Genomic DNA, 60948 nt, shown 5'->3' on the forward strand with positions numbered 1-60948 from the left:
ATGATTAGCTAAGCTCAATAAACTGGCGACTTTAATCATCACATTGGTGTTCCGTCGTCCGGGCCCCGCACGGATTAATCCCTAAACCCTACATTTGGCGACCTCCGACGTGATCCGAAGAGGAACAAGAGGCAACGCTACTGAAAAGGCGGGGGAATTGCCGCGGACCACGGTGGCTTGAAAGACAGCACCGGCACTGCTCGAGAGAGGCAGGACACTGCTTGGGAAAAGCAGGTAAAATCGTAATCTTACGTTGATAAAAAGGGCGGCAAGGGTTTCGCAGCATCTGCGAGGGAAAAGACAGCCGAAAAGATATTTATGAGGCTGGCTGAAAAAACAGAGAAAAATATTAAAAAGGACAGAAACCTTTCAATTAGTGTGGGTACAGCTTTTGAGCTTAGTACCCAGAAAGCTATCGGAACCTCCCTATGAGATGAAATTAGTGACGGGTCTAAAGAAGTTAAAGATCTTACAACTTTATGGAAATTGATTAAGACAACTCTGTAAGAAATGAAAGCAGATCGTAAAACGTCTGTGTCTGCTTTTGCTGCTCTCTCTCACCAACCGCAAGCGAAAGGGAAAAGCGGGGAGAAAAACATAATGCAGCGAGAGAGACTTTTGGGAGCTTGTCCGCCTGCTCCTGTGCTCTTGACTTCTGCTCCACTCCCTGGGACTGCCAATATTAATCAGCCATCTGACAGTTCCCAAGCCTCCCTAACTGTACAATTAAAGGAAACTCTACAGAATCAGGGAGTGAGTAAAAATCCGCCTATGAGAAAACAGCCCCCAGATACCACCGTTCAACATGAACAAATTATACCTAGCATATACCCTGATTCAAATAATGCAAACGAGGATTTGGCTACTATAATACAAGAACAAGAGAAAGCTAAAATACATGCTGAAGCTCACGCTGTAGCACTCGCGGTAGCATTACGACTGATGGTGCGACAGGGAAAAGGAGACTACGGCCCATACAAAGACCCCCCCGCGTGTCATCGGTGTGGTCAACCAGGGCATTTGAGACGTGCGTGCCCTCAACACATAGCAACGCAGCCTCGATCTGTGCTGGCACGGACTAACAGCAGCCGGTCAAACTTTCCTGGGGTCTGTGAGAGGTTGCAGAAGCCTCTGTACATCCACAAAAGCTATCGCTACACAAAGACATACGAAATGTACATGATGTACAAAAACTTGTCTGAGACCTGCAGTGGATCCGGCCTTATTGTGGTATCACCAATACAGACTTACAACCACTGTTGGACTTATTGCGGGGCAGCAATAGCCTAACTTCTGTACTACATCTAAGTGCGCCCGAGCAGCAAGCCTTGACAGCAATTGAGCAGAAAATCACATCATCTATGTCTGGCAGATATATCCCTGATTTACCCATAAATTTGTATGTATGTAACTCAGATAAGGAAGTTGCGGGAATTTTGGGTCAGTGGGGTGAGCAACAAAAACAAAACCCATTGGTAATACTAGAATGGATATTCTTGCCTGCTAGCATGTCAAAAACGGTAGTCACTAGAATTGAAGCTCTGGGGATGTGCATTGAAAAAGCAGGGGTAAGGGCGATACAAATTTCAGGGAGGCAAATGGACAAAATCATTTTACCTATGTCACTTGATATTGTGAGTAATGCCATGATGAAAAATGACTGCCTTGCAGTAGCTCTGCTGGACTTCAAGGGGGAAGTAGATAATCACTATCCCCCCCACCCATTATTTAAAACAATGTTAACAATGGAACCGCACTCTATCTGCAGCAATAAGCCGCTGGAAGCCATTACCGTTTTTACTGATGCTAGCAGCAAGACAGGTAAAGCAGGATTTGTATATTTACAGGATGGATCCTGGAAATCCAAAGTCATTCTGTCAGAGGGGTCAGTACAAGTGCTCGAGCTATTAGCCGTATGCTCTGTTTTTAAAAAATGGGATAAAACACCTGTCAACATTATTTCAGATTCTCAATATGTCATGGGGATAGTCAAACGTATGCATAGGTCCCTACTAAAAACTGTAAACAATAAGCAGCTGTTTATGACACTTTTAAAATTATGGATGTTACTAGAAGAACGGACAGACTTATTTTTTATCGATCATGTTCGTAGCCATACAACGCTGCCGGGATTCATTGTGGAAGGTAATGCGCGCGCGGATCAACTGGTAGTAGCCAATGCAAACATCTATTTTAATACACCCAAACCCGATTTCTTTGGACAAGCTCTGCTATCCCATAAATTTTATCATCAGTCGGCAAAAGCGCTGAGTAAACAATTTAATCTTCCATTGCAGCAAACCAGAGCTATTCTTGCTGCTTGCCCAGACTGTGCGAATATTCAAAACTTACAACCACAAGGGGTGAACCCCCGGGGATTATCACCATTGCAAATTTGGCAAACAGATGTTATGGAATATCCCAGTTTTGGGAGATATAAATTTATTCATGTAGCTATTGACACATATTCGAACCTTATGTGGGCTACTGTTCATATATCAACCAATGCTAAAGCCGTAATTAAGCACCTTTTGGCAGCATTTGCCGCCATGGGAGTGCCAACAGAAATTAAAACAGACAATGGCCCGGGATATCGCTCACAGTCATTAGAAACATTTTTACAGATGTGGGGGGTAGCTCATAATTTTGGCGTACCCCACAATTCCACTGGTTAAGCTATTGTTGAACGTGCACATCGGACCTTAAAGGATCGTTTAAACATTTTAAAAACGGGGGAAGATATGCGGCACTGTACTCCCCAAGAGTTAATAAGCAAAGCACTGTATGTTTTGAATTGGCTACAGCCACGTGGTACTGAGGATCAGATCCCAACTAATAGGCATATGTGTGGGAACAAAAATGTTGATAAAAATCAGCCGCAAGTTTCAGTATTCGATCCGGTTTTACAGCAGTGGCAAGGACCTTGCAAATTATTTACGTGGGGAAGAGGGTATGCTTGTGTTTCCACAGGTAATGAACAACCCCATTGGATACCGGCGAAATGGGTCAAGCCGTGGATTGAGCGACCAGATGCCACAGACAACTCAGAAGAGCAAGAGGCAGCGGAGACGTCAGCAGGTCCTGAAGCCCTAGATAGACCGACTAGACAAATCACAACGGAGACCAGCAGTCAATGTGGAGATTAAGAATGCGTGTAAAAAACATGGAGTATGATATCGTTTTTGGATATGTATTTTAGTGCGAGTGGGTAGAAAAGAGAGTAAATCATAAAAAAAAAAAAAAAAAATATTTTTTTTTAACCACTGTAACAGACATTCAACTAATCATAATCAACTAACCTACTAACCTATAACATTGTATAGAGGATAAGCTGTTTAGAATAAGTGCTGTAGAGAATAAGTAAATATATATATAGTTTAATGTTAATCAGTCCTCGGCGAAACATTACTCACAGAAGCCGAGTGTGGAAGTAGTTTTACGATACCTGATATGTAGTCATTCATTAAAAAAAGAAAAAAAAAAAAAAAAATTTTTTTTTGCTAAACAGTTAGTTAAAACTGAAATTAGAAGTAAGGTCATAGACTCAGTTAACAATCTAGAAATAGGGTGATGGGAGAGTCCATTTTTCATTAATAACCTCGGGGCGAGATTATGCTTATGTTTTCACAGGTGCCAGCCCCTGATGGACTTCCGTTTGATTTATGCGACCATCATCACCTGAAGCATCATAGATGGTGTGGCAATACGAATTCCACCTCAGCCAAAAACTAATGCGTAGGTCATCTTAGCTAACATAACAGATTAAAATTCTCAGTGCATTACGGCCGCATCACAAAGCCCATGAACGAATTGATAAGATAACTATGACTTGTGCAGTGCGCCTGGCCAGCGAGTGCATGCGTCATAGGTTTTCAATTGAGGTGGCTTTTGGCACACGCTGGCCACGTGTGCTAAAATCCATTCCTCTGAAAATGTATAAATACCGGGATTTTCCGAAGAGCATCAGGCTGGTGTGCAGCAAAACCATAGTTGCCTCTGTAGGGACACCCACATAAAACTGACCCACATAAAACTGACACCTACTGATTGCTGGGCTAAGTTTGCGGAACAAGACAGCAATATGCTATCAAAAAAAAAAAAAAAAAAAAAAAAAGTGAGAGAGGGGGAGATGTAGGGTTCAGTTATATGGAAGTTAGTTATTGGACCTGAAAATAGCTCATGGTCACAAGATTGTTCCAGGCGCCTTTAGAAGGCCTTGAACAGAATAAATAAGAAGATAGAAGAAGAAAGATCCCAATTAGGAAAACACAGGTGCACATTCCACGATAAAGGGAACTTGGCACAACCAACCTCAATTCAGGGGCTTATCTTGACCAATTGGACTAAGACAAGTCTTGTATGCTCTAATTAACACAACCAATTATGTCTTATGTTTGTGCGCGTGGACAGTATCGATGTAACCAATCACCACTTATGCTTGTGCGCGTGGACAGTACCGATGTAACCAATCACCGCTTATGCTTGTGCGTGTGGACACCAAGTGCTTGCATGTAGTAGCCAATCAAAGTCTCTCAACAACTTAGAGAATTGTATAAAAATGATTAGCTAAGCTCAATAAACTGGCGACTTTAATCATCACATTGGTGTTCCGTCGTCCGGGCCCCGCACGGATTAATCCCTAAACCCTACACTCCACGTGGCATCAGTTGCGTGATGTATAGAGGAAACTTTCCCTTTGAACATCCAGCCCAGCACTGGCAGTTGGGGTGCTAAGAGGAGCTTTGTTTCAGTACCAACCACTTCTGAGGCAGCTCGAACTCCTTCATATGCTGCCAAGATCTCTTTTTCAGTTGGAGTATAGCGAGCCTCGGATCCTCTGTATCCCCGACTCCAAAATCCCAGGGGTCGGCCTTGGGTCTCCCCAGGTGCTTTCTGACAAAATCAATTCCAGGTGTACTGGACGCCCCTCCAAGTGAAAGCAAACTGAGGCCTGCACTCCGCTGCCAAAGGAATGGAGAAAAATGCATTAGCAATGTCAATTGTGGCATACCACTTAGCTGCCTTTGATTCCAGTTCATATTGAGGCTCTAAGATATGTGGCACAGCAGCGCTCAGCGGTGGCGTGACTTCATTCAGCCCACGATAATCTGCTGTTAGTCTCCATTCCCCACTGGATTTCCGCACGGGCCATATGGGATTATTAAAGGGTGAGTGAGTCTTGCTGATCACTCCTTGGCTCTCCAAATGGCAAATCAGCTTATGGATGGGGATCAGGGAGTCTCGGTTGGTGCGATATTGCCGCCAGTGCACCGTCGTGGTAGCAATTGGCACCTGTTGTTCTTCAACCTTCAACAACCCCACAACCGAAGGGTCTTGGGAGAGACCTGGCAAGGTAGACAGCTGTTCAATCTCCTCCGTCTCCAATGCAGCTATACCAAAGGCCCAACGGTACCGTTTTGGGTCCTTGAAATACGCCCTCCTGAGATAATCTATGCCAAGGATGCACGGATGGAGCCTCTGGGCCAGTCGCAATGGGGTGTTTCTGCCACTCACTCCCAGTTAGACTCATTTCAGCTTCCAATACGGTTAGCTCTTGGGATCCCCCTGTCACACCAGAGATACGGATGGGTTCTGCCCCTTTATAACTTGATGGCATTAGGGTACATTGTGCACCAGTGTCTACTAGAGCCTTATATTCCTGTGGGTCTGATGTGCCAGGCCATCGAATCCACACTGTCCAGTAGACTCGGTTGTCCCTCTCCTCCACCTGGCTGGAGGCAGGGCCCCTCTAATCCTGGTTAGAATATCCGTTACTCAGTTTTCGCACACGTGAATCAGAAGTCCCTTCAAGAGGATCAGAAATGAGATCAGCGCATCTACTGCGTCTGGGGGACTGCTCATCGGAAAGTGGAGCAGCAGTTTTCCATGAAGAATCCTCTTTTCTGATTGCTTTTTCTCACAACTCCCCTCCCCATGCATCCAGGACTGAGGTATGTTTTCCATCCCACTTCCTCATGTCCTCTCCATGGTCACGCAGGTAAAACCACAGGTTAGCCCGTCGAGTGTACTTTCTCTCTCCTCTCTCTTGGGCAGAGGAACGCTTACTCCCAATAACTGCGATGCGGGCCTGTACAGGTGAGGAGGAGGACAGATCCACTTTGAATTGCTGGAACTGCTGGGACAATTCCTCTACAGCTGAGACACAGGCTCATAGGGAGTAAGAGAGACTTCCTTCGTATTGCTGGAGTTGGACAGCCAGTTCGTCCACTGTTTGTCCATAGCCTTCCTTGCAGGACATTACTGCCAATGAGTTGGCATAGGTTGGTGGTGCACTTCGTAGAAACTTCCGCCACATGAGTTGTGTGCATTGGACTTCATCTGGATCTGTGGGTGACTGCGCATTTTCTGGATCATTATAAATCACCTCCAGCACGGCTAATTCTCTCAGGTACTGGATACCTCTCTCCATGGTGGTCCACTTGCCTTGGTGACATGTAACTTCGTCCCTGAAGGGGTATCTTTCCTTTACACCTAACAGAAGTCGCCTCCAGAGGCTGAGGACTTGTGTTTTTCTCCCAATCGCCTTGTCGATGACCCCTTCCCTAGACAGAGATCCCAACTGCTTGGCTTCCTTACCCTCTAATTCCACACTACTAGCCCCGCTATCCCAGCATCGGAGCAGCCAGGTAACAATGTGCTCACCTGGGTGGCGGCTAAAATCTTTTCGCATGTCACGCAACTCACTCATGGATAGAGATCGGGTAATTATTTCAGGTTCTGCCTCTACCTCCTGTTCTCGCGATGACCCTGGTTCATCTTCATCTCTCGCTAAGTGAACTGATTTCTTTGTGTGTTTCTTTTTCTGTACAGGGGCGACTGATACTGGCACAGGTTGGTTCTCTGGTTTAGCTGCAGTGTCTGTCACTGGGGTAGGGGTAGCCACGCTACTTGTTGCCGGGGTAGGGGTAGCCATGGTGCCTGTTGCCCGGGTAGGGGTAGCTACGGTGCCTGTTGCCCTGTTTTCCATCTTCTCCCCCTTTTCCCCCTGAGGGTGCTGCCTAATATCAAGCAGTGTTTGGTAGATACTGGCCTGGGCCCAGCACAGTAAAGTGAGTTGTGCGTCTCTGGAATAGCCACAGAATTTTCCTTTCAAATATTCTACCACTTCATGAGGGTTCTGTAGTTTTTCGGGAGTGAACTTCCAAGCCACTGGAGGTGAGAAGTTCTCTAGATACCTGCCCACATCCTCCCACATGCCGTTCCACCCATGAGTATCCAGCTTTGGGGGAGATCTCTGGGTGGTACTCTTAAAGAGCCTTTTTGTAGCCCTAAAGAAGACCTGAAACATATTCAGGAGGCATAGCACTAACAGCATGCTGGCTTGCGCATCCCAAGGATATTCAAAATTCTCAAAAGCTGTTGTAATTAGCCAGAAGGAGAGAAGGGAGGTGAACAGACCTGGGGAAGTATCCCCCTCTGACTTCCCCATGGATTGGGTGTAATTACCAATAAAATCCGACAGAAGGCGCCCAAAGTATGGAAATGATATCACTGCCTCATACAGATACCAGCTTAACCTCATGACCAGTGATGTAATCATTTCACAAGTCGACATTGCCCAGTACAGCAAAATGATACTCCCAATCACTCTCCCAGAGGTGAGAAACGTAACTACAGGCAATACATAGAGCATATAAGAGCTTACAAAACGCCACCATGTGAACAAATGAACCAACATTGTGACTAACGTCTATTTATCTAATAAAAGAAATGCGTATGACAAATTTGTTTCAACACGCTCTGGCCAGATCTGTCGTTATCTCAACCCTTCATTGTCCCAGGTTGGGCGCCAGAAAGGACTGTCCTGGTTTCAGCCCAGCTGGTAACAAAGGACCACGCAGCCGCTCGTTCACTCCTCCCGCCCCCTCCAGTGGGAGAGGGAGGAGACGGAGGAGAAAAAAGGAGAAAAAACCAACCCGGAACCTCGAGGGTTGAGATAAGGGCAGTTTACTGGGACAACACAAAGAAATTACAACAGCAACAACGGTACTAATGAAAGAGTATACAAAAAGGGTGATTCACAGTGCAACTGCTCACCACCTGGACCTGACGCTGTGACACTTCCCCCCAATGAAAGTCGAGCGCTCCCCCCGGCCCGCTCCCCATTTATATACTGAGCATGATGTCACATGGTATGGAATAGCTCCTTGGCTAGTTCAGGTCAGCTGCCCCGTCTATGCCCCCCACCTCCCAGGTTCCTGTAAAAATTATCTCTATCCCAACTGAATCCAGGACAGCAATAATATTCAGATTGGGAAAAGGGGGTCCTTTCCCTCACTAGAGCGGTTAAGGAGGCTGAAAATCTGTGTACGTCACAGGATGTTATAGTGCAGGGCCCTTTCCCTCTCTTAAATTCAATCCTCAATGGGTTACCTCCTCCCAAGGGAGTAGCCCAAAAGGCCACAGTTAGGAAATGGTATGCATACCTAGAAGGGATAAGCCAATTGCTCCCACTAAAGGAGGGTCTCGTTAAGGTTTTCAAACTACAGCAACCTGTAAACCCATACCCAGCCTTGCTGGGTCAATCATATAAACCTTCTCCAATTGAGGAGGCACCCGAATTTGTGGCAGGCTCAGATGTGCAGGGAGTGTGGTGCACTGATAGATCTGCCTGTCGAGTGGGATCAAAATGGCAATATAAAGCAGTGGCATTGGAGATTGATACTGGGAAGACAGTCGAGGAAGAGGGTGAAGGTAGTGCACGAGTAGGAGAACTGCAGGCTTTATTACTAGCTGTAGAGAATGGTGCTACCATCGTCTATGCTGACTCTTATGTGACCTTTAAGGGCACTACAGAGTGGATATGTCAGTGAGAATCTAGTAAGTGGGAAGTAGGTCATGCGAAAGTGTGGAGGACAGAGGACTGGCAATGTCTCCTGGCAATATGGAGATCCTGACCTTTAAAGGTGGGATGGGTGAAGGGACATGCTTGGGATGGAACCCTAGCTGCGAAATGGAATCAGCAGGTGGACCACCTGGCCCAAATCAGGATGGTCACCAGAGAGAAGGAAGATTGGGATAGACTAGCAGAATGGTTGCATATCAAGAAAGGCCACTCAGGGAAAGCAGATCTCTATTATGAATGCTGATCTTGGGGTTGGCCAGTGTCTATGAAAACCTGTGAAGCAATTCTCACAGCTTGCCTGCAATGCCGAATAAGGCTTAAGGCTAATCACCCAAACCAAGCTCCGGCCCAGCATATCAGACAAGGCAAGGCTCTTTGGAGCACGTGGCAGGTTGATTACATTGGTCCTCTGAGACCATCTCATGGGAGTGGAAATATATTTTGGTAGCAGTGGAAGTAGTATCAGGATTGTCTATGGCAATGGCTGTTGGCACAGCTACTGGAGACCAGACAGTCCAGGTTTTGCGAGAATGGCTTGGTATTCTACCTATTCCTGAATGTATTCAAAGTGATAATGGGTCGCATTTCACAGCCACAGTGGTACAAGACTGGGCTAGAGGGGAAGGCATCAAATGGGTGTTTCACACCCCATATTACCCCCAAGCCAATGGTATAGCTGAGCGAACCAATGGCTTGATCAAAAGACATGCTGATGTCTCACGCCATAACTGGGACACATGATTACCACAGGCAGTTTTTACTGTTAATAATGGATGGGGAAATTATGGAAGTCCACAAATTCGAGCATTCGGTGCTACGGAATCATTAAGGGGCAAGGACTCTATACCAGATGACCAGAGACACCAGTTCCCACGTGAGACATACGTGGGCCAACCTGTCATGGTGAAACTGCCCTCCATTGGCATTGTTCCTATGACCTTAGCAAGATCCAGAGGCCTGCATGGCTGGGAAGCCTTGGATGGGAGTGGAATGACTCACCATATCAGTGCCTGGTGGATAATCCTGGACTTCTAAGCTTGTGACCCCATTTTATGATCGAAGCCTAGTTTGTGCTTTTTTCACAGGATCATGAAGGAACGAGTCGTTCCAGTCCTTTTACTGACAGGGATGATGGTGACAGGCGTGGATGGTGGAGATCTGGGTGCGGACACATATTTAGGTAACAGTCGCAAGAGCATTCCAGACCCCTTTAGAAGGCCTTGAACAGAATAAACAAGAAGACAAAAAAAGAAAGATCCCAATTAGAAGAACACAGGTGCGCATTCCACGATAAAGGGAACTTGGCACAAAGAACCTCAATTCCGCAGTTTATCTTGACCAATTAGACTGAGACAAGTTTCGCATGTTTTAGTTAGTATAACCAATTATGTCTTAAGTTTATGTGCATGTACAGTGTTGATATAACCAATCATTAAGTGTAACTAGGTACGTGGACAGCGCATGAATAATGTGTGTAACCAATAGTAAAATAGCTAAATGCATGTACGCATGTAACCAATGTATAAAAATTATGTCTGATGCTCTAGTAAAGGGTCTTCAACTATGTGTTGAGGATTTTTTGGCTGAGTGAGGACATGTGAGCAATCCAGCCTTTAGCTGGGAATGAAGCATAAGCATACAAAGTGCTGAAGCAGACAAGGACGCTGTGTCCTTGTACGCTGGGAAAAGGAAGATAAGAAGAGCCTGACAAACAGCTCCTGGATGCCAAAGAACGAGATAAGCAACCGCAAGATGCCTCGTGAAGAAGCTTGAACAGCCAATAAAGGATAAGATAGCGCTGCGTGAAATGGGATATTGTACCAATCAGAGTATTGTATAAGGCGCGTGCATAAGTGCATAGGGTATATAACTGTGCTGAAAGTTGTAGTAAATGGGCTTCACTTGATCACATTGGTCTGTGTGTGATGTTCCCTGTGGATCCTCTGCTGCAATTGGCGCTCGAACAGGGACCCTCAGATTAACTCTTTACCGTCTCTACAAGAATTTCTAGTGCAACTGAACCGGTGAGGGACTGGAGAAGCCGGTCGAAATGATCCCTGCTGCCCCGGCAGGACGACATGAGCCTCAGCTAAACTGGGAAGAACGACATGAGCCTCAGCTGACCTGAGGAAGCTTGCGCAAGCGAATAGAAGGTTGGAATCTCGCCCTGATCAGGTGAGCGGTCGGAGAAGGAGTTGGGGTTGGACAAAGAGCAAGAAGCGGTCCCAAACCTCCTTCATACTCTCTCTAAGAGAGGACTGAAATGCGATAACTCCGTGATAAAGGGGTTGCTTTTAGGGGCTTGGGAGAGAGAACTTATTCCGAGTAATTAGTATGGGTACAGCTTTCGAGCTTACTACCTGGGAAGCTATTGGAACCTCCCTATCGGATGAAATTAGTGACAGGTCTAAAGAAGTTAAAGGTTTTGCAACTTTGTGGAAATTGATTAAGACAATTCTGCAAGGAATGAAAGCAGATTGTCAAGCGTCTGCGTCTGCTTTTGCTTATGTCAGAAGAACCAGAAGTGAGGGGGAGATATTCATCCTCCCGAAAGGGTGAGCCGACAAGGCAAGAGAATGAAGATTTTGGCCGTATGCCAGCCCCGCTCCCAACCTGCCCCCCCGCCCCATACCCCCTCTCCCCTCCACCCGCCCGCCGCGGCATGTGTCAGCTTGCCATGGAGTGGCCGCTGCCGCCGCCGGCCCCCGGGTAGCAACGTCCACACCCCCGCCACCGCCCTTTAATCCATACACCGCCTCTCGGAACCAGAGACGGTGAAGCCATCCCCGCCCACAATAGACGCGGAGCCGCCTGTAATATACGCTGCAGACGAGAGGGAGAGACATTGGAGGGGAGTAATAAAAAATGCCCTTGTGGAAGGGACTATGCTCCAAGCATTCCCAGTTGTTGTACAAAATAATGGACAAAAACGATGGGAGGCATTTGACAGGAAAGTCCTTGAGAAATTAAAGACTGCTGTGAGTCAGTACGGAATCCGCTTATTGATAAAGCCAGTAAGAAACCCTCGGTCAAGCGTTTTAATTGTGGTAAACTTGGACACATCAAGAGCCAATGTAGAGTTTCTGCTAACAGAAAGACGGTGCAACAGTTGTAAGAAAATAACCATACCACCCAAGAATGCAGGAAGAAGGGAAACTTTACACCGAGCCAAAGGGCCCTCGCACGATGACACAAATGCAAGGGGTTTGGGCTGCCAGCCCTCAGGCAGCCTCGCAACTACCAGACCTGCCACGGCAGGAAGCTCCGGAGTGGATGTGGAAACCGCAGTACACATTACGTGCGAGCGGCGGAGGAATGCACATAAGTTGACTCAATATGAGTGATAGAAGTGATTCAACTTTATTTGCATGGATAGCTCATATTTATAGAGTTTGCGATAATTATGCCTACTAGTCCTGATATGATTGGTAAATTGCTAATGTTTATTCATTACTAAAACACAGCCACTTGTGGTTCGCAGCTATGCATATTCCGTAACTTTCTCATGGGAACTTCTTCAAAAGTTGCTTATGAAACTATGCCAAGGTCACACTGTCTTTATTTTTCTCCTGATAACAGCAAGACCAGCTATTTTCAGCCAAGACCTAATCTTGCTGCCCAGGCTGACATTCCTTCACACATACCTCTGCTCGCACAACTTTTCTATACACTCATGTCCTTTTTCATCAAGACAGTTCCCAACAATTCCCCCTTTTTCTTTTTGTGCGAGTAGAGATTGGTGTGTCAGCTTTGAGACTCCTTTCATCATGCACCCATCCATTGCATTAGCCATGGTGTTATCCCGCCGAATATTGACTGTAACAGCCCATCAAGCCAACTAGTTTCTTGCTGGATATTTTGTGTATGATCACTTAAATTAAAGCAACACATCTCATCAACATCTTCACACCCGTGTTCTTGTGTCAACAACAGAAAATAAATAGCTGCTCTATTTTGTAAAATTTTAACACTTGCTGTATTGCCCTTTGCAAAGATCTATGAACACAATTAATTAAACACAGTAAAAACATTATACCTAATAAAATACATAAGCACACAAAAAGAGGTTTGATTAATAGCTTTAGCTAGTGACACCCAAACATTCTTACTGTCCCATGGCTTAACTGATGTGGATCAATCACCAGTGTCACTGTCATGCTGCTTACTACAGTCAGTGTGTTCCATATCAATCTCAGCATAAGGTTTCAAATTTATGGGTAAATCAGGAACGTATCTGCCAGACATGGATGATGTGATTTTTTGTCCAATTGCTGTCAAGGCTTGTCGTCCCGGTGCACTTAGTTGTCTTGTAGAAGTTAAGCTATTGCTGCCCCGCAAAAAATCCAGCAGCGGCTGTAAGTCTGTATTTGTAATACCACAATAATGTCGAATCCACTGTAGGTCTCCGTTTAAATCTTTCTCCCTCTTTTTCTTTTTGAGCAATCCAGGCTTGCTTAATAACTTGGGATGCCATTTTTCTCAACAAGCTAAACAAGGTAAAACTATTACAATAGCTAAAATCACAGTAACTACAATAATGCCCATAATTCTTTGACCCAACCTGTTACCCCTAATGACCCAGACCATGAGGACTATGAGGAAAATGAACCATCCATACATTCTTGTGCCATCTTGCTCCACGAACTCAGCCCAGCAATCGGTAGGTGCCAGCTTTCTGTGGGCGTCCCCACAGAGGCAACAATGGCCTCACCGTACACCAGCCCGATGCTCTTTGGAAAATCCCGGTATTTATACATTTGCAGAGGAACGGGTTTTAGCACACGTGGCCAGCGGGTGCCAAAAGTCCGCCTCGGTTGCAATCTATGACGCATGTGCTCGCTGGCCAGGCGCGCTGCACGAGTCATAGCCATCTTGTCTATTGGTTCATGGGCTTTACGATACAGTTGCGATGCACAGAGAATCTTGACCTGTTATGTTAGCCAAGGTGACCTATACATTAGTTTTTGGCTGAGGTAGTATTCATATTGCCACATCATCTATGATGCTCCAGATGATGATGGTCGTGCAAATCGAACAGGAGTCCGTCATGGGCCTGTATCTGTGGGAACACAATCAACCTCGTTCGCAGGTTATTAATGGAAATAGACCTTACCCCTAATTTTGGCTTTAACTAACTTTTACATTTACCCCACACTGTCTTCCCGTAATCACACTATGTTTAATCAAATTATGCTTAACACACTTTTTACCTAAAGCAAGTTCTATATACAATAAGGCACGCTGTTCTAAAAACCTCTCTGAAGGACTTGGTGTCCGCTAGTAATACTCTATTAGTTAGAATCTGTCGAATCAGTGGCTCCAGCACCCGCCGGTGCCGTGCCAGTCGCCATTGGGACAATTCCGGGTCCAGCATCAGTGCGAAGCCATGGCTTGACCCACTTAGCCGGGATCTCCCAGTAAGTTTTACTTCTGCTGATCCGCACCATTTCCCGGATTCTGGGTCCTTATACATTACCATCATTCCCGTAATTTGTTGCGTCCTTTCTGCCTGTAAAAGAACATGATGCACTACCAGTGGTGGTTCTTTGTGATCACCTGCCAGTCTAAGATAATTTAGCACAAATAAGGCTTTGGCCAATCGTTCCTCTGGGAGTAAGCCCTGAGTTCCCCCCTTTTGTTTTTGCAGCATGTTCTTTAGGGTTTGGTTGGCCCATTCGACAATAGCCTGTCCTGTGGGAAGATGTAGAATACCGGTACCATGGTGAATTCCCCACAAATTACAAAATTGAGCAAATCGTGTAGAACCATAGGCTGGGCCGTTGTCCATCTTAATTTCTTTCGGCACCCCCAGCACTGCAAAAGAAGCATGAAGATGTCATTCAATATGTAAGGCCTTTTCTCCAGTTCATGCCGTGGCCCACATGGCAGGATAGGTATCAATACACACATGCACAGAACTCCTTGCACCAAACCACCTGACATGGGTGACTTCCATTTGCCACAACTGCAATGGCAAAAGAACTCGTGGGTTAACCCCACGGCCCAAGCCCAGCCCTTCCTTTTGACAATCAGGGCATGCTTTAACGATACCTTGGGCATCAGTAAGTGGTAAGTCAAATTGCTTTGCTAACATCCTAGCGGGTTAGTGCAAGAACGCATGTGATTGCCGTGCTTTGTTGAAAACGATTCCCTGGAGGAGGCTCCCATGCCGCTGCAACCCAGTGGTCAGCTCTGACATTTCCCCTTTCTCATCTGCACAGTGCGCTCGTACCCAAGAGTTCTACCAGAAGGGCCATATCGCCATTAGTGATACCGCAAAGATTCCGCACCAACTGGATATCTCCCACAACTTCTGGACATCATGTAACGTTGAAATTTCTCATGTTATTTGAACTTTCTGAGGTTTAACATTGCTAGCATTTATGTGCCACCCCAAATACTTCCAAGGTGCTGCCTTTTGCACCTTTTCAGGAGTGATTATTACTCCGCAATGGTTTAAGATGTCCTGCATTTGAGTTAAAATTTCAATCTGTGGCAAGTTACTGAGGAAACTGCTTTCTTACAGGCTCTGATGCCCAGGCCACATACACCTGAAACATCGGGGGGGAATTGCACATTCATTGCGGTAACACGACCCAATGGTATCTCTTATAGGGTTCTGCCTTGTTAATCGATGGTACCGAAAAGGCGAACCGTTCAGCGTCATCTGGGTGCAATCTTTTAGATCTATAATTAACAAATCCCATTCTTCTGGAAGCATAACTGGAGACAGCAAACCTGGCTGCAGGGCTCCCATACTGTGCATTACCTCATTCACAGCTCTGAGATCATGCAAAAGTCTCCATGTCCCACTTTTCTTGGGAATGGTAAATATTGATGTATTCCATGCACTAGTAGAAGGAACATGTCCCGCTCTCAATTGGGACTCAACTAACCCTTGTATTTTTAGCAACCTTTCAGAATTTAGCGGCTGCTGATCAATCCAAACAGGCTCATCTGTTTTCCAGCTAATTTTCAGAATTGGCTGCCCCTCAGTGACCGCTCCTAAAAAGGATGGGTCACTAACATTGCCTTCATTTGGCTCAATAAATCACGGCCTACAAGGCCAAACAATTCAGTTGGGGTAGTCATGATATACGGACGCATCGTAACATATTCACCTTCGGGGAACACAAATGGGTAATGGGTAGCTGACTTACTAAGGTGGCCTGTGTGCCTCCTATCCCTGCAATACCAAAGTTTGTATTGATCAATGGCCATGATGGAGGCCAAATGCATCGTGAAATAATCGTAACATCAGCTCCTGTATTGATTGTCATCGGTTTCTTGACGACAACTCCGTCAGGCCCTTCCAATTGCACTACCTTTTCTGGTTTATCTCTTGTTGTGTCCATGGCAAAGTATATCTGTGGTTTCCCTGTGGAGCCGAATCCACCATCTCCACGTTGTACTTCACCTGGGTTCGGAACACACGACCTGAACGGAACTAATTGTGCTATTCTGGTACCTTTAGGAATAGAAACAGGAGGAATTAAAACATGAATCATAATTTTCACAGTCCCACAATAATCTGCATCAATAAGCCCTAGGACTACCAGAATTCCTTCTAGAGCTGTTGAAGATGGCCCCATTAAAAATGCACTAAGTCCAAACCCCAATGGTCCCCTTATGTTGAATGTGTACTGTGGTTTCCACATCCACTCTGGAGCTTCTTGCAGTGGCAGATCTGGTGGTTGTGAGGCTGCCTGAGGGCTGGCAGCTCAAGCCCCTTGCGTTCATGTTGTCGCACGAGGGGCCTTCGCGTTCGGTGTAAAGTTTCCCTTCTTCCTGTATTCTTGGTGGTATGGCTATCTTTCTTACACTTGTTGCAGCACTTACTGTTAGCAGTAACTGTACATTCGCTCCTAATGTGTCCACATTTGCCACAGTTAAAACAGTTGATCAAGGGTGTCTTACTGGCCTTATTTTTCTTTGTAGCTATTTGGAGAGCTGTGGCATCATAGGCTACTTTCTGTGAGTCCACTGATCGATCCATGTATTCTATCATACAACGACGTCTGCATTTTTCGGCAATTTACACAATGCTTTGTGTGTCTTTTCAGTAGCATTTTCAAAAGCGAGTATTTTGAACATGTTTTCTTTCATGCCCTCGTTCATGTCAGGGTGGTCATAAATTGCCCTATGCAGTCTATTAATAAACGGTGCAAAAGGTTCGTTATACTCCTGTTTCACCTGGGTAAAAGCATGGCTGCGCATATTCTCTGGCATGGTAAGAAAAGCTTGATACGCCAAGATCTGTGATAGATGATGAACCTCAGTGACACACTGTAACTGAGCGTTCCCTGATGCGAAGGGTCCAGTACCCATCAGCATCTGCGTGGTTACTCCCCATAAGGGATCTGTTTGTTGTCGTGGTGTTGCTTGTTCCCTATCATAGAACATCTCCCACTGCCGGAAAAACACTAACATTTGGGCGGGTGTCAAAATCAACTGTGCTAGCTGTTTAATATCTTGTAGTATCAGCGTATCAGCAAAAAAAAATGAATTGCAGTATTTGGTGAGTTAATGCAGATTTGATTCCGTACTGACTCACAGCATTCCTTAATCTCTCAATGACCTTCCAGTGAAACGCCTCCCATTTTTTCTGTCCATTTGATGCAATAACTGGGAATTCTTGGAGCATAGTCCCTTCTATAATGGCATCTTTTATTACACCCCTCCAATGTCTCTGCCTTTTTTCTGCAGCGGCTATTACAAGCGGCTCCGCGTCTATCACGGGTGTGGTTGGTTTCCCCGTCTCTTTTCCGCATTTCCTTTAACAGTTCTAACATTGTTTCTTTTTGTTCTATTATTAGAGTAGCCAAATCCTTGTTTGCATTATTTGAATCAGTGTATATGCTAGGTATAATTCGTTCATGTTGAATGGTGGTATCTAGGGGCTGTTTTCTCGTAGGTGGATTTTTACTCACTCCCTGATTCTGTAGGGTTTCCTTTAATCGTACGTTTAGGGAGGCTTGGGAACTGTCAGATGGCTGATTAATATCAGCAGTCCCAGGGAGTGGAGCAGAAGTCAAGGGCACAAGAGCAGGCGAACAAGCTCCAAAAGTCTCTCTCGCTGCATTATGTTTTTCTCCCCGCTTTTCTCTTTCACTTGCGGTTGGAGAGAAAGAGCAGCAAAAGCAGCCGCAGCCGCTGTACGATCTGCTTTCATTTCTTGCAGAGTTGTCTTAATCAATTTCCATAAAGTTGCAAGACCTTTAACTTCTTTAGACCCATCACTAATTTCATCCCATAGGGAGGTTCCGATAGCTTCCTAGGTACTAAGCTCAAAAGCTGTACCCACACTCATTAAAAGGTTTCTTTCCTTGCTCCATTGTAGAAGCCGCTTTAAATCCCAAAACTTGCTTAACGCAATTTACCCCCTGCTTTTCTAAAAAGCACTGTAATAATTTTAGGGCTACCTTTAGATCCATTGCCGGCCGGCTTCTTGACGCTCCTTGATTAAGGCACCTCGATTAAAAAGTCTTTGCAGCCTATTTCCAGTAGCCCTCACTGACGGCGAACCCCTTTTGGACGGTCCAGGCACGAGAATTAACACACCAACCAAGACGATCAGCGTTCGGTTAATCTTTTGCCCCCCGGTCGCTGCTACCGCTGCTTCTCAGTGTCTGCCGCTCCTATTCCCCTTTTTTCGGTCCCTGTTCGGGCGCCATTTGCGAGCGGCGGAGGAATTCACATAAGTCAACTCAATATGAGTGATAGAAGTGATTCAACTTTATTTGCACGGATAGCTCATATTTATAGAGTTGGTGATAATTATGCCTACTAGTCCTGATATGATTGGTAAATTGCTAATGTTTATTCATTACTAAAACACACCCAGTTGAGGTTCGCAGCTATGAATGTTCCATAACTTTCTCATGGGAACTTCTTCAAAAGTTGCTTATGAAACTATGCCAAGGTCACACTGTCTTTATTTTTCTCCTGATAACAGCAAGACCAGCTATTTTCAGCCAAGACCTAATCTTGCTGCCCAGGCTGACATTCCTTCACACATAACTCTGCTCGCACAACTTTTCTATACACTCATGTCCTTTTTCATCAAGCCAATTCCCAACAATTACGTTAGTGGATGCAGGAGTCCACTTGGTGGATAGCAACATAAAGGGACCATTGGGGTTTGGGCTTAGTGCATTTTTAATGGGGCGATCTTCAACAGCTCTAAAAGGAATTCTGGTAGTCCCAGGGCTTAGTGATGCAGATTATTGTGGGACTGTGAAAATTATGATTCATGTTTTAATCCCTCCTGTTTCTATTCCTAAAGGTACCAGAATAGCACAATTAGTTCCGTTCAGGTCGTGTGTTCCAAACCCAGGTGAAGTACAACGTGGAGATGGTGGATTCGGCTCCACAGGGAAACCGCAGGTATACTTTGCCATGGACACAACAAGAGGTAAACCAGAAAAGGTAGTGCAATTGGAAGGGCCTGACGGAGTTATCGTCAAGAAACCGATGACAATCAATACAGGAGCTGATGTTACGATTATTTCACGATGTATTTGGCCTGCATCATGGCCATTGATCAATCCAAATTTTGGTATTGCAGCGATAGGGGGCACACAAGCCACCTTAGTAAGTCAGCTACCCATTACCCATTTGTGTTCCCCGAAGGTGAATATGTTACGATGCGTCCGTATATCATGACTACCCCAACTGAATTGTTTGGCCTTGTAGGCCGTGATTTATTGAGCCAAATGAAGGCAATGTTAGTGACCCATCCTTTTTAGGAGCGGTCACTGAGGGGCAGCCAATTCTGAAAATTAGCTGGAAAACAGATGAGCCTGTTTGGATTGATCAGCAGCCGCTAAATTCTGAAAGGCTGCTAGAAATACAAGATTTAGTTGAGGAGCAATTGAGAGCGGGACATGTTGTTCCTTTTACTAGTCCATGGAATACATAAATATTTACCATTCCCAAGAAAAGTGGGACATGGAGACTTTACATGTTCTCAGAGATGCGAATGCGGTGATGCACAGTATGGGAGCCCTGCAGCCAGGTTTGCCATCTCCAGTTATGCTTCCAGAAGAATGGGATTTGTTAATTATAGATCTAAAGGATTGTTTTTTCACCATTCCCTTGCACCCAGATGACGCTGAACGGTTTGCCTTTTCGGTACCATCGATTAACAAGGCAGAACCCTATAAGAGATACCATTGGGTCGTGTTACCGCAAGGAATGCGCAATTTCCCCCCGATGTTTCAGGTGTATGTGGCCTGGGCATTAGAGCCTGTAAGAAAGCAGTTTCCTCAGTTAATCATTTATCATTATATGGATGACATTTTGATAGCGGGAAGAAACTTGCCACAGGATGAAATTTTAACTCAATTACAGGACACCTTAAGCCATCTCGGATTAATAATCGCTCCTGAAAAGGTGCAAAAGGCAGCACCTTGGAAGTATTTGGGGTGGCACATAGATGCTACCAATGTTAAACCTCAGAAGGTTCAAATAACATGAGAAATTTTAACGGTGCATGATGTCCAGAAGCTTGTGGGAGATATCCAGTGGGTGCGGAAACTTTGCGGTATCACTAATGGCGATATGGCCCTTCTGGTAGAACTCTTGGGTACGAGCGCATGCGCAGATGAGAAACGGGAAATGACAGGAGAACAGCAAAAAGCCTTAGAATATATATCAAAGAAAATTGCATCTAGCTTTGCATCCAGATGCAATGAGGATTTACCGATCATGTTGATGATCATTAATACAGGGGACTCTCAGAGACAACACCCTTATGCGGTAATTTGTCAGTGGGACACAAAGTGCTCAGATCCCTTGAGAATTCTGGAATGGGTCTTCTTGGCCATGCGACCGGACAAATCTATTGTAACCTGATTGGAATTATTTGCACAACTGATCATTAGGGGAAGAACGAGGATTGTAGAGATTGCAGGGACGGAACCAGAAATGTTGCTGATACCTCTGGTAAAATGGTATTTGGAATGGGGAATTCGGCATTCTGTAGCGTTACAAGTGGCATTAGTGGTGTTTGGAGGTACGATAAGTAATCAATATCCAAAGCATAAGTTGTGGTCACTATTGGAACAGCAAACCTTTGAGCAAAAACCATGGAGGTCGGAAACACCTGTACACGGGGTAACAGTGTTTACTGATGCTGGGAAAAAGACAGGTACGGCCGCCTGTATGTGGAAAGATGCTAACTATCAGTGGTGTGACCATTTTGAAAAGGGAGAGCCTGGGGATTCTTTACAGATGTTAGAATTAAAAGCGGTGATTTGAGCACTGCAGCATTGGGCTAAGGAGCCGCTGAATATCGTATCCAATTCTCTTTATGTAGTCAGGGTGGTACAAAGGATGGAAAGAGCAATGGTAAAGGAGATCACAAACAAAAGATTGGGCATGTTGTTTTTGTCATTACTACGCTGCTTGAATTCTCAGAGTGTAGAGTATTTTATAACGCATATAAGAAGTCATCAAAAGCTACCAGGTTTGTCAGAGGGAAATGAAAGAGCTGACCAATTGGTTGCAGCAGCATGGGAGCCTCCTCCAGGGAATTGCTTTCAACAAGCACGGCAATCGCATGCGTTCTTGCACCAACCCGCTAGGATGTTAGCAAAGCAATTTGACTTACCACTCACTGATGCCCAAGGTATCGTTAAAGCATGCCCCGATTGTCAAAAGGAGGGGCTGGGCCTGGGCTGTGGGGTTAACCCACGAGGTCTTTTGCCATTGCAGTTGTGGCAAATGGATGTCACCCATGTCATGTGGTTTGGTGCAAAGCGTTATGTGCATGTGTGTATTGATACTTATTCTGCTGCCATGTGGGCCACGGCACAAACTGGAGAGAAGGCCTTACATGTTGAACGACATCTTCACACTTCTTTTGCAGTGCTGGGTGTACCTAAGGCAATTAAGACGGACAACGACCCGGCTTATGGTTCTACACGATTTGCTCAATTTTGTAATTTGTGGGGAATTCACCATGGTACGGGTATTCCGCATCTTCCCACAGGACAGGCTATTGTCAAACGGGCCAACCAGACCCTAAACAGCTTGCTGCAAAAACAAAAGGGGGGAACCCAGGGCTTGCTTACTCCCAGAGGAACGATTGGCCGAAGCCTTATTTGTGCTAAATTATCTTAGATTGACAGGTGATCACAAAGACCCACCGATGGTAGTGCATCATGCTCTTTTACAGGCGGAAAGGACGCAACAAAGTACAGGAATGATGGTAATGTATAAGGACCCAGAAGCCAGGAAATGGTGTGGACCAGCAGAAGTAAAACTTACTGGGAGAGGGTATATGTGTGCTTACAGATCGAGGCATTCGCTGGATCCCGGCTAAGTGGGTCAAGCCATGGCTTCGCAATGATGCTGGACCCGGAATTGTCCCAATGGCAACTGGCATGGCACCGGCGGGTGCTGGAGCCACTGATCCGACAGATTCTGACTAATAGAGTATTACACTTTAGAGGACTAGCGGACATTGAGTCCTTCAGAGAGGTTTTTGGTTAAGGCATTATAAGGATTTATCGCTTAGAACTTGCATTAGGTAAGAAGTGTGTTAAGCATAATTTGATTAAACATAGTGTGATTACGGGAAGACAGTGTGGCGTAAACGTAAAAGTTAGCTAAAGCCAAAATCAGGGGTAAGGTCTATTTCCATTAATAACCTGGGAACGAGGTTGATTGTGTTTCCACAGATACAGGCCCACGATGGACTCCTGTTCGATTTGTACGACCATCATCATCTAGAGCATCATAGATGGTGCAGCAATATGAATACCACCTCAGCCAAAAAACTAACGTGTAGGTCACCTTGGCTAACATAACAGGTCAAGATTCTCTGTGCATTGCAACCGCATCACAAAGCCCATGAACCAATAGACAAATGGCTATGACTCATGCAGCGCACCTGGCCAGCGAGCGCATGCGTCATAGATTGCAACCGAGGCAGATTTTTGGCACCCGCTGGCCACGTGTGCTGAAACTTGTTCCTCTGCAAATGTATAAATACCGGGATTTTCCGAAGAGCATCGGGCTGGTGTACGGCAAGGCCATCATTGCCTCCGTGGGGACGCCCACGGAAAGCTGGCACCTACCGATTGCTGGGCTGAGTTTGCAGAGCAAGATGGCACAAGAATGTACAGATAGTCCTTTTTCCTCACAGTCCTTATGGTTTGGGTCATTACGGATAATGGGTTGCCTTAAAGAGTTATGTCGCATGGGCATTGTTGTAGTCATTGTGATTTCAGCTATTGTAATAATTTTACCTTGTTTAGCTTGTTGAGAAAAATGGCATCCCAAGTTATTAAGCAAGCCTGGATTGCTCAAAAACAAAAAGGGGGAATTGTTGAGGATTTCTTGGCTGGGCAAGGGCATGTGAGCAATCCAGCCTTTAGCTGGGAACGAACTATAAGCATATAAAGTGCTGGGGCGGACAAGGACGCTGTGTCCTTGTACACTGGGAAAAGGAAGATAAGAAGATCCTGACAAGCAATTCCTGGATGTCGAAGAATGAGATAAGTAACCACTGGACACCTCTTGAAGGAGCTTGAACAGCCAATAGAGGATAAGATAGCGTCACGTGAAACGGGATATTGTACCAATTAGAGAATTGTATAAGGTGCGTGCACAAGCGCATAAGGTATATAACTGTGCTAAAAGTTGTAGTAAATGGGCTTCACTTGATCACATTGGTCTGTGTGTGATGTCCCCTGTGGATCCTCCGCAACAAAAATCAGTAGTCAAATCCCAAAGCCTTAATCAAAGTACCGAGACCAAACCAAGTGGGTATCTTCGCCTTCAGCCAGCGAGACAAATACCCTTTATCAGAGAAGTATTTCTACCAGAATACCAGATTTTTAAGGATCCTTTTATATTTCTTCCTTGCTGACCTTTCTTAGTCAGGATTACAAGTAAGAATAGCAGACCAGAATACCAGAACCAGGTTAATGAAAAGAATGGCTTTGAATAAAATCTTACCAGTGGCCTTTGCTTGTGAGCCTGGGGAACAGGGATCAAGGGTCTCCCCGAGAAATCTCGGTGCCAGCTGGAGGTCCTGTGATCCCATGTCCATCGAGTCTCAGAAGCCTAGTCCCATCTGGTCTTCCAAAATTATACCAAAAAGCCAGTCGAAGAAACTCTCTAAGAATCGTTTTGGAGTTTTAGAAAGCAGGCATTCTTTATTGCAGTGCTGGGTGCACAGGGGATAATTCCACCTAGCGTGCATGCCACAGCTTTAGCACAAACAGGTTATATAGAATAACTAATTGCATATTAATCAGATTAGTATACATATATATAAAAATTATTGTAACTGATTATCATAGTACTGCCTACATCCGATCATGCGCAATGAAGGATCCATTTGAGTTGAAGGGCTGCTTTTGCGACCACCGACCCATTTGAAGTTCTTTCTGGCTGTCCTTGAAGTCTTTATTCTTGTCCTTGTTCTTTGATCTTGAAGCTTAGCTCAATTTCAATCACATGTGGTCAGTTTCAACATTGTTCTCATCTAGCATACAGGAACATCTAGTCATAAGAGAAAAGAACTTCAAAACTTATGAATAATTACTAGTTAATCACTTGACTAGACTTTGTAATTATCTCCCCGGTTACCCTTTTTCTATTGTTTCAACCATACTGTTAATATATGATCATTTATCAAATCGCACTTGCACAGTCACCTAGCAGCAAACCAGTTTTCATAGAAGGTACAAAATATTAAAACCATAAAAGTTTGAACAAACCACATGAAATGTATGGACGTATGCTATCATTACAAACTCTTTTCGCGCAAGCCAGGCAAAACCAAAACTGAGTATTTGTGGAGACTTTCTTTAACTGGGGGAGATTGGATACTGTTGAGTGATGATGAAGCAAGAGGTTTCTGGGGACCAGGAGTGTTTCTGAGTGATGGACCGGCAGGTGATCAGTCAATAACGTCCCGAGTAGCTTACTGGGCTGGGGGTGTGGACCCCAAGGAGAGAGGAGAACCTGTTACTATCGAGGTAAAGGGACTGTCAGAGTTAACAGAGGGAGTGCACAAGGCCGCCTGTGTTCAGGCCATGTATGATAGAGGGCAGCAAGGGATACCGATGGCTGCACCGGTGGACCCCTGCCACCTTAGAACCCTTATTAGAGGTCTGCCAGATTCTTTAAAGATACACATCCAGTCCCTCAGAGAAAGAATCCAGGGGGTCATTGAGCGCAATCAGCAGAACCCCCAGAGGCAGCCAGTGCACGTGATCACTTGGGCGGAAGTACTGCATAACATAGTAGTTCACAGGCACGAGATGGAATGGGCGGAGCCAAGCGGTGGCATGGAGGGTAACAGGAAGGTCCAGCCAGACAGTTGTAAACCCTGCCCAGAGAAGTCTCGATCTCGGGGTCGGTTGGGTTGGAACTACGATCCTGGAAGGAACGATCTCTGGTGGAAGGCATTGGCATTGGGGGCACCCCGAGCCGTGCTGCACAGGCAGGCCACAAACGACATCTGGAAGCTGCTGGAATTGCTGGAGGGGAAAGCTAGAGACCAAAGGGAAGCGCCAGCAACCCTGCCCCCTCGGGAAGAGAAACGGGACCCTTTCGTGGCACTGCGAGAGGAACTGGAAGGGCTAAAAACCTAGAAGCTGCGGTTTGGGGTTTAGGCGCCCAATCGCATGGTGAATACCTGCCAATGGTCTGCTGATAAGGAGCCTTATATACACATTCCTGTGGGCCCAAAACAGATAAGTTTAGAATTCTTAATCGATACAGGAGCCCAAATTAGTGTTTTAAATGAATGACAAGCCAGTGAGCTGGGAATTAAACCATCAAGAAAGTCTATAAACATTAGAGGAGTGACAGGAGTGGCAGAAAAATGTCCCATAGCTCGAACCCAATTCTGGCTACCTGGGGAAAAGAGAATGATGGCTGTGGAAGTGGCTTTGAGCCCCTATGAGGGAAATATACTGGGATTTGATATGTTGGCAGTCAAACAATGGTATCTACCCAATGGCAGGGTGTGGAGCTTTGGGGGCAGAGGGGCAGAGGCCACCCATGTGAAAACCTTGCAGGTTGCTCCTGCACTACTGCAATCTAAATTAACCCGTGTCTCTCAATACCCGCTGCCAGCTGCTGCCAAATGGGGCATTTTGGAAGTAATTAACGATCTTGAGAAGAGACAGATCACAAGTCGCACACATTCCCCTTATAATTCTCCTGTTTGGCCAGTCCATAAACTAGATGGGAGGTGGCGACTAACAATTGATTATAGGAGATTGAACAGTAATACGCCACCATTAACTGCTGCTGTTCCAAGTATAACCTCAATAGTAACAGCAATACAGGCCGCGGCCAACCCATGGATGGCTGCTTTAGATGTCAAGGATATGTTTCTATGGTTCCCCTAAGGGAAGAGGACAAACCCCAGTTCGCCTTCACTTGGGAGGGGACACAATACACTTTTAATCGGCCTCCCCAGGGATATAGGCATTCCCCCACTATTGCCCACAATGCTTTAGCCAAGCTTCTTGATGCTGTGGAAGTGCCATCAGGTGTTCACATATATCAATATATAGATGATATCCTAGTCGGTGGGGATAACAAGGAACAGGTAGGGCAAGTGGCTGAGGCCATCTAGAATCTGTTAGTCAAGAATGGGCTAGACATTCCATCTTCTAAATGTCAAGGTCCTGGACAAGAAATTAAATTCCTGGGGGCATGGTGGATAGCTGGACCAGTTGCGGTACCTCACGACACTCTTTCAGCTACTGAAAAGGGACAGACTCCGGGCAATAAAACGGAATTACAACAGCTGTTAGGTAACTTGGGCTACTGGAGAAAACATATACCAGGGTTCTCAGTGATTGCCTGCCCTCTCTATGACTTGCTCCAAAAGAATAGGAAATGGGATTGGACTTTGCACCATACGGAAGCCCTTAACACTTTGAAAGATTAGCTTAAGGCTTATCAGATACTAGGCCTGTTGAACCCACAAGATACATTAAGGGTGGAATGAGGATTTGCTGCACATGCTTCGTACTGTGGCATGTTTCAAAAGGGCCCGCAAGGACCAGCTAGGCCTTTATTATTCTCTTCCACTTCATTTAAGGAGACTGAGCAATTGTCGTGGTTTCAGCACAGCCGGTAACAAAGGACCACGCAGCCGCTCACTAACTCCTCCCGCCCCCTCCGGTGGGATAGGGAGGAGACGGAGGAGAGATCACTTCCACAATTCCTGGGTGACTGGTGTTTCCTATGCAAGCCCGTTGTGTGATCAATGCGGCCCATTCACTCCATGTGGCATCAGTTGTGTGATGTTTAGAGGAGACCCTCCTTTTGAACATCCAGCCCAGCACTGCCAGTAGGGGTGCTAAGAGGAGCTGTGCTTTGGTACCAACCACTTCTGAGGCAGCTCGAACTCCTTCATATTCCCCCAATATATTTTTTTCAGTTGGAGTATAGCGAGCCTCGGATCCTCTGTATCCCCGACTCCAAAACCCCAGGGGCCGGCCTCGGGTCTCCCCAGGTGCTTTCTGCCAGAGGCTCCAGGTAGGTCCATTCTCCCCAACTGCAGTGTAGAGTACTTTTTCAACATCTTGTCCTGTCCGGACTGGTCCAAGAGCTACTGCATGAACAATCTCCCGCTTAATTTGTTCAAAGACTTGTCATTGCTCAGGCCCCCATTTAAAATCATTCTTCTTCCCGGTAACTTGGTAGAGAGGTCTTATAATTTGACTGTAATTTGGAATATGCATTCTCCAAAAGCCCACAACACCTAAGGCCTGTGCGTCCTTTTTATTAGTTGGTGGAGACAGCTGCTATTTTGTTGATCACATCCATTGGGATCTGACAACGCCCGTCTTGCCATTTTACTCCTAAGAATTGGATGTCCTGTGCAGGTCCCTTGACCTTACTTTCTTTTATGGCAAAACCATCCTTCAGAAGGTTTTGAATTATTTTCTTCCCTTTCTCAAAGACTTCTTCTGCTGTGTTGCCCCATACGATGATGTCATCAATGTATTGCAGGTGTTCCGGAGCTTCACCTTTTTCTAGTGTAGACTGAATCAGTCCATGGCAAATGGTGGGGCTGTGTTTCCACCCCTGGGGAAATCAATTCCAGGTGTACTGGACGCCCCTCCAAGTGAAAGCAAACTGTGGCCTGCACTCTGCTGCCAAAGGAATGGAGAAAAATGCATTAGCAATGTCAATTGTGGCATACCACTTAGCTGACTTTGATTCCAGTTCATACTGAGGCTCTAAGATATGTGGCACAGCAGCGCTCAGCGGTGGCGTGACTTCATTCAGCCCACGATAATCTACTGTTAGTCGCCATTCCCCATTGGATTTCCGCACGGGCCATATGGGACTATTAAAGGGTGAGTGAGTCTTGCTGATCACTCCTTGGCTCTCCAATTGGCAAATCAGCTTATGGATGGGGATCAGGGAGTCTCGGTTGGTGCGATATTGTCGCCGGTGCACCGTCGTGGTAGCAATTGGCACCTGTTGTTCTTCAACCTTCAACAACCCCACAACTGAAGGGTCTTGGGAGAGACCTGGCAAGGTAGACAGCTGTTCAATCTCCTCCGTCTCCAATGCAGCTATACCAAAGGCCCAACGGTACCCTTTTGGGTCCTTGAAATACCCCCTCCTGAGATAATCTATGCCAAGGATGCACGGATGGAGCCTCTGGGCCAGTCGCAATGGGGTGTTTCTGCCACTCACTCCCGTTTAGACTCATTTCAGCTTCCAGTACGGTTAGCTCTTGGGATCCCCCTGTCACACCAGAGATACAGATGGGTTCTGCCCCTTTATAACTTCATGGCATTAAGGTGCATTGTGCACCAGTGTCTACTAGAGCCTTATATTCCTGTGGGTCTGATGTGCCAGGCCATCGAATCCACACTGTCCAGTAGATTCGGTTGTCCGTCTCCTCCACCTGGCTGGAGGCAGGGCCCCTCTAATCCTGGTTAGAATATCCGTTACTCACTTTTTGCACACATGAATCAGAAGTCCGTTCAAGAGGATCAGAAATGAGATCAGCCCATCTACTGCGTCTGGGGGACTGCTCACGGGAAACTGGAGCAGCAGTTTTCCAAGAAGAATCCTCTTTTCTGGTTGCTTTCTCTCGCAACTCCTGCACCCGTGAATCCAGGACTGAGGTATGTTTTCCATCCCACTTCCTCATGTCCTCTCCATGGTCACGCAGGTAAAACCACAGGTTAGCCCATCATGTGTACTTTCTCTCTCCTCTCTCTTGGGCAGAGGAATGCTTACTCCCAATAACTGCGATGCGGGCCTGTACAGGTGAGGAGGAGGACAGATCCACTTTGAATTGCTGGAACTGCTGGGACAACTCCTCTACAGCCAAGACACAGGCACGTAGGGAGGTAGAGAGACTTCCTTTGTATTGCCGGAGTTGGACAGCCAGTTCATCCACCGTTTGTCCATAGCCTTCTCTCCAGGACATTACTGCCAATGAGTTGGTATAGGTTGGTGGTGCACTTTGTAGAAACTTCCACCACATGGGTTGTGTGCATTGGACTTCATCTGGATCTGTGGGTGACTGCGCATTTTCTGGATCATTATAAATCACCTCCAGCACGGCTAATTCTCTCAGGTACTGGATACCTCTCTCCATGGTGGTCCACTTGCCTTGGTGACATGTAACTTCATCCTTGAAAGGGTATCTTTCCTTTACACCTGACAGAAGTCGCCTCCAGAGGCTGAGGACTTGTGTTTTTCTCCCAATCGCCTTGTCGATGCCCCCTTCCCTAGACAGAGATCCCAACTGCTTGGCTTCCTTACCCTCTAATTCCACACTACTAGCCCCATTATCCCAGCATCGGAGCAGCCAGGTAACAATGTGCTCACCTGGGTGGCGACTAAAATCTTTTCGCATGTCACGCAACTCAATCAGGGATAGAGATCGGGCAATTATTTCAGGTTCTGCCTCTTCCTCCTGTTCTTACGATGACCCTGGTTCATCTTCATCTCTCGCTAAGCGAACTGATTTCTTTCTGTGTTTCTTTTTCTGTACAGGGGTGACTGATACTGGCACAGGTTGGTTCTCTGGTTTAGCTGCAGTGTCTGTCACTGGGGTAGGGGTAGCCACGCTACTTGTTGCCGGGGTAGGGGTAGCCATGGTGCCTGTTGCCCGGGTAGGGGTAGCTACGGTGCCTGTTGCCCTGTTTTCCATCTTCTCCCCCTTTTCCCCCTGAGGGTGCTGCCTAATATCAAGCAGTGTTTGGTAGATACTGGCCTGGGCCCAGCACAGTAAAGTGAGTTGTGCGTCTCTGGAATAGCCACAGAATTTTCCTTTCAAATATTCTACCACTTCATGAGGGTTCTGTAGTTTTTCGGGAGTGAACTTCCAAGCCACTGGAGGTGAGAAGTTCTCTAGATACCTGCCCACATCCTCCCACATGCCGTTCCACCCATGAGTATCCAGCTTTGGGGGAGATCTCTGGGTGGTACTCTTAAAGAGCCTTTTTGTAGCCCTAAAGAAGACCTGAAACATATTCAGGAGGCATAGCACTAACAGCATGCTGGCTTGCGCATCCCAAGGATATTCAAAATTCTCAAAAGCTGTTGTAATTAGCCAGAAGGAGAGAAGGGAGGTGAACAGACCTGGGGAAGTATCCCCCTCTGACTTCCCCATGGATTGGGTGTAATTACCAATAAAATCCGACAGAAGGCGCCCAAAGTATGGAAATGATATCACTGCCTCATACAGATACCAGCTTAACCTCATGACCAGTGATGTAATAATTTCACAAGTCGACATTGCCCAGTACAGCAAAATGATATTCCCAATCACTCTCCCAGAGGTGAGAAACGTAACTACAGGCAATACATAGAGCATATAAGAGCTTACAAAACGCCACCATGTGAACAAATGAACCAACATTGTGACTAACGTCTATTTATCTAATAAAAGAAATGCGTATGACAAATTTGTTTCAACACGCTCTGGCCAGATCTGTCGTTATCTCAACCCTTCATTGTCCCAGGTTGGGCGCCAGAAAGGACTGTCGTGGTTTCAGCCCAGCTGGTAACAAAGGACCACGCAGCCGCTCGTTCACTCCTCCCGCCCCCTCCAGTGGGAGAGGGAGGAGACGGAGGAGAAAAAAGGAGAAAAAACCAACCCGGAACCTCGAGGGTTGAGATAAGGGCAGTTTACTGGGACAACACAAAGAAATTACAACAGCAACAACGGTACTAATGAAAGAGTATACAAAAAGGGTGATTCACAGTGCAACTGCTCACCACCTGGACCTGACGCTGTGACACTTCCCCCCACTGAAAGTCGAGCGCTCCCCCCGGCCCGCTCCCCATTTATATACTGAGCATGATGTCACATGGTATGGAATAGCTCCTTGGCTAGTTCAGGTCAGCTGCCCCGTCTATGCCCCCCACCTCCCAGGTTCCTGTAAAAATTATCTCTATCCCAACTGAATCCAGGACAGCAATAATATTCAGATTGGGAAAAGGGGGTCCTTTCCCTCACTAGAGCGGTTAAGGAGGCTGAAAATCTGTGTACGTCACAGGATGTTATAGTGCAGGGCCCTTTCCCTCTCTTAAATTCAATCCTCAATGGGTTACCTCCTCCCAAGGGAGTAGCCCAAAAGGCCACAGTTAGGAAATGGTATGCATACCTAGAAGGGATAAGCCAATTGCTCCCACTAAAGGAGGGTCTCGTTAAGGTTTTCAAACTACAGCAACCTGTAAACCCATACCCAGCCTTGCTGGGTCAATCATATAAACCTTCTCCAATTGAGGAGGCACCCGAATTTGTGGCAGGCTCAGATGTGCAGGGAGTGTGGTGCACTGATAGATCTGCCTGTCGAGTGGGATCAAAATGGCAATATAAAGCAGTGGCATTGGAGATTGATACTGGGAAGACAGTCGAGGAAGAGGGTGAAGGTAGTGCACGAGTAGGAGAACTGCAGGCTTTATTACTAGCTGTAGAGAATGGTGCTACCATCGTCTATGCTGACTCTTATGTGACCTTTAAGGGCACTACAGAGTGGATATGTCAGTGAGAATCTAGTAAGTGGGAAGTAGGTCATGCGAAAGTGTGGAGGACAGAGGACTGGCAATGTCTCCTGGCAATATGGAGATCCTGACCTTTAAAGGTGGGATGGGTGAAGGGACATGCTTGGGATGGAACCCTAGCTGCGAAATGGAATCAGCAGGTGGACCACCTGGCCCAAATCAGGATGGTCACCAGAGAGAAGGAAGATTGGGATAGACTAGCAGAATGGTTGCATATCAAGAAAGGCCACTCAGGGAAAGCAGATCTCTATTATGAATGCTGATCTTGGGGTTGGCCAGTGTCTATGAAAACCTGTGAAGCAATTCTCACAGCTTGCCTGCAATGCCGAATAAGGCTTAAGGCTAATCACCCAAACCAAGCTCCGGCCCAGCATATCAGACAAGGCAAGGCTCTTTGGAGCACGTGGCAGGTTGATTACATTGGTCCTCTGAGACCATCTCATGGGAGTGGAAATATATTTTGGTAGCAGTGGAAGTAGTATCAGGATTGTCTATGGCAATGGCTGTTGGCACAGCTACTGGAGACCAGACAGTCCAGGTTTTGCGAGAATGGCTTGGTATTCTACCTATTCCTGAATGTATTCAAAGTGATAATGGGTCGCATTTCACAGCCACAGTGGTACAAGACTGGGCTAGAGGGGAAGGCATCAAATGGGTGTTTCACACCCCATATTACCCCCAAGCCAGTGGTATAGCTGAGCGAACCAATGGCTTGATCAAAGGACATGCTGATGTCTCATGCCATAACTGGGACACACGATTACCACAGGCAGTTTTTACTGTTAATAATGGATGGGGAAATTATGGAAGTCCACAAATTTGATCATTTGGTCCTATGGGACCATTAAGGGGCAAGGACTCTATACCAGAGGATCAGAGATGCCAGTTCCCACTGTGGACATACGTGGGCCAACATGTCATGGTGAAACTGCCCTCCATTGGCATTGTTCCTATGACTTTAGAAAAACCCAGAGTCTTGTATGCTTGGGAAGCCTTGGATGGGAGTGGAAAAACTCACCGCATCAGTGCCTGGTGGATAATCCCGGGCTTCTAACCCTGTGACCCGGTTTTAAGACTGAGGCCTAGTTTTGTGCTTTCTTACAGGACAATGAAGATACGAGCCATTCCAGTGCTTCTACTGGTACTGATGATTGTGGCAGGCGTGGATGGTGAAGATCTGGATGACAATGTCATGGCAAAAATGATGGACATCAATATATCGCGAACCCTTGAGTGTTGGAGCGGCGGAGGAATGCACATAAGTCGACCCAATATGAGTGATAGAAGTGATTCAACTTTATTTGCATGGATAGCTCATATTTATACAGTTTGCGATAATTATGCCTACTAGTCCTAATATGATTGGTACATTGCTAATATTTATTCATTACTAAAACACGCCCACTTGTGGTTGGCAGCTACGCGTGTTCAGTAACTTTCTCATGAGAACTTCTTCAAAAGTTACTTGTGAAGTTATGCCAAGGTCACACCGTCCCTGTCTTTCTCCTGATAACAGCGAGACCAGCTGTTGTTTTTCTCCCAATATCAGTAAAGCCAGCTATTTTCGGCCAAGGCCTAGTCTTGCTGCTCAAACTGACATTCATTCACACAGAACTCTGCTCGCACAACTTTTCTATAGACCCATGCCCTTCTTCATCAAGCCAATTCCCAACACTTGAGCTCACATGGGAGCAATGTAACAATTACAGCTGGAGGTTCAGATTGGATGGGGAGGAGATTACACTCATGTTGTTTATAGTTGGTCACCAGGTGCAGTAAATGCTAGTTCGTTATGGAACACCAGATGTGACTATATCCTCCAACTAACCCATGAGATCATGGGTGGAGTTGTAATGGTACTGCTCCATGCCCTGAAATTCCATGGGGGAGACTGTGTATGGTACCAAAGAGAACACTGATAGAGCATTCTAGAACTGAGTTTAGAACTATCAACCTTAGCCAACATTACATCTGTCAGTTTGGGACTCTTGAACAATCAGTTACAACATGTCGGTAAAATGACTATCCAAAATTGAGCTGTATTGGATTTGATGCTACTGAAAGAGAAAGGTGTATGTGGAGTTTTGAACCTGTCCATGGACGACTGCTGTGTTCACTCCAAATGCATCAATGTAGCTTCAAGATCAAATCAACAAAAGAAATAAAGTAGCAAGAGACTCAGAGGCAATTACTTCTGCACCAGGGACTAATTGGCTGGGAAAGGTTTTGATGTGTTCAGATTGTCTTTGATGGGGTGGATGACCAGCCTTCTCCAATCTTTAACAATGCTTGTAGTTATGATTATTGTCATCTATATTGCAATAAATTCTATCAAACACGTGGTAGTGAAGTCTGTACTAACAGTTAAGTATACTCCCTTAAAACCTGTTCGTGCACTGAATATTCCTGTGTCCAATATTCCACTTAAATTCTAGACCAGAATGGAATGATGACCCGCAATGAGCATCAAATTCATCAGACTGCGCTGCCTTTTAACTTTGGAGGCAAGAGGTGACTGTACCACCGGTCCAAGGAAACCAGTCGAATCATGACTGTGGTCACGGGGTGGATTGTGTGGCAGTACACACACACCAACAGGAAACAAAACTTCTCCACGCAGGGAGGAGAGGAAAAACCCCCAAACCCTAGAGGCTGCAGGTTGAAAATTGAACTGACCAATCGAGACGTACCAGGTACACTGAAGTGACCTTTTGGCCAATAGGGATCAAATGACCACAGATCAGATTCGACAAGGGTATAAATGGGGTCCCGCCGGAGGATATTTTGGAATCAGTCCTCCTCGGAGCAGTGGGTCTGCATTTGGGGACTACCCCTTGGGTCGGGACGCCGCCGTAGGTAACTCCTCAAGGTTGAGAGCCCTCATCTTTTAGGTGAGTGATATGCGCATTTTGAGTCATCATTTTAAATCTTAAGAATTCTTAAGTCGGCTACGTAGCGCTAATTCCCCTTACATCACTGAGCCTGTGGTTCACTAATGTTATCAGACTTCTAACTAACTTTTACTGAAGAATAAATCTGATTTTTAACACCTGTTGGATTTGATTGTTCGTGCCTCCGTAACATCCTGTTCATACCCATGATACATTTCAAATTTTATGAACAAATTTCACATACACAAATGTGCTCGCAAGAGAAGCTATACCTTATCTTTACGAAAAGCATAGGATTAACATCATCATTTCAAGAGATCTTAGAAACTTAAGCCTTTTTATGCCCAAGTCTACTTTCACTCCCTGCTTTCAACTGTTATGATCCACTTTGCAAATAGTGGGACTGCCTATTTTAGGAACATGAAAGAAATTTATACATTAATACAGTCATTCCCAGAAATGAGTACAAGAATTCTCATTAATACCATGAGCAGCTACCTGTGGCAATTCCCTACACATACTATAGATCCTCTGGGTACTCTTTGCAGCATATGCTAAGAGATGTTGTGATCTTTTTTGTATCCATTTGAGCCTGGCTCTTGTGGATGCATAGAAGTAGATGATATAAGCAGTCCTTTCACTCTCCTTAAGTCTTGTGCAAGAGACTATTACTGACTCAATAAATGCTATAGATGATAATCAATGCTTGTATCTTAATGGATAAGGTACTAGTTTCTCCAAAGGTGACAAAAAAGTAGTATAAAAATAGGGCAATATCTTTCCCTCACTGAGCATTCAAGCAGAGTTGGTCTTGCAGAAGGTAGCACTTCCTCAGCAGCTGAGATGGAGATCCCACTCCAGTACATGCACACTTGGTGTGAGGGGAAGAATACTACCAGAGATCTCCCAAGGACCCCAGGTAGCAATAAGCTATTAAGTCATCTCATGCACATATTTATCCACAATCTACAGCCTTCAAGCCACAGTCTGGCCCTTAAGTTAGTAAGTGCTTAGTCTTGCATTTTTAATGGAAATTAATATTTCAAATTATATTTTGAATGTCAGTAATGCTTGTGAGACTCTTTTTCCCTGAAGGGCATTTTTAAGGAGCTGGAGGTCAGTCCTGTTTTTGCAGTCTGTGGTTCTATATGCAAGACATATTCCTTTTGGAGTCCATAATGATAAATGATAAAAAAGATTTGAGTTGAATAAAAATATTTGGGGAGAGGAAGGAAAGGAATGAAGGTGAAAAGCATATTTTGACAAGACACACAAAATCTTTGTATGTGATATCCAGAATGCCATGAAAGAATGAGAATGAAACATTGCTGAATATTTGCACAACACAGCTTTTCTTCAGGGAAAAAAAAAAAGAAAAAGATATGGATGAGCAGAAATAAGGTGGGCTGACTGAAGGATGTGTTCCAGTACTGCTGGCTGCTATATGCTCTGAGAGATCTTGAAAGATGCATAGACTTACATGAAGGTCACTTTTGCATAATGCAGTGCATTCTTCATTTCTAATTCTGCCTGCTTTTTATACATTGATTCTAGATCATCATTAGGTTTTGCGTGAAGGAATGGGGGGGATAGCAGGAGGGGAAGCAAGAATTTCTATAATAGGTATCAAGGAAGCTTGAAAAAATAGACCTTAAAAATAATTTCCAACCTAGCTTTCCTCAGAACTTTTTTTATAGCTGAAAGAAAGCTAATGCTCAATATGTTCTCTTCACAATACTGACTGGCACATCTCCTTTTTCTTCTCTGTACCAATGATAGAGACAAAAAGGCTGCTCAGGTCTTTCACTCAGATTCCAATTTCTTAACTTTCCCATAGTTTTCCTTCACTCCCCCTTTTAAAAATTATCTTTGACATTTCTTTTCTTACCACTTGCATGTTCTCTTCTTTTGATGGTCTCAAATTTCATATCACATTATTTTTTCTTTCCCTAAAACTTTTTCAGAGGAGCAGAGGTACCACCCCATCTAAGTCAAAAAGAGACGACAGGGTCTGTAATTTGGTGTCCCGACTTAAACACTGTTTTCCTTCCATCCTAAGGTACCACTGCAAATGAATATTTGTACAAAGTGAAAAAGTTCCAATTAGAAGTTTGATAGTTTATGGTTTTAACAGCTGTACTCTGGCTTTTGGCTCCACTAAAACCCTAGACTACATTGATTTAGTACAGCTGTTCACAATATGGCAAACTGTATCTGGTCATGTTTGCAAAATCTAATCCTTTTTCACATCTTGGTGAAAGACATGGTGATCCTGACCAGATGACCATCCACTAATGAGGAATTAGTGATCCACATAAAAGTTAACCTGAATACGCCCAGGTCTGTGCAGTGCTGTGCTGCATGTACAACTTGGCCTTCAGGCCTGTGTTGCACTACACATCCTTTGGCCACAGGATAAACTTAGCTGGTTGACTGCAACAGAGGAGTCTTCAGGCAGCTCCCACTCAGTACCAGCAATTACACCACCTGTGTGTCCTTGCCTCTATCTAGAGCTGCAGCAACAAGTTCCCATGGGAACATTCTTCTGTTGGACACTAAGAAAATCCTATAAAAGTTCAGAGGAGCAAAATGGGGAACACCTTCATGGACGGGCTCTTCAGTGTACTACACCCTGATTGAAGGCTCATTTGATGCTGCACAATTTGGGGTTCCCAGCATCTGAAGGGATGTGAGATTATCTATACTATCCTCTCTTTCTTTATAGTGTTAGCTCTAATAAACAACATTTTAAATGATACTTTACAGAGTCTGAGTGTCTTTCTTACTGGGATCATAATGAACCAGCACCTCCTGGTGGAAAACAGACATAAGCACACATATGAGCAGGAGTGGAAAGACTGAATTATTTTGTAAATTAAATTCTTAGCATGGATAACACTAAGACTAGACTAGACTAGACTAGAATAGTTCAGTTGGAAGGAACCTACAACAATCATCTAGTCCAACTGCCTGACCAATTCAGGGCTGACCACAAGCTAAAGCATATTATTAAGGGCATTGTCCAAAGGCCTATTAAACACTGACAGGCTCGGGGCATCGACCACCTCTCTAGGAAGCCTGTTCCAGTGTTTGACCACCCTCTTGGTAAAGAAATGTTTCCTAATGTCAAGTCTGAACCTCTCCTGACGCAGCCTTGAACCATTCCCATGCGTCCTGTCACAGGTTACCAAGGAGTATAGATCAGCACCTCCCTCTCCACTTCCCCTCCTTAGGAAGCTATAGAAAGCAATGAGGTCACCCCTCAGCCTCCTTTTCTCCAAACTAGACAAATCCAAAGTCCTTAGCCGCTCCTCATAGGACATGCCTTCCAGCCCTTTCACCAGCTTTGTTGCCCTCCTCTGGACACATTCAAGTACCTTAACATCCTTGTTAAGTTGGGGGAGCCCAGAACTGCACACAGTACTCAAGGTGAGGCACCAACACTAAATGCAGCAGGATCATCACCTCTTTTGACTGGCTGGTTATATTGTGTTTAATGCACCCCAGGATGTGGTTTGCCATCTTGGCTGCCAGGGCACACTGCTGACTCATATTGAGCCTGCTGTCAACCAGCACACCCAGATGCCTTTCTGCAAGGCTGCTCTCCAGCCACTCCTCTCCCAATCTATACTTGTGTCCAGTGTTACTCCATCCCAGGTGCAGAATCTGACATTTAGAATCATAGAATCATAGACTGCTTTGAGTTGGAAAAGACCTTTAAAGATCATCTAGTTCTAATCCCCCTGCCATGGTCAAGGATATCTTTCACTAGATCAGGTTGCTCAAAGCCCCATCCAATCTGGCCTTGAACACTTCCAGGGAGAGAACATCCACAACTTCTCTGGGCAACCTCTTCCAGTGTCTCACCACTCACAGTAAATAATTTCTTCCTAATATCTAATCTAAATCTACCCTCTTTCAGTTTAAAACCATCACCCCTTGTCCTATGACTACACTCCCTGATAAAGAGTCCCTCCTCATCTTTCCTGTAGGCCTCCTTTAAGTGCTGGAAAGCTGCTATAAGTCTCACCAGAGCCTTCTTTTTTTTTCTCTTCTCTTCTCTTCTCTTCTCTTCTCTTCTCTTCTCTTCTCTTCTCTTCTCTTCTTTTCTTTTCTTTTCTCTTCTCCAGGCTAAACAACCTGTGATGGGTTAACCCTGGCTGAACACCAGGTGCCCACCAAAGCCGTTCTATCACTCCCCCATCCTCAGCTGGATAGGGGAGAGAAAATATAACAAAAGGCTCGCGGGTTGAGATAAGGACAGGAGAGATCATTCACTATTACCGTCACGGGCAAAACAGACTCAATTTGCAAAACATACTCAATTTATTACAAATCAACCAGAGCAAGGTAATGAGAAGTAAAATGAAATCTCAGAACACCTTCCCACCACCCCTCCGTTCTTCTCAGGCACAACTACCCTCCCGGATTTCACCACCAAGCCCCCCCAGCGGCACAGGGGGACAGGGATGGGGTTTATGGTCATCACACGTTATTTTCTGCCGCTTCACCTCCTCAGGACGAGGGCTGATCACACTCTTCCCCTGCTCCAGCGTGGGGTCCCACCCACGGGAGACAGTCCTCCACGAACTCCTCCAACATGGGCCATTCCCACGGGCTGCAGTTCTTCACGAACTGCTCCAGCATGGGTCCATTCCACGCTGTGCAGTCCTTCAGGAGCACACTGCTCCAGCGCGGGTCCCCCACGGGGTCACAAGTCCTGCCAGAAAGCCTGCTCCATGGGCTCCTCTCTCCACAGATCCGCAGGTCCTGCCAGGAGCCTGCTCCAGCGCGGGGTTCCCACGGGGTCACAGCCTCCTTCGGGAACCCACCTGCTCCGGCGTGGGGTCCTCCACGGGCTACAGGTGGAGATCTGCTCCACCGTGGACCTCCCTGGACTGCAGGGGGACAGCCTGCCTCACCAGGGTCTTCACCACGGGCTGCAGGGGAATCTTCGCTCCGGCGCCTGGAGCATCTCCTCCCCCTCCTTCTTCACTGACCTTGGTGTCCGCAGGCTTGTTTCTCTTACATGTTCTCACTCCTCACTCCGGCGGCAGTTTTTTCTCCGTCCCAACTTTTTTTCCTTCTTAAAAATGTTATCACAGAGGCGTTACCACTATCACTGATTGGCTCGGCCTTGGCCGGCGGCGGGTCCGTCTCAGAGCCGGCTAATATGGGCTCGCTCTCTCTCGAACACAGGGGAAGCTTCCAGCAGTTTCTTACAGAAGCCACCCCTGTAACCCCCCCCCCCCGCTACCAAAACCTTGCCAAACAAAACCAATACAAACCCTAAATCTCTCCGTCTTTCTTCATAGGAGACGTGTTCCAGCCTTCTGATAATTTTCATGGCCCTCCTCTGGACCTGCTCTAACAGGTCCATGTCTTTCTTGTACTGGGGACCCCAGAGCTGGATGCAGTACTCCAGGTGGGGTCTCATGAGAGCGGAGTAGAGGGGGAGAATCACCTCCCTCGACTTGCTGGCCACGCCTCTTTTCATGCAGCCCAGGATACCGTTGGCTTTCTGGGCTGCAAGTGCACATTGCTGGCTCATGTCCAGTTTTTCATCCACCAGTATCTCCTTCTCTGCATGATTGCTCTCAGTCCACACCTTGCCCAGCCTGTATCCATGTTTGAACCTTGTGCTTAGCCTTGTGGAACTTCATGAGGTTTGCACGGACCCACTCCTCAAGCCTGTCAAGGTCCCTCTGGATGGCATCCCTTCCCTCTAGAGTATCAACCACACCACTCATTTGTTCTTGTTAAATTTCATGCCACTGATGATTGTCCAATGCTCTGATCTATCTAGATCCCTCTGCAAGGCCTCTTGTTCCTCGAGACAGTCAGCAGCACCTCCCAGTTTGGTATCATCAGCAAACTTGCTAATGGTGTATTCAACATCCGCTAAATTTATTGAACAGAACTGGCTCTAGAATTATGCCCTGAGGAACACTGCTGGCGACTGGTCACAAGCCAGATGCAGCCCCATTCACTACAACCCTTTGAGCCCTGCCATTTGGCCAGTTCTTCACCCAGCGCACCGTGAACCTGCTCATTCCACAGTTGGACAACTTGTTCAGAAGGATGCTGTGAGGGACAGTATCAAAAGCCTTAATAAAATCCAGAAAAAGTACATCCACTGCCTTCCCTTCATCCACTAGGTGGGTGACCTTATCATAGAAGGAGATCAAATTAGTTAAACAGCACTTTCCCTTTGTGAACCCATGTTGACTGTCCCTGAGGATTGCATTGTCCTTTAAATGCCTTTCAATAGCACCCAGTATGATCTTCTCCATCATTTTTTTAGGAACTGAGGTTAGACTAAGAGGTCTGTAGTTCCCTGGGTCTTCCCTCACGCCCTTCTCTTAAACTGAAACAACGTTGGCTAGCTTCCAGTCAGCGTGGACCTCCCCAGACTCCTAAGACCTTTGGTAGATGATTGAGAGGGGTCCTGCCATAACATCTGCTAGCTCCTTCAGTACTCTGGGATGAATGCCATCCGGCCCCATGGACTTGTGAACATTCAGCTGATACAGCTGGTCCTGTACGATTTCAGTGTCCACAAATGGAAAGTCACTCTTCCTGCAGTCGTGGTCCTCCAATTCTGAGGACCAGGCAGCCCAAGGTCTATCAGTATTATTAAAGACTGAGGCAAAAAAAGTATTGAATGTTTCAAAAACTTTTAATATTGTAACAATATTGCAGTCATTAGTTGGTGTGAGGATATGTGGAAGGAGAGAGTATCTGTTCTCTAAGGGTATCTGATCAAGGGCCTTTTCAGTGCAAAAGGGGATAATAAGAAAAGGAGGCAGCCATATACAAGAACACAGAGACACAAACCTGACCAAAAAACTATAAGGGAGGCAGTAAGGAGAACCAAATCTGTAATAACCAGTAATAACACATGTATATTCCATCATTGTATTTACATTTCAAAAGTCACTTAGTGCTACAAATCCACAGACTTGATCTGAACAGACCCAATACCAAACCAACTTTTTTTCTCCTCAGAAATACACACAATAATTCTTCTATCCTCTGCTAGTTGGAATGCACCATTTCATTTACTTCCAGAATACATCAAACCTGAGGTGTGAGGCTTCTGTCATCTAGCACTTCTGTAACTCATCCATCCACTTACAAGAAAGAGTAGCTATTTCTGAAAGATAACAATAGAAAAGATCTTACACTTGCATATCAAAAAGAGAGCACTGATGTGAGACGGCCTAACGTAGGATGTGAAATCTTTTAAATGCTGATATTAAAGGATGTTTGACAGAATTCAGTATACAGTACAAGTAAAAAATTGAAGTTTTAATGTTTGCTGTAAAACACAGATCAACTGCAAACCCACTCTATGGCTGTAGTAACAAGTACATGACTATGAAATTAAAAAAACAATGTTTAACAACTCCCTCACCAATGAAAAGTACAACCTTTGTTTCAGTTTAGAAGAGCTGAATGAAAAGGGGAATCTAAACAAACTAACAAAAAGTGTTTCCTTATGTTCAGACATAAGGCTTTCTCTTCTTCTCACTCTGCCACCCCAGCAAGTAGAATAGGCATAGGCAAGAGGTTGGGAGGGGACACAGTCTGGACAGTTGACCCGAATTGGCCAAAGGGATATCCCATACTATAATGGCCATACCAATGCCATGCTCAGCAATAAAAACTAGGGAGTAGTCTTTCCAAGGTAGCAGTTGCTTGGAGAGTGGATGGAAGAAGGACCCACATTGGGGCAGTTCATGAAGGACTATAGCCTCTGGGAGGGACCCCATGCTAGAGCAGGGGAATAGCAGTAAGAAAGAGCAGCAGAAAGGAACTGCTATGAACTGACCACAACCCCCATTCCCCATTTCCCCTGTACCGCTTGTGGGGGGAGGAGGTAGAAGAGTTGGGAATGAAGGAGTGAAGCTGAGCCTGGGAAGAAGGGGGGAGAAGGTGGTTTTAGTCTTTGTATTTGTTTCTCACCATCTTACTCTGGTTTTGATTGGCAGTAAATTAAATTAATCTTCCCCAAGTTAAGTCTGTTTTGCCGGTGATGGTAATTGGCGAGTGATCTCCCTGTCTTTATCTCGACCCACAAGCTTTTCCATCTTAGTTTCTCCACTTTTCCTGTTGAGGAGGGGGAGTGAGACAGTGGCTGGGTGGGTCTCTGGCAGCCAGCCAAGGTCAAATCCACCACAGTTCTTCACTAGCAGGTGTTGTAGGAGTTATGCAGCCGCCACCTAGACCATGGCAGAAATTAGGCAGGCACCACCTCAACAGGACTTGTCCCTAGGTTCTGCTTTAATAAAAGAATCAGAGTTCCTTCTTCTACTATGTTTAATATGCAATAGTAGTTACAGCTCGAGCTGGGTGCCTCTGAAGAGGGACCCTGCCTGTCGATTATTACCAGATTTTATAGTCTGTATAGGTCGCTTGATTTCCTGATGGCACTTCTGCTCATCCAATCCTTTTCGTGGAGTCTGGGGTCTTCTCTTCTTCTGATTTGCTCTTGCAGCCTCCAGGCACCCTTTTTGTCTGTGTCTTGAGACATTTCCTTATCTTTTGTTACAGAATATCCTGGAGTTATACTTCCTTATCTACTGGTTACATTTCCATAGATAAAAACAAAGCTTAAAGTACAATTCCTGAAGCCTAAGACTTCATTTACTTTAGTCACTAGTGCAGAGCTCTGGCACAAATTAGTCTCTCACGACACAGGAAATCATAATACACAGAATATTAAAAAAGCTACGAATATTTCCTAATAATGTAGACTGCATTCACTTCTGTGGTACACAGAATCCTCTGTCTCTTTCTTTGCACATAATTTTCATATTATTTTAATATCAAATATTACCTACTCCAGTGTTAGCACTGAAATTTGCACTGTACTTGGACTTTATTTTCAAGTCACTATTAATATTTTTACAACATAATTAATTTCATAATTTCCTCTCCCAGCACCACAGTAAAATGTGTGTGTCATATATAGAGGTAATCCAGTGTCTACAAAAGGATAAAGTCAGGACTTTGTGTTGCATTAAAGAGTAAAGAAGTTTGGCAGAAAATAAACCCCCTTGCATTCCAGCTTATCCTCAGATGTCAGAGGGGCTGAGGGTGGCTAGGTTTAGTTTCTGAGTGATGTCCAATTCGACGCTACAAGTTCGGTCACGTTCAGTATGCTGAACTATCACGATGACAGATGCACTTAAGAGCGTACTGCACTCTCGGCTTAGCTGCGTACAACGCACGAGAATTACCAGACTTAGGGAGTTTGGTTGTGTTAAGGAACTATCACGACTAGATTAATGAGCAGCGCAGTTTATTAAAGCAACAGTACAGGTTCTTTTGGATTGCCGGTGATAAATACACTGTCTGCAAAGAACGTGCAAATAATATTACAGTCGGCTACAAGCACACTAAATTATGGAAAAAAAACCTCTATAGAGATTTCTAAGGTTCCCAGGGAAGCACTCGATATAACCAAGGGTTCAAATCTCACCCAACAGGCATCCCTATTGGGGGGAAGAGAGGTTCAGCCTGTTGACTGATCCCAGAAGTCAGCGATGTCCTCCCGACTTGTCTATAATGGTGTCTTCCCTAACATTCCTCCTCTCTTAAGCCCTTTTATATTTTCTCATTTTTTAGGTGGAGCTTGAGTGGCTCTAGTCATACATACCTTTACTATGATTGGTATAAAGTTCTCTTGCTTTGCTTTTAAAGGTATATGCCTGTCCTGGGTTCAGCTGGGATAGAGTTAATTTTTACAGGAACCTGGGAGGTGGGGGCATAGCCGGGGCAGCTGACCTGAACTAGCCAAGGAGCTATTCCATACCATGTGACATCCTGCCCAGTATATGGGCAGCGGGCCGGGGGGTGGTCTCTGTTTTCGGTGGGGAAGTGGCGGAGCGTCAGGTCCCGGGTGGTGACCAGTTGCACTGTGCATCACTCTTTTTGTATACTTTTTTTTTCATTAGTGCTGTTGTTGTTGTTGTAATCTCTTTTGTGTTTGTCCCAGTAAACTGCCTTTATCTCAACCCTCGAGGTTCCAGTTTCTTTTTCTTTTCTCTCCTCCGTCTCCTCCCCATCCCACCGGAGGGGGGCGGAGGAGTGAGCGAGCGGCTGTGCGGTCCTTTGTTACCGGCCGGGCTGTAACCACGACAGTCCTTTTTGGCGCCCAACGTGGGGCAAAAGGGTTGAGATAACGACAGATCTGGCCAGAGCGTGTTGAAACAAATTTGCCAAACGCATTTCTTAGATATATAGATGTTAGTCACAATGTTGTTTCATTTGTTTACATGGTGGCGTTTTGTAAGCTCTTATATGCTCTATGTATTGCCTGTAGTTGCGTATCACATCTCTGGGAGAGTGATTGGGATTATCATTTTGCTGTACTGGGCAATGTCGACTTATGAAATGATTACATCACTGGTCATGAGGTTAAGCTGGTATCTGTATGAGGCAGTGATAACATTTCCATACTTTGGGCGCCCTCTGTCGGATTTTATTGGTAATTACACCCAATCCATGGGGAAATTAGGGGGGGATACCTCCCCCCGTCCGTTTACCTCCCTCTTCTCCTTCCAACTAATTACAACAGCTTTTGAGAGTTTTGAATATCCTTGGGATGCGCAAGCCAGCATGCTGTTAGTGCTATGCCTCCTGAATATGTTTCAGGTCTTCTTTAGGGCTACAAAAAGGCTCTTTAAGAGTACCACTCAGAGATCTCCCCCAAAGCTGGATACTCATGGGTGGCACGGCATGTGGGAGCATATGGGCAAGTATCTAGAGAACTTCTCACCGCCAGTGACTTGGAAGTTCAATCCCGAACAACTACAGAACCCTCATGACGTGACAGAATATTTGAAAGAAAAATGCTGTGGCTATTCCAAAGACGTACAACTCGCCTCACTGTGCTGGGCCCTGGCCAGTATCTACCAAACACTGCTTGATACTAGGCAGCACCCTCAGGGGGAAAAGGGAGAAAAGATGGAAAACAGAACAACAGGCACCGTGGCTACCCCAACCCCAACAACAGACACCGTGGCTGCCCCCACCCCGACAACAAGCACCGTGGCTGCCTCTACCCTGACAACAGGTACCGTGACTACCCCTACCCCGGTGACAGACACTGCAGCTAAACCAGAGAACCAGCCTGTGCCAGTATCAGTCGCCCCTGTACAGAAAAAGAAACACACAAAGAAATCAGTTCGCTTAGCGAGAGATGAAGATGAACCAGGGTCATCGCGAGAACAGGAGGTAGAGGCAGAACCTGAAATAATTACCCGATCTCTATCCATGAGTGAGTTGCGTGACATGCGAAAAGATTTTAGCCGCCACCCAGGTGAGCACATTGTTACCTGGCTGCTCCGATGCTGGGATAGTGGGGCTAGTAGTGTGGAATTAGAGGGTAAGGAAGCCAAGCAGTTGGGATCTCTGTCTAGGGAAGGGGGCATCGACAAGGCGATTGGGAGAAAAACACAAGTCCTCAGCCTCTGGAGGCGACTTCTGTCAGATGTAAAGGAAAGATACCCCTTCAGGGATGAAGTTACATGTCACCAAGGCAAGTGGACCACCATGGAGAGAGGTATCCAGTACCTGAGAGAATTAGCCGTGCTGGAGGTGATTTATAATGATCCAGAAAATGCGCAGTCACCCACAGATCCAGATGAAGTCCAATGCACACAACCCATGTGGCGGAAGTTTCTACAAAGTGCACCACCAACCTATGCCAACTCATTGGCAGTAATGTCCTGGAGAGAAGGCTATGGACAAACGGTGGATGAATTGGCTGTCCAACTCCGGCAATACGAAGGGAGTCTCTCTTCCTCCTTACGGGCCTGTGTCTCAGCTGTAGAGGAGTTGTCCCGAGAGTTCCAGCAATTCAAAGTGGATCTGTCCTCCTCCTCACCTGTACAGGCCCGCATCGCAGTTATTGGGAGTAAGAGTTCCTCTGCCCAAGAGAGAGGAGAGAGAAAGTACACTCGACGGGCTAACCTGTGGTTTTACCTGCGTGACCATGGAGAGGACATGAGGAAGTGGGATGGAAAACCTACCTCAGTCTTGGATGCACGGGTACAGGAGTTGCGAGAAAAAGCAACCAGGAAAGAGAATTCTTCTTGGAAAACTGCTGCTCCAGTTTCCCGTGAGCAGTCCCCCAGACGCAGTAGATGGGCTGATCTCATTTATGATCCCCTTGAAGGGACTTCTGATTCACGTGTGCAGAAAGTGAGTAACGGATATTCTAACCAGGATTAGAGGGGCCCTGCCTCCAGCCAGGTGGAGGAGAGGGACAATCGAGTCTACTGGACAGTGTGGATTCGATGGCCTGGCACATCAGACCCACAGGAATATAAGGCTCTAGTGGACACTGGTGCACAATGCACCCTAATGCCATGGAGTTATAAAGGGGCAGAACCCATCTGTATCTCTGGTGTGACAGGGGGATCCCAAGAGCTAACCGTATTGGAAGCTGAAATGAGTCTAACCGGGAATGAGTGGCAGAAACACCCCATTGCGACTGGCCCAGAGGCCCCGTGCATCCTTGGCATAGATTATCTCAGGAGGGGGTATTTCAAGGACCCAAAAGGGTACCGTTGGGCCTTTGGTATAGCTGCATTGGAGACGGAGGAGATTGAACAGCTGTCTACCCTGCCGGGTCTCTCCCAGACCCATCGGTTGTGGGGTTGCTGAAGGTTGAAGAACAACAGGTGCCAATTGCTACCACGACGGTGCACCGGCGACAATATTGCACCAACCGAGACTCCCTGATCCCCATCCATAAGCTGATTTGCCAATTGGAAAGCCAAGGAGTGATCAGCTAGACTCACTCACCCTTTAATAGTCCCATATGGCCCGTGCAGAAATCTAATGGGGAATGGCGACCAACAGTAGATTATCGTGGGCTGAATGAAGTCACGCCACCGCTGAGCGCTGCTGTGCCAGATATGTTAGAGCTTCAATATGAACTGGAATCAAAGGCAGCTAAGTGGTATGCCACAATTGACATTGCTAATGCATTTTTCTCCATTCTTTTCGCAGCGGAGTGCAGGCCTCAGTTTGCTTTCACTTGGAGGGGCGTCCAGTACACCTGGAATTGATTTCCCCAGTGGTGGAAACACAGCCCCACCATTTGCCATGGACTGATCCAGGCTGCACGGGAAAAAGGTGAAGCTCCAGAGCACCTGCAATATATTGATGACATCATCGTATGGGGCAACACGGCAGAAGAAGTTTTTGAGAAAGGGAAGAAAATAATCCAAATCCTTTTGAAGGCTGGTTTTGCCATAAAAGAAAGTAAGGTCAAGGGACCCGCGCAGGAAATCCAGTTCTTAGGAGTAAAATGGCAAGATGGGCGCTTTCAGATCCCTGTGGACGTCATCAACAAAATAGCAGCTATGTCCTCACCGAGTAATGAAAAGGAAACACAGGCTTTCTTAGGTGTTGTGGGTTTTGGGAGAATGCATATTCCAAGTTACAGTCTGATTGTAAGCCCTCTCTACCAAGTTACTCGGAAGAAGAATGATTTTAAATGGGGGCCTGAGCAACGACAAGACTTTGAAGAGATTAAGCAGGAGATTGTTCATGCAGTAGCTCTTGGCCAGTGCGGACAGGACAAGATATTAAAAATATGCTCTACACTGCAGCTGGGGGAATGGCCCTACCTGGTGCCTTTGGCAGAAAGCACCTGGGGAGACCCGTGGCCGACCTCTGGGGTTTTGGAGTCGGGGATATCGAGGATCCGAAGCTTGCTATACTGCAACTGAAAAAGAGATCTTGGCAGCATATGAAGGAGTTTGAGCTGCCTCAGAAGTGGTTGGTACTGAAACACAGCTCTTCTTAGCACCCCGACTGCCAGTGCTGGGCTGGATGTTCAAAGGGAAAGTTTCCTCTACGCATCACGCGACTGACGCCACGTGGAGTAAGTGGATCGCACTGATCACACAGCGAGCTCGCATAGGAAACCCCAGTCGCCCAGGAATGTTAGAAGTGATCACGGACTGGCCAGAAGGCAAAGATTTTGGAATGTCGCCAGAGGAAGAGGTGACACTGGCTGAAGAAGCCCCACTGTATAATAAACTGCCAGAAAATGAGAGGCAATATGCCCTGTTCACTGATGGGTCCTGTCGCATTGTGGGAAAACATCGAAGGTGGAAGGCTGCTGTATGGAGTCCTACACGACTAGTCGCAGAAACTGCTGAAGGAGAAGGTGAATCAAGTCAGTTTGCAGAGGTGAAAGCCATCCAGGTAGCGTTAGACATTGGTGAAAGAGAAAAGTAGCCAGTGCTCTATCTCTATACTGACTCATGGATGGTGGCAAATGCCCTATGGGGGTGGCTACAGCAATGGAAGAAGGGCAATTGGCAGCGCAGAGGCAAACCCATTCAAGGGGTTATTTTTGCTCAAGGACCTGGGTACACCTTGTGGGTGATGCAGAAGGATGGGGAAGTTCGATGTGTACCTCAGGGAGATTTGATTTTGGGAGAGAATAGCCAGTGAATTGTACTGTATGATATTTAACTGCTAAATAACCTGCCAATGCATGTCATTGTATCTATAGTGTCTATATGCCATATCAAGGGTATTATTGTGAGAATTATCCAAATGACTACAGGATGGACTTTTGAAACTGCGCCAAGTACAACAGCGATAAAACTTGAACTGGCACCCACCAATTTCCTCAAGATCAACATCTTTGACCTGCAGACCAAGGGCATGAGTGGCACCAAATGTACTAGCCACAAGTTCCAGAGGCAGCGGACAACAACCCAACATCTCACACCATCTCTCTCTTATCCTGAAGAACTGTTACAACAGATAGAGCCCCAAAATCGATGGACACATTAGAGGGATAGCCCATAGGCTAAAGGAACACCATATGTGTGTGTTTGCGAGGTCAGGGGGTGGAGTCCATATACGTAAGATATATAAGACAAGGAAAGTTGTAGTGGTTGATTGGAAAATGTAAGATCTGGGCATGATGTAGATGGTATAGAATAAGGGGTGGATAATGTCCTGGGTTCAGCTGGGATAGAGTTAATTTTTACAGGAACCTGGGAGGTGGGGGCATAGCCGGGGCAGCTGACCTGAACTAGCCAAGGAGCTATTCCATACCATGTGACATCATGCTCAGTATATAGATGGGGAGCGGGCCGGGGGGTGGTCTCTGTTTTCGGTGGGGGAAGTGGTGGAGCATCGGGTCCCGGGTGGTGAGCAGTTGCACTGTGCATCACTCTTTTTGTATACTTTTTCATTAGTGCCGTTGTTGTTGTTGTAATCTTTTTGTGTTTGTCCCAGTAAACTGCCTTTATCTCAACCCTCGAGGTTCCAGTTTCTTTTTCCTTTTGTCTCCTCCGTCTCCTCACCATCCCACCGGAGGGGGGCGGAGGAGTGAGCGAGCGGCTGCGTGGTCCTTTGTTACTGGCTGGGCTGAAACCAGGACAGAAGTGATTCAACTTTATTTGCACGGATAGCTCATATTTATAGAGTTTGTGATAATTATGCCTACTAGTCCTAATATGATTGGTACATTGCTAATGTTTATTCATTACTAAAACACACCCACTTGTGATTTGCAGCTACGCGTGTTCAGTAACTTTCTCATGAGAACTTCTTCAAAAGTTACTTGTGAAGTTATGCCAAGGTCACACCGTCCCTCTCTTTCTCCTGATAACAGCGAGACCAGCTGTTGTTTTTCTCCCAATATCAGTAAAGCCAGCTATTTTCGGCCAAGGCCTAGTCTTGCTGCTCAAACTGACATTCTTTCACACAGAACTCTGCTTGCACAACTTTTCCATAGACCCATGTCCTTTTTCATCAAGCCAATTCCCAACAGGTCCCTTCCAACCGAAACCATTCTATGATTCTATTATTATAACTTAGGGGTTTCCCTGCATACTTAATTTAATGAGCTCTAAGAGGGCAGAAATAAGGGGCCTTTCAAGCTCCAGTTGAGGCCATTCCATTAAAAATGAGAGTGATGTCACCATGCCCTCCAAACCAATGAACAGTATTATACATGCATCTCTTTCCTCAGGTCAAAACCCCTTCATTTTTAAGACTTCCATGCCTAAAACTGTTCGAATTGCTAGACTGATATTGTGTGGGAGTCCTTCTCCATTTCTCTTAACTATGGAAAATATTGCAAGCATCTATCATGCTACAGAAAATACAAGGGGAGCATGAGTAGCATTTGGTTACAGTAATCTAGCCTTCTGGTTCCTTTACAAGTTACAATTTTTGTATCTCTGTGTCACTGGATAAAGGAGAAATCCACATTGAACAGGAAAACTAAACCCAGGTTCCTAATTCCTAGACTAATGCTAATAAGCAGGAGGCTTTTACACTAAAACAAACACCTCACCCCCTGCCATATAGTTACCAGTGTCATGAAAGAACGAACAAGAGTTTCATAAAGTCAGGATCTAGTTCCCTAATGTGGGGGACAATGATGATGATTTCAGATGTGTTTGACAAGAGGTAGGAAAGAGAAGTTTATTTCTTGCACTGCTTCTACAGAGAAGCTCGAGTACTTCATTCTACTCTCTCACCTCAGTAAGGAAGATGACATTTTATATTCAGTGCTTTCACCAGCTTCCCTCCCTAACAAGGTCTGTAATTCCCAAAGAAACTAGATTAAAGAAAGAAAAAAGACAAGTCACTAATGGTATCCAGATGTCATCACCTGTTTTTAAAATGCAAGAGGGAAAGAAATTCTCTGCTGCTGCGTGCGCCCACCTCACACCGTTGAGGAACGACGGCCCCTGCGCCGCTGGGTAATACAACACGCCGCTACACAACAGCACAGGCTGCGTGCCCAGCCAAGGACTGCGGGATGTGCTGCTAAAATCAGAAGTGACAGTAGAGCTACTTATCCTCTCTTCCCGCCTCGGTGTGCAGGGTTGCGGGGTGATTTGGTTTAGCAGCTGCACGGGGACGTCCCCCAGGCGGGCCCATCATAGCCCCTTCCTCGGGGGAGCCTCACACGAGTGGTGACAACCAGTGCTGGTCTCAGATGGGAGTTTCCAGTCAGGCGCGACATCGTCACCCCAACGCAGGTCCTTGCGGCCACAGCTAACTGGCGCGGCGCACGACAGGCCTCTCTTTTTTTTCAGTTTGACAGGCGTGGTGGCAAGATGGGTGAGTGTTGTAGCGGCGACCTTGGAGGGGATGGGGGGAGAAGGAGAGACAGAGACGTAGCGGCGACCTTGGGGGGGACTGGAGCAGGGGGGCGGGGAGAGGGGAGTGTGTGTGTTGTAGCGGCGATCTTGGGGGCACTGGGACTGGGGGAGTGTGTGTGTGCGCGCGTGCGCGCGCGGGAAGAGGCGGCCCAGAGCGCTCCCCCTCACTGTCCCACGAGTGTCCTCCACTGGCTCTGGGCCTTTGCGATGTCCCTAGGCTTCGGTGTTAGCAGTGCCTCCGTTAGCCTTTCTCCCCTATTCCCCCTTGCTGCCTGTCGGTAGTCATATTGTGGGTCCCTGTTGTGCCCACACACACACACGCGCGCGCGCGTGCGCGCGAGGAGGTCTGCGGTCTCGCGTGCCCTGTGGCTGTTGGTCGCCACTGGGTTGCCTCCCGAGGCCCGCAAGGGGCGGTGACGGCAGGAGCTGCTTGGTGACCTCCAGGTCTCTGCCGGTGTTTTCTAGGGAAGTGCCGTGGGCTCCGTACCGCTCGGAAACTCCGCAGCCACCACCGTGATCAGAAGTGGCATGACAAACAGTATAAGAAGGCCCACTTGGGCACTGCGTTGAAGGCCAACCCCTTCGGCGGCGCTTCTCAAGCCAAGGGAATTGTTCTGGAAGAAGTGTGGGTAAAACTTCATGGAGTGCACCTTTACGGCCTCGCAGGTGCTGGGGGTAGTTTGCCGTGGGATGGGGACAGCTTGTGCTTGTGCTGGGTTAGGCGTTTGCGAGAGCATGCTCAGCAGTGAGCCAAGTCGTGGCACAAGCACTTGGTGCTTGTGTCTAACCCACAGCCACCTAATAATGTACAGTGTAGGCTATTCTGAGTTGTAGTCCTTGAAGTCACCAGGAAAATTCCTGGTAATTTGGGACCTTTGAAAGATCCCATATGTGACTTTAAAGAAGAAACACCTCCAAGTTGCTTTTTCTAAATATGTTAGAGTTTTTCTACCTGAAGTATGACAAATTTTTATTATTTTGTAGCTTCTATATACTAGATTGAAAACAGTTGGGTTTTTTAGGTGACAATGCTAAAGGTATTTGTTCTCATATACTCAGTGTTGGGTTTGAAATTGTGTATAACCTTTAGAAGAAGAATTTTACTTAACATTTAAGTTTAGTTTGGGTGGGGGGTTCAGCATGTGTGCTTTGTTTGATGCAGCCAGCAAGTATCAAAGGTTCCATCTGCTTGTGTTCTGGATTTTTGTTAGTAACTTACAATTTTTGTTAGGATACTCTCAGAACTCCAAGGTGTTTCTTTTTCTTTTCCAAATTTTTAATGACTGAGTTGGTATTTGTCTCTAGAAGACATGCTTTCGATTTTTACTCTGTTTAGTAACTAAGTCTTTGGATATTGCATAGCTCTATGTAGATCACTAATAGTTTTTCCTTTTAAAATACACATGTGACATATGGTTAGTACAAAATAACATAGTGATTGATGGTATTGTAATGAACATCTGCTAATTTATCAAAAAGATTTTTGCTAATATATTTTCATGCACTTCTGTTTTAGTGGAGTAGAAGATAAGCAGCCTAACTCTGCCATCAGGAAATGTGTCAGACCAGCTAATCAAGAATGGCAAAAAAATAACAGCTTATGTTCCCAGTGATGGTTGCCTGAACTTCACTGAGGTGAATAATTTTCAAGAAACAACCTATAAAAAGCTGTGTGTGAAAGTAAAGAAACACATAATTGTTGAGTATTTCTTGGCTGGGCGAGGGCATGTGAGCAATCCAGCTGTTAGGTGGGAACGAAGCATAAGTTTACAAAGTGCTGGAGCAGACAAGGACGCTGTGTCCTTGTACGCTGGGAAAAAGGAAGATAAGAAGAGCCTGGCAAGCAACTCCTGGATGCCGAAGAATGAGATAAGTAACTGCTGGACACCTCGTGAAGAAGCTTGCACAGCCAATAGAGGATAAGATAGTGTCGCGTGAACCGGGGTATTGGACCAATTAGAGTATTGTATAAGGTGCGTGCACAAGCGCATAAGGTATATAACTGTGTTAAACGTTGTAGTAAATGGACTTCATCACATTGGTCTGTGTGTGATTTCCCCTGTGGATCCTCCGCAACATTTGGCGCCCAAACAGGGACCCTCAGATGAGCACTTTATCGTCTCTATGGGAATTTCTGGTGCAGCTGAACCGACGAGGAAGCGGAGGAGCCGGCCGAGAGTGTTCCTGCTGCCCCGGCAGGATGGCAGAAGCTTCAGCCAAGCTGGGAAGCACAACGTGAGCTTCAGATGAGCTGGGACGCGCATAAGTTTGAATCTCACCCTGAGCTGGGAAAATGAGGAGACGCGCGGAAGCCTGAATCTCGCCCTGATTAGGTGAGCGGTCAGAGAAGGAGATGGGGTTGGACAAAAGGCAGGAATCAGTCCTAAAGCTCCTTCGTAATTTTCTCTCTCAGAGAGGACTGAAATGCGATAATTCTGTCTTAAAGGGGTTACTTTTATGGGCCTGGGAGAAAGAACTTATCCCGAATGTAAATGTCGCATTTGAAGAAGTGACCTGGGATAATATAGGCAAGGCACTGTGGGACGCTCCTAACTGCAAGGGGGGTAAGGTAAAGGAGATGAAAAAATACACAGAGCACTGGAAAGTAATTCGAGACATGCTGGAGGCAATGAGGGCGGACCGGGAGGTAGCCACCGCTGCCCGCGCGTCCATGACCCCCTCTGCTGCCTCCACGGCTGCCGCGTCAGCCTACCCCACTGGAGTTGGGGCGACATTCTCTACACAACTATCTCCACCCCGCCGAGCATCCATTTCTGCTAATGGTGAGACGCCTGCACAGACACAGCCTTTGCCTATACCCAGCCAGGACGCTGGTGCCGAAAAATTCCCCTGTATGTTACTCCACAAGAAACAGGGGAATTAGGGGGGGGGGCGATTGTTGCCCGACAGATCCGAACCCTACAGACTCGGGGGTGACTAATGCGGATAAACAGTTTGCGGGGGTGAGGGAACCATCTCCATCGGGTAGTGCGATAGAAGAGCTGAGGGAGGTGGTGAACCAATTACAAAAACTGACAGTACGGTCGGAAGAGCTCCTAAGGGAGGTGGTGAACCAATTACAAAAAATGGCAGTACGGTCGGGAGACCCAGAAGTGAGGAAGAAACATTCACCCTCCCGAAAGGATGAAGCGAGAAGGCAAGAGAATGAAGATTCTGGCCGTGTACCAGTCCCGCTCCCTCCCCCCCTTCTCACCACCCCCTCCGGCCCCTTCCTCGGCCGCTCCCCTCCCGCCCCCTCCCTCCTCCCCTCCCTCCCTGCCCCCCACTCCGCCCGTTTGCAGCAGCGCGTGCCAGCCGCGGCCACGGCCGGCCCCTGGGCAGAACCGTCTGCGCCCCTGCCACCGCCCCTTTATCCATCCCGCCTCTCGGGACCAGAGACGGTGAAACCAACCGCACCCACGATAGATGCGGAGCCGCTTGTAATAGCCGCTGCAGAAGAAAGGCAGAGACATTGGAGGGGTGTAATAAAAGATGCCATTATAGAAGGGACTATGCTCCAAGCATTCCCAGTTATTGCATCAAATGGACAGAAAAAATGGGAGGCGTTTGACTGGAAGGTCATTGAGAGATTAAGGAATGCTGTGAGTCAGTACGGAATCAAATCTGCGTTAACTCACCAAATACTGCAATTCATTTTTTCTGCTGATACGCTGATACTACAAGATATTAAACAGCTAGCACAGTTGGTTTTGACACCTGCCCAAATGTTTTTCCGGCAGTGGGAGACGTTCTGTGATAGGGAACAAGCAACACCACGACAACAAACAGATCCCTTATGGGGAGTAACCACGCAGATGCTGATGGGTACTGGACCCTTCGCATCAGGGAACGCTCAGTTACAGTGTGTCACTGAGGTTCATCATCTATCACAGATCTTGGCGTATCAAGCTTTTCTTACCATGCCAGAGAATATGCGCAGCCATGCTTTTACCCAGGTGAAACAGGAGTATAACGAACCTTTTGCACCGTTTATTAATAGACTGCATAGGGCAATTTATGACCACCCTGACATGAACGAGGGCATGAAAGAAAACATGTTCAAAATACTCGCTTTTGAAAATGCTACTGAAAAGACACACAAAGCATTGTGTAAATTGCCGAAAAATGCAGACGTCGTTGTATGATAGAATACATGGATCGATCAGTGGACTCACAGAAAGTAGCCTATGATGCCACAGCTCTCCAAATAGCTACAAAGAAAAATAAGGCCAGTAAGACACCCTTGATCAACTGTTTTAACTGTGGCAAATGTGGACACATTAGGAGCGAAGGTACAGTTACTGCTAACAGTAAGTGCTGCAACAAGTGTAAGAAAGATACCCATACCACCAAGAATACAGGAAGAAGGGAAACTTTACACCGAACGCGAAGGCCCCTCATGCAATGAAACAAAAGCAAGGGACTTGGGCTGCCAGCCCTCAGGCAGCCTCGCAACCACCAGATCCGCCACTGCAGGAAGCTCCGGAGTGGATGTGGAAACCGCAGTACACATCCAACATAAAGGGACCATTGGGGTTTGGACTTAGTGCATTTTTAATGGGGCAATCTTCAACAGCTCTAGGAGGAATTCTGGTGCTCCCAGGGCTTATTGATGCAGATTATTGTGGGACTGTGAAAAAATTATGATTCATGTTTTAATCCCTCCTGTTTCTATTCCTAAAGGTACCAGAATAGCACAATTAGTTCCATTCAGGTCGTGTGTTCCAAACCCAGGTGAAGTACAACGTGGAGATGGTGGATTCGGCTCCACAAGGAAACCGCAGGTATACTTTGCCATGGACACAACAAGAGCTAAACCAGAAAAGGTAGTGCAATTGGAAGGGCCTGATGGAGTTATCGTCAAGAAACCAATGAAAATCAATACAGGAGCTGATGTTACGATTATTTCACGATGCATTTGGCCTCCATCATGGCCATTGATCAATACAAATTTTGGTATTGCAGGGATAGGGGCCACACAGGCCACCTTAGTAAGTCAGCTACCAATTACCCATTTGTGTTCCGCGATGGTGAACTCGTTACGATGCGTCCGTATATCATGACTACCCCACCTGAATTGTTTGGCCTCATAGGCCGTGATTTATTGAGCCAAATGGAGGCAATGTTAGTGACCCATCCTTTTTAGGAGCAGTCACTGAGGGGCAGCCAATCCTGAAAATTAGCTGGAAAACAGATGACCCTGTTTGGATTGATCAGTAGCTGCTAAATTCTGAAAGGTTGCTAAAAAATTACAAGAGTTAGTTGAGGACCAACTGATAGCAGGACATGTTGTTCCTTCTACTAGTCCGTGGAATACATCAATATTTACCATTTAAAAGGAAAGTGGGAAATAGAGACTGTTACATGATCTCAGAGCTGTGAATACGGTGATGCACAGTATGGGAGCCCTGCAGCCAGGTTTGCTGTCTCCAGTTATGCTTCCAGAAGAATGGGATTTGTTAATTATAGATCTAAGGGATTGTTTTTTTACCATTCCCTTGCACCCAGATGACGCTTAACGGTTCGCCTTTTCGGTACCATCGATTAACAAGGCAGAGCCCTATAAGAGATACCATTGGGTCGTGTTACCGCAAGGAATGCGCAATTCCCCCACGATGTGTCAGGTGTATGTGGCCTGGGCATTAGAGCCTGTAAGAAAGCAGTTTCCTCAGTCAATTATTTATCATTATATGGATGACATTTTGATAGTGGGAAGAAACTTGCCACAGGATGAAATTTTAACTCAACTGCAGGACAACTTAAGCCATTGCGGAGTAATAATCACTCCTGAAAAGGTGCAAAAGGCAGCACCTTGGAAGCATTTGGGGTGGCACATAGATGCTAGCAATGTTAAACCTCAGAAGGTTCAAATAACATGAGAAATTTCAACGGTACATGATGTCCAGAAGCTTGTGGGAGATATCCAGTGGGTGCGGAATCTTTGCGGTATCACTAATGACGATATGGCCCCTCTGGTAGAACTCTTGGGTATGAGAACACTGTGCAGATGAGAAACGGGAAATGAGAGAGCTGACCAATGGGTTGCAGCGGCATGGGAGCCTCCTCCAGGGAATCATTTTCAACAAAGCACAGCAATCACATGCGTTCTTGCACCAACCCGCTAGGAGGTTAGCAAAGCAATTTGATTTACCACTTACTGATGCCCAAGGTATTGTTAAAGCATGCCCCGATTGTCAAAAGGAAGGGCTGGGCTTGGGCTGTGGGGTTAAATTACGAGGTCTTTTGCCATTGCAGTTGTGGCAAATGGATGTCACCCATGTCATGTGGTTTGGTGCAAAGCGTTCTGTGCATGTGTGTATTGACACCTATCCTGCTGCCATGTGGGCCACGGCACGAACTGGAGAAAAGGCCTTACATATTGAATGACATCTTCACGCTTCTTTTGCAGTGCTGCGGGTGCCTAAAGAAAGATGGACAACGGCCCAGCCTATGGTTCTACACGATTTGATCGATTTTGTAATTTGTGGGGAATTCACCATGGTACCGGTATTCCACATCTTCCCACGGGACAGGCTATTGTCGAATGGGCCAACCAGATCCTAAAAGAACATGCTGCAAAAACAAAAAGGGGGAACCCAGGGCTTACTCCAAGAGGAACGATTGGCCAAAGCCTTATTTGTGCTAAATTATCTTAGATTGACAGGTGATCACAAAGACCCACCAATGGTAGTGCATCATGTTCTTTTACAGGTAGAAAGGATGGTACAAGTACGGGAATCATGGTAACGTATAAGGACCCAGAATCCGGGAAATGGTGCGGATCAGCAGAAGTAAAACTTACTGGGAGATCCCGGCTAAGTGGGTCAAGCCATGGCTTCGCACTGATGCTGGATCTGGAATTGTCCCAATGGCAACTGGCACGGCACTGGCGGGTGCTGGAGCCACTGATCTGACAGATTCTGACTAATAGAGTATTACACTTTAGAGGACTAGTGGACATTGAGTCCTTCAGAGAGGTTTTTAGAACAGCGTGCCTTATTGTATATAGAACTTGCTTTAGGTAAAATGTGTGTTAAGCGTAATTTGATTAAACATAGAGTGATTACGGGAAGACAGTGTGGGGTAAATGTAAAAGTTAGTTAAAGCCAAAATCAGGGGTAAGGTTTATTTCCATTAATAACCTGGGAAAGAGGTTGATTGTGTTTCCACAGATACAGGCCCATGATGGACTCCTGTTCGATTTGCACGACCATCATCATCTGGAGCATCATAGATGATGTGGCAATATGAATACTACCTCAGCCAAAAACTAATGTATAGGTCACCTTCGCTAACATAACAGGTCAAGATTCTCTGTGCATCGCAACTGTATTGTAAAGCCCATGAACCAATAGACAAGATGGCTATGACTCGTGCAGCGCGCCTGGCCAGCGAGCGCATGCGTCATAGATTGCAACCGAGGCGGACTTTTGGCACCCACTGGCCACGTGTGCTAAAACCCGTTCCTCTGCAAATGTATAAATACCGGGATTTTCCGAAGAACATCGGGCTGGTGTACGGTGAGGCCGTCGTTGCCTCTGTGGGGATGCCCACGGAAAGCTGGCACCTACCGATTGCTGGGCTGAGTTTGTGGAGCAAGATGGCACAAGAATGTATGGATGGTTCATCTTCCTCATAGTCCTCATGGTCTGGGTCACTAGGGGTAACAGGTTGGCTCAAAGAATTATGGGCTTTGTTCTAGTTATTGTGATTTTAGCTATTGTAATAATTTTACCTTGTTCAGCTTGTTAAGAAAAAATGGCATCCCAAGTTATTACACAAGCCTGGATTTCTCAAAAAGAAAAAGGGGGAATTGTTGAGTATTTCTTGGCTGGGCGAGGGCATGTGAGCAATCCAGCCGTTAGGTGGGAACGAAGCATAAGTTTACAAAGTGCTGGAGCAGACAAGGACGCTGTGTCCTTGTACGCTGGGAAAAAGGAAGATAAGAAGAGCCTGACAAACAACTCCTGGATGCCGAAGAATGAGATAAGTAACTGCTGGACACCTCGTGAAGAAGCTTGCACAGCCAATAGAGGATAAGATAGTGTCACGTGAACCGGGGTATTGGACCAATTAGAGTATTGTATAAGGCGCGTGCACAAGCATATAAGGTATATAACTGTGCTAAAGGTTGTAGTAAATGGACTTCACTTGATCACATTGGTCTGTGCGTGATTTCCCCTGTGGATCCTCCACAAGACATAATTGATAGAATCAGGTGATGGCTAGACAAGGGTTCATGGCATTCTGAACCATGTATATCTTAACGTTGTATCTGCAGAAGCAGATGAGAAGTGCCAGAGGTGGTTTTGTACTTTTCAGTTGCTAAGGTAAGCTGGTCCTCAGCAGTACTCCTGCAAGCTTAATGATACCTCAGTCTATGTTTCCCTTCTCTAAAATACTGAGGGGGATAATCCATAATTCATGTATATCTATCAATAGACTTCAGTATTTACTGTCTTTCCACCCTTTCCTTAGAAAGTCTCTGATGTGGCTCAAATTTAATGTAAATTAATTTAGAAGTATGTACAGGTTTAATGTTTATAGCTCTGTTTTTGCACTGTCTTTCATTCTAGGAAAATGATGAAGTTCTGGTTGCTGGTTTTGGTCGGAAGGGTCATGCTGTTAGTGACATTCCTGGAGTTCGGTTCAAGGTTGTCAAAGTAGCCAATGTTTCCCTGTTGGCCTTATACAAGGGCAAGAAGGAGAGACCAAGATCATAAATTGATGTGCCAAGAATATAAATTAAAATTGTATTTGGAAAAACTCTTATACTTGTTATGTAAGGCTTATGATGTGGTGATATGGGGGTTGATGGTTTTTGTGGTGGTGTTTTTGTGAGGGTTTTTTGTTTGTTTTTTTGTTTGTTTGGGTTTTTTTTAATGTATCTGCAAGTGACAACTCACAGATGTCAGGGCATGCTGTCGTCTTTTTTTGTTTGTTTGTTTGTTTGTTTTGTTTTTATGTTTGCAGATGGCATTTTCTTTTGTAAGAAAGCTTT

At 46.0% G+C, this 60948-nt stretch overlaps 1 protein-coding gene across 1 annotated transcript; it reads left to right on the plus strand.

The window, feature by feature from the left end:
- Positions 1 to 51693: 51693 nt before the first annotated feature.
- On the plus strand, positions 51694 to 60741 carry LOC126035509 (40S ribosomal protein S23-like). Its single transcript, XM_049794168.1, is given in 5 exon segments — positions 51694 to 51906; positions 52413 to 52572; positions 53464 to 53511; positions 53513 to 53582; positions 60524 to 60741. Coding segments are annotated over 5 exon segments (429 nt in total). The 5' UTR covers positions 51694 to 51902; the 3' UTR covers positions 60671 to 60741.
- The last annotated feature ends 207 nt before the right edge of the window (positions 60742 to 60948 follow it).

This window comes from Accipiter gentilis, chromosome W, assembly GCF_929443795.1.
Source record: "Accipiter gentilis chromosome W, bAccGen1.1, whole genome shotgun sequence".
NCBI lineage: Eukaryota > Metazoa > Chordata > Aves > Accipitriformes > Accipitridae > Astur > Astur gentilis.